The sequence below is a fragment of the Cupressus sempervirens genome, chromosome 10 (assembly GCF_028749045.1).
Source record: "Cupressus sempervirens isolate cs-2001-9-10 chromosome 10, ASM2874904v1, whole genome shotgun sequence".
In the NCBI taxonomy this organism is placed as follows: domain Eukaryota; kingdom Viridiplantae; phylum Streptophyta; class Pinopsida; order Cupressales; family Cupressaceae; genus Cupressus; species Cupressus sempervirens.
The window spans coordinates 650,734,863-650,806,951 of NC_143127.1; positions in this window are offsets into that span (position 1 = coordinate 650,734,863).

Genomic DNA, 72,089 nt, shown 5'->3' on the forward strand with positions numbered 1-72,089 from the left:
ATCACCTTGAAGAAGTTCAAGGCTAGATTTGATTTTGACTACTGAGAGATGAATTCTCAAATGAAAAGAGCTTACACTCATGTTCATCACATCAAGGACATCTCAATTGATATGAGGATAGAACTTGACATCATGAATATGGACTACTACAGATGTACCTTGTAGCAAATATTTGATCTTAACATGTTGGAAATCCCTTCAGATTTCTAAGTTGAAGATGATGGCAACATCCTTGATCTAGAGTTTCATCAAGCTGGCTTTGATAAGAAGTGCCCTTTTCCTATCTAGTGGCAACAAAAGGAAGGTGTGTCTATCATGGACAGTTTTCAATCCATCTTGGTAAACACCAATAAATGGTTCAAAAATAAATGTCTTAAAAGAGTAAATCCTAAGATGGGCTTGGATTGTGAAAGTTTTGGTCCTCTTGGTAAGAAGTCACAACTAGAAATCACAAGGAAAGATGGTGCCTCATCTTCTGATGCTAAGGATTCCCTCAAATTCAAATTGAAGGGTGGAAAAGGAGATAACCCATCTCAAATTCTTGAACCAATTCAAGAATTAGTGGAAGAATAATAAGAGGAATTGGAAACAGAATCTAATAAAGGAGATTCAGATGAAGGGGAAATCATGACCATATCTCCTCCAAAGCCTGCACAAGCTTGTACATCTTCTATACATGAAGAACCTTTTTTGCATGAAGTAGATGACAATGTGGATTCATTGTCCACTATTTTCACTCCTTCTATTCTAGTCTTAGAGGTTAATATCATGACTCTTCCTATTTCCTTTGTCACTCCTCGCATCCCCACACATGAGCAATATGAACCTTTAGAAAATGTGTTCGAGGATTTTCCAACTCTTGCCAGTGGTCAAGTTTCCCAACTTGATACATCTTTAATAGGGTTTGAGCTTTTCATGATGAAGACTTCTCACCATGTTCCTATGCCTTTAGATGTGCAAACTAAATCTAGCTCTGTTACAACAGAAATACAATTAGGATCAATGCTAATGGTCTTCACTATAACTACTTCTACATATGAAGGTTTTAGCCTACCTGCATGGTTGAGAAAAATAACAATAAAGAGGAGAAAAGTGGTCATTCCTCTGGACAATCTTCTTGTTAAGAAGACCAAATCCAAATCTTTGAAAGATAAGATTGTTTCTAGGATTTTGGTTGATTCTGATAAAACCAAATTTGTTGAAGTTGTTGAATACTTGGTAGATAAACCTATTGAGGAACTTACTCATTCTAATTACAAGTTTACGAAGGTTGAAATCAGAAAGAAATCACGTTTGAGTTGTTTGCAAGATGCTCAAGATGCATTGGCTAAGGTATCAAAGAGCAATCATGAGCTTTGGAAAAGGAAAAATCAACTGAAACAGGAGGTCCCTCATCTGAATGAGGTCATTCAAAAATAATCTTCTCAGAGTGTTGTTGTTATGTCTCAAACATCTAAGGAGAGAAATTTGATTGAAGCTACTAAGTCTTTGATACAAGAAATCATTTCTGAAGGAGTTTATGCCATTACGAAGACATTTTTAGCTCTTAGGCATGTCAAAGAGATAATGAAATGGAGTGAAACTTAATCTCTTCTTTGACTCGAGAAGTACATAACTTGAAGGAAATCCTTGATGATTGGGATGAAATGGTGAAGTTTAATCTAGATGCCTTAGTCTCATGTGACATTCTTCAGTCATGTGAAATGTTCTTCAAATTTCAAGGACTCACTGGTTACAAAGAGGAGGCACTGAGGAAGCTAATCACAAAGTTGCAATTGGCCTTTAGATATTGTCAAGTAGTTGAAACAAGTGTTACTTTTGATTTGGAATAGATAGGATGTCGTGTTGTTGATAACTCTAGTAATCTTATTTCAACAATGAGAGTAAACTCAAAATATCCAATCATGATCAATGCTGATGTAGATTCTGAAGACTTCGGTTCACACACGATGAACAAGTTTGTCTTGTATAAATCCTTGACACAACACTTGTTAGATACTATATCAAAAAATAAAGTTATGCAATCAGCATATGCAAATGCAGTAAGAGTAGAAGCCATATTGAAGACCATGGAAATTGTTGATCTTCCCACAGTGTGTGACATCATCGTCAAATATAAGGCACTGAGAAACAATCTCTGAGATTGTTGTTTTGTTTTTATTTCATTTAGTAGTTGTAAAGGATTCTTTACATAAAAAAGTGGAATTACATGTAATGTGAGTTACATGTGTATGTAAAACATGTAATGCGAGTTGCATATAACCCTTTATTTTCTCTTGCAGTTAGACTAGGTTAAAGTTGGTTGAGTTGCTCCCACTTTTTCCTCCACCTTTTTTCTCAACTCCTGTGCCTATATAAAGGAGTGCCTCCTCATTTTAAAATCATCTTGATCTTTATGCAAGAGAGCTCTGGAGAAATTGTGCTAGCAAAACTTTGTTTGTGTAAGCACTATTTTGAGAGAAAGTGAATACAAAGGAGCATTTGAAACTTAACTTTGATTAAGTGAGATTGTTATTTGTATGAGTTGTAAGATTTGTCTATAGTTATCTTTGATTCATGTTATCTTGTGTTATTGGTAATAATATCTTGTGAATTGAATAGAAAAGAGTTAAGAATCAATTGGAGCCAGAGCTTTGACTAGAAGCAATTGTGGAAATATATAACTAGAAGCTTATATTTTCTTCTTAATTTGCAAAATAGTTAAGTTACTTTTACTTTTAGGAATCTTTGTCCCCTAATTGTAAAGCTTTTTCATATAGAAGTACAACTGGACGAATACATTTTTAGCTAGCCTCTGAGTTAGTAAAGGTTTATCAGTATCACTGTTTCCAACTTTTGATAGAAGTGTAGTTAGAGATTCACCCTACCCATTACTTGCTCTACGAGTAAGTGGATTCTTTCTTGAAAGATAAGAAGAAATGATAATAGTAACACCCATTTTACAAAGTCTTTTGACTTCTTTCTTACCTTGAGTTGATCCAAGGAATGGTGAGAAGGGGGAGGCTTCTCTTTAAGGTAGGAGAGACTTTGTCTCACACGCTGTGGTTAGTCATCCTATTTTGCAACTAGATTTTTACCCAAAATTGTCGATTAAAAAATATCCACCCAACAAGTATAAAGAAGAAGATTTGATGGGGCCTAATATCAACATATAGTTTTCATGGTTATTTGGAGGGTTTTATCCTTTAAGCTCAAAAACTTTTAATCATATTTCTTTATAAACCTATAAACTACTATGCACTGCTATGGTCTCTTAAAACATATTATGCTTTCATGAGTATAATGCTCTAGTTAGAACTTATGATTGATAAATAAAATCAAGTCCATGCATATGAATGAATATGTTGTTTTCTTCCTTAAAGCTTTATGGGGTATGTTCCTGCATCTATGTGTCATGAGCAAGAATTAGTTAGTTAGTACATTTAATGTTTTCTATGGATTATTGAAATGGATATGTGCTTCAAATGTATGCATGTGCACTAACCTTTTGTAGGAACAAGTCAAATGGAATTGAAGAAGCATTGTCAAGTGTATAATTACATATCCATGCAGTAACTAGATCAAAGTCGTTAAGCATAAGATTAGGTCAAAGCAGTTATAAACTGTTCATGCACAAATCCAAAGTCATGGTGTTCTATATTTGTGGAAGACTTGTTTGGTGGAATGAATATGTCTTATATTGATGTAACTCATTAAAGCTTCTGCTAAATCCTTGTTATTGAGGGATCTTAGATTTAGAAATTTTGTTTTTCCATAGATTTTATAAATAAGTTGTTGTTCAAACTTATGGAGTTAGTCAAGAAGTTGATTTTAATCCACAACAATGTTCAATATATAATTTTGTTATTACAATCATACTTATGATGGTTTCTATACCAATAAAATGGCATTGTCCACTTTTAATATTTCATTCTGAGCATTTATTTCTTCACTCATCCAAGGGGGCCTTCTTGGTGAGCGAATTCAGTTAGTAGAATTAGTTTCAAGTTTCTTTTAGAACTATTAGTACTAAGTTGCTCCTGCAGCCACACAGTAGCAAAACTGTTGGTTGTTCTTGTAGCATAGAAAAACAAAGTAGTATCATGTTTGTGTTTCAATTCCTTTGCAATAGATTAATTGCACTCCATACTTAGTTTTAGCATTCCAGTTTCATAGATTAGTAATGACATTTGGGCTTGTTTAGAGCATATACATTGCAGCTACCATTTCAAGTATACATCCTTGGTTGATACATTAAATGAGTTCAATAGGTCATTTGGTCAATGCTTAAGGATGTCCAATCCATAAGTAATGGGTGTAAAGCTCCAATTTCCAAATCAATTAATTGACCAAGCTTTTGGCACCATCGTTGGGGATGGTGTTAATCTAAACCTTTCCTAGGGTCATTTTTTCTACTTTTCCACAACATAGAAAGTTTTTTCTTGGCCTATTTTGTATGCATAGAAGAAGAGATTGTCTTGGGAGATTCCTTTCTCATAATGACCCCTTTGAAATAGAATAAATTATATACCCTAAGCTAGAATATCCCCAAGTTGAAAAAACAAGAAGAAAACCAATCTTTTGAAGAAGACCAACCATTTGAAAACTCATTTAATAATGCCCAAGAAGAATTACCTTTACTACCATCTTATGAAGGATCATTGCATTTGAATGATCTTTTTGTTGAACCATAATATTAGGATAATCATATAGCTCTCGTAATCTACCAACTCGGACAAGAAATACCACCACTACCACCAATGATGGCCCAACCTACTTTTTCGTCTCCTATACCTGAACATGACAACAATAATTTGAAGAGCATTCTTGATTGTACACTCCCAAAAAATTTTGGCCTTATCATTGAGGATCATGATACCCTTATGTTTGAGTTTGATATCCTCTATAAGAGTTATGACTATACTATTAATGTCCATATGTTGAAGTTATAGCCTTAAGATGGTTAATGGGGTTGGGTGCTAAAGTTATAGTTGATTGGGATGCAATGAAGAATTTATTCCTTACAAATACAAGGAATATTATAGAGGTTATGATATGAAAGGTGATGACATTTTTAAAATGTAACAAAAGGAGGATGAGACCTTGGAAGATTATAGCTCAAGGTTCATGTTCAATTTGCAAAGGAACACTCAACATTAGTTGAATGAGGAGTCCCAGAAACATATTTTCTTAAGAGATGTCAATGATGCAAGTATTGAAGCTCTGGACCTCATGGAGAGAGTTTATACAAGTCAAAGAAATTGGGAAGATATTAAAAGGATATACCTTAATTACTCAAGGGCAACTGTGAAGAAAGGAATAGGAGTTAGGTCTATACCTGGTAAATTCAATGATTTTTTAGTGTCAAAAGTAGAGATTTCCAATTTATTATTTGATTTTAAGCAGGACATTATCAATAATGTTGCTACTCCACTAGATACCATGCAAGATAAGAGGAAGCATGATGAAGATGAAGTTGTATTGGCTAAACTTTGCCCACATTGTAGAGAGAAAAAGGAGGGACAGTGTGGAGAGAAGAAAAGGAATTGCAAATGCAAGATAATTGCCAATCTGGAGGCCCAACCAATGTCTATTGAATTTAAAGCCATTGATGAGAATGGGGATATGCTATACATTTCTCAACATGGGCCATGGGCCCAAAGACAAGGTATGTACCAAGATTCTTTGCATAATTCTAGTTATAATAATAGTAGTCAATAAAAAAACCAATACTTCCAAAATTCTGACCCCCAAGGATCTAATTGGAATAACCATTAGTCTAACCAATCCCAACCTCCATGGAATTGTTGGAGCTACAATTGTTGAGAGCTTAATTGGAAAAATTGTTATATTGTCATTGATGTCAAACCTATTGGTAAGACAAGTGTCAAACCTAGTTGAGAGAAATTCACTAATAATGTAGAGTGTCATATCTATTGATTGATGAAGAGGATTTGAAAAGAAGAGATCATGAGATAACCAAGTGAAGGGTTGAGTTGAGATGTGTAAATGAGATGGAATTACAATGGACACTTGATAAGTTAGTACTTGACAAGATAATGTGTAGTTAAATCAATACATGAAATGTAGGAGATGGTTGGGTGAAGTTAAGAGTTGAAACAAGTCATAATGATAAGCTTGACCGAGTATCAATGTTGTACAGTCAATGAAGGAGTTAAAGCAAAATATTAAGGACCTTAAGCATTACTAAGCAAAACAATGTTGGTTGAGTATATGTATTGGTTGAGTGACAAAAATTGTCGAGTAACAGTATTGACCAATTTGTACAGTGATGACTAAGCGAGACAATTCAATTATGACTAAGTAATCCAGTGAAGACTAAGCAAAACAACATAGTGATGATCGGGTGACAAAAAAAGAAGAATTTATGAAAGAATCAAGATTTGTGGTCAAAATAGTTGAAATCTTGGAATAAGAAAAATTTGTTGATGATAAAGATTGATGAGTTATACTATTTAATGCAAGGAAAGGATTAGTTGAGTGATCAAAGGTTAATATTTGAGAATATGTTTCTAGAAGTGTTTAGAAGAGAAGAAGACCAAGAAGGTGGACATATTCATTGAATGTTTTGGATATGATCATAAACCCTAAGATCTATGATTGTGATTAAGTGAAAAAAGATCAAGAATGCTTATTTAAGGAGGTATCTTATATGTTTTATTTGGCAGTTGGACTAGAAACTTGGAAAGATAAGTGGTGAATAGACTTGCAAGGAGAAATGTAAAGTTTATGAGGTGAAAGATTTCTTGAAGAGTTCCCAAGTAGATCTAAGATGATGAGAATGATGTAGTCCAGTCGATGAACAAGATTTGAGCTCAATAGAGATTTAAATTTGCAAAGTTCCTTTTGATAAGGTTGACCTAACAATCATTTGTAAATCCTTTAATCAAGGTGGCATTCTAATGGAACATTCTTAAGTCATCTAACAAGGCCACTCCTAACAAGGTGATTGAAACCTATAATAGGGCCACACCTAATAGTGTATTTTGTAACCTTTAATTGGGTTGGCTCCTAACATAGCTCACTTCAAAAGAGTGAAAAAGTGGTAGCACGTTACTAGTGGTTTTTCCCAAATTGGGTTTCCACATTAAATATTGGTTTTAAATATTGTGTGGATGTTTATTATGTGTTTATGCTACTTACTATTTTTAAGTTTAAGTTTATTGTTGATTGTGATAAGTTTTTTCAAGTTGGCACATATAGAACAAAGACCTAATTGGAATGAATATGTTGAATTATAGTGAATAGTTTTAATCAGTGAGTTATTGGGTTAAGTTTATTGAAGTTTGAAGTGTTTGATTTGTACATCTGCACATGGGGATGACTAATTCAACCCCCCAGCCCCCTCTCAATTATTCCAAGTATTCTTATAATTGGTATCAGAGCTCCTGGTGCTTGTGTGAAAGTTTAAAGGACTTGAAGCTAAATATCAAGATGTACAAGAAGAGATACGCAAGCTAAGCAAGGATAATTTTTTAGCATGACAAAGGCTAATGAAATTGCATCTATCAAGTATTGGAGATTCTACACTTTGCTATCTTGAAAATGAGTACATTGAATTTCTAGACATGTGATTATTGAGACGATGAAAGAGAAGTAGGGGCATAACCAAATGATGATTGAACTTACATCTTCTCTAAGCTATTCCAAATTTGATGAAGTAAAATATTGTGTGAATACAAAGCAAGTATGGGACAAGCTGACACGAATTCACGGAGGTGACACAAATGTGATGAGAGCTATGGCAAAAAGTCTAAGAGGAAATTTTGATGACATGAGAATGAATGAAGGTGAGAATATAGCACAATATGTTAGTCAAATTGAAGAAGTGGTGAATGTTATCAGAAGTGTTGGAGGTGAAATATCTAAGGAGACGGTGATCAATAATATACTAAGAAATTTACTTCCTATTTATGCTATTAGAGTGTCTACAATATAAGATTTGAGATGCACACTTGGTAATGATCTCATGTTGAACAGTCTAGTTAGTAGACTCACAACTTGTGAGTTTGCTAATTTTGCTAATTATTCCCTTACTAATGTTAAAATTACTTCCAAAGAAAGCCAAAGAAAACCTAACTCTTGATGGTTCTAGAAAGGAGAAGAAAAGAAAATATGTGAATATTGATAGTGACTCAGATGAAGAACTTGATGAACTTGAGGTGAAACTAGCTAAGAGACTACCTAGAGGAAGAGGTAAATACAATGGTAAACTTCCTATTATATGTTTCACATGCAATAAAGTTGGTCATATTGCTACAAAATGTCCTCATAGAGAGGATACAAATGAGAGGAAGAAAAAAAAGTACTAAGATAGGAAAGATAACAGAGATGGCAGAGGTAACAAAGACTACAAAGGCAAAGGTAAGAAATCTTGTTACATTGCTGAAGAAAATTCTGGTAGTGGTACCAATGAAAATTATGAAGTTGTGTATGTTTCTATGAAAGGTCATTTTGATGAAGATGAAAGATGTGAAAAAACTACTCTAATTCACATATAAGCAAAAATGATAGATGGATAATTTATAGTCAATGTTCACATCATATGAATGGTGATACAAGTAAGTTTGAGAGGGCAATTCAGTACAATGGTAATAGTGTTAAGTTTGGAAATGATGCACCATGTTATGTGAAAGGTAAAGGATTGATTATTCTAAATGAAAAAATTAGATGTGATAATGCATATTGGGTTGATGGTATGAAATATAACTTGTTTAGTGTGGCTCAATTGATCATTTATGACTACAAGGTTGAATTTCTAAACAAGAAGGCAAAGATCTATGATGTTACTGGTGAATTAATTGGAAGTGGAGAGAAAATAAGAGGTTATTTGTTCTATCTAGACCTATCTAAATATACATGCTTATTTTCACAATATGAAGATGTTTGGTTGTGACATAAGAGGCTATGTCATGTAAATTTTAACAATTTGGTTGACCATCAACAAGAAAAGAAGTAAGAGGATTGCAAACATTGAGTAAACCAAGTAAGATGATGTGCGAACAATGCCAATTGGGAAAAATAACTAACTTTAGTTTCAAGAGAAAAATATTTTTCTTCTAATGATGTTTTGGAATTAGTTCACATTAATTTATGTGGTCCTATTGGAGTGTAAAGCTATAGCGGAGATAAGTACTTTATCTTATTTGTTGACGACTTCTCAACAATGATGACTGTAATGTTTCTTAAAGAAAAATCTAATGTTTTTCAAATGTTTAAGTGGTATTTTTCTATAGTTGAGAAAGAAATAGGTAAGAGTATGAAGTGCTTAGGATTAGAAAAAGGAGAGTTCATATCTGAGGAGTTTAACATATTATGCAATGATAGAGGAATCAAAAGGAAGAATGTTTACACCTAGAACTTCACCATATAATGATATATGTGAGAGAAGGGATAGATCCCGAATGGATTGTGAAAGAACATTGATGATGGAGAATAATATTTCATCCAAGTATTGGAGAGAAGCTATCAGCACTACAGTCTACACACTAAATTGAGTACAAGTCAAGAAAGGTACAAAAAACACACTTGTTGAGCTATGGTATAGACATGCACCTAATGTAAATTATTTCAAAGTTTTTGGAAGAAAAAATTATATTTTGAAAGATTTAAGGAATGGAAAGTTTGATGCTAAAAGTGACGAAGGTATATTCCTATGTTATTCCACATAGAGTAAGGCATATAAATGTTGGAATTCTAACACTAACAAGGTTGTGGGAAGAGAAAATGTTGAAGTTGATGAATTTGCAGAGAAGAATGAGGTGGAATACAAGAAAGAACCTTAAGACTACATAATTTTTTTATATATCCATGAAGGAGAACCTAACACCATTCCTAAACTTAACAAACTAGCTGAAGAAATATAGAATGTAAACACTACTGAGTCACAACAGAAAGGCCATACTAAGAAACAATATCCTGCCGAGCATCATACTATAGAAGTCAAGAAATAGGTAGAGAATGATGACCATCAGAGTGATGTACCTATGATACAGACATAAATATAGAAAGGAGAACTTAAAGTGATTAAATATGTTGAACTAGGTGAACCTAGTGAACATTGGCAAGAAAGAATAAAAAAACTTATCCTAGCAAAGTATGTGAGAAGATATCATACACCAAACCAAATAATTGGAGACAAAGATTTAGGAGTAATGAAAAGAAACATATTGAGGAGTGATACATGCTTACTATGTGAGAATGAACCTAGATCAGTCAAGGATGCACTTGAGAATGAAGATTGGATTGCGGGCATGAATGAAGAGATTGAGCAAATTGAAAAGAACAAGACATGGACACTAGTACCCAGACCAAAGGAAAAGAATGTAATTGGAACAAAGTGGGTATTCAGGAACAAGCTGAATTAGAAAGGTGAAGTCACAAGGAATAAGGCAAGACTATTTTGTAAAGGATATGCAGAAAAAGAAGGAATTGACTATAGAGAAATGTTTTCTCTAGTTGCAAGGTTGGAAGGAGTAAGAACTTTGCTTGCATATGTTGTTTACAAAGGATTCAAATTTTATCAAATGGATGTGAAGTCTGCATTTTTTAATGGTATACTTGAAGAAGAAGTCTATATTGAGCAACTTGAAGGTTTTGTTGAGCCTAGCAAGAAAAACATGGTATGTAAACTACATAAAGCTTTGTATGGTTTAAAACGAGCTCGATAGAGCATGGTATGAGAGATTGCATGCACACTTGGTAAAATTTGGTTTTGTAAGAACAAATGACAACAATAATCTGTACTTGAAAAAAGAATCTTGAGAGCAAGTTATTGCTAGCTAAAAATTTTGTGGATGATATCATATTTGGAAGAAAAGATGAATTGTGTAAATCATTTGTTGATGAAATGAAGTCAGAGTTTGAAATGTCTATGTTTGGAGAAATCAAATTCTTTGTTGTCTTATGAGTATATCAGGTGAAGAAAGGTATCTACACTACACAATCAAAATATATCAAGGAGATACTGAAAACTTTTGGTATGGAAGAATCAAGACCAGTTGGAACTCCTATGTCCAGTGGACATAAACTTTCAAAGAATGATGATTCTAAAGAGGTAAATCAGACATTGTACAAATCAATGATTGGAAGATTATAGTATGTAGTTCATAGAAGACTTGGCATTGCATTAGCAGTTGGAATAGTTGTAAGATTTTCTGGTAATCCTAAATAGAATCACATGATGGCTATGAAAAGGATGCTGAGATATCTGAAAGGAACATAAAACTGTGGCCTACGGTATAAGAAGAATGATAGATTTTAGCTAAAAGTTTATACTAATGTAGATTGGGCTGGAAATGTTGATGATAGATTAAGCACTAGTGGAGGCACTTTATTTATTGGAAAGAGACTGATTTCATGGAAAAGAAAGAAACAAAACTACATTTCTCAATCCACAATAGAAGCTAAATATGTTGTCGCAACAATAAATTGTTTGGATCAAGAAAATATTGAAAGGTATAAACGAATAGATTATTGATCCTGTAGTAATCTATTGTGACAAAATGTGATGGATACTAAGACAGAACATATTGAGATCAACTATCATTACTTAAGAGAGTTGGTTCAAGACAAAAAAGTGAGGCTTGAATATGTGAATACAAAGGAACATATAATTGACATATTTACTAAGGCATTACATAAGGAAGCACATGAGTACTTGAAAGACAAGTTAGGGGTCATTCCCCTCTCTGAAGCTAACTAAGGAGAAACATGGCATTACATCAAATATTATTATCATAATATCATACACATTGATGCATAAGATTACACTTTAAGATCAGCCTAAAGGTGTGAAATGATGAGAAGAGATGATCTTGAAGATGAACTTGATGATAAAGGAAGAAAAACTACAAGCAAGACTAATGATATCTATATAAAGTAGATGTATGACAATGTACCTGGTGTTGTTATGGTGACTGAGATGTCTTTGGTATTTTTGTCAAAGTAGGAGATAATGAAGACTATATACATTTACCATGGAGGGAGATGAAGAATGTTGTTTAATGAGGACATGAAGAAAGAGGGCGATGAAGACTATAGGATTAGAAGGAGATGGATATCATAAACATTAAAGATTGTTATTATTACACTAGTTGACTAGATGAGAATCAAAATGAAACTAAGGATATTACTGAAGATCTACCTATTGAACACAAAGGGAGCAATGTAGTTGAACACTTAAGATGTGATAATTTTTGGATTTCATGGTCACTTGAGGGTGTTGCCATCAATGCCAAAGAGGGAGATAATTGGAGCTACAATTGTTGAGAGCTTAATTGGAAAAATTATTATATTATCATTGATGTCAAACATATTGGTAAGACAAGTGTCGAACCTACTAGAGAGACATTCACTAACAGTGTAGAGTACCATATCGATTGATTGATGAAGAGCATTTGAAAAGAAGATATCATGAGATGATTGTTTGTATCTCTAACTATTATTGTTTATCAGTGTCAACCACTTAGTCATTTACAAGGAAAAGTTAGACGATCATCACTATGATTGAACTACTCTATATAGGTTGAGTCACGTACATAAGTATGTACTAAGCTCTATAGGTTTCGAGTAAGTGTATGGTCATCAAGTATTTTCCATACACGTCAAGCTCAACATTAACCAAGTAGTTTTAAGCATACGTGTGTCCAGTTATATAGTGTGTGCCAAGCACAATATAGACAAAGCAACAACAATCTCAAGTATCAGAATATAGTAAGTGTCGAGCAATGCAGAGTTTACATGAAAACCAAGAATGATACAAATTTTGAGGCAAATCATTTTCAAGCCGACTTGGAGGGAACATTTAATATATATGTAGAGGTTATTATAGAGAGTTTTACACACTAATGACATGGATCATGAATCCCTATGTTTTGTGATCAACAATTTAGATGGAGAGGCAAAATATGGAAGCATATAGAAAACTCTTTATGAAACTCTTTGAATAGAGAAGATCTTAGCCTAGATCAAGTGGCAATTAGATTAAAGAAGAAGTGCACATATGTGAACAAGGAGAAAAATGCAAGTAATGGAGTGAACGATTGAGATCAGATCAGAAGTTAGTGGAAGTGTTATGCTATATCTTAACAGAGAAAGAAACCTATTTAGAGCAATGAAGGGGAAGAAAACTTTTATCAGATTAGAAGAGAGGATCAATTAGCAAGGAGAAGGCTTGAAATCAACTTACAGAACATACTTAGAGTTAGGTACTAAATCATTTCTAGCCAGCTTGAATCAGGGTAAATCTCTTAACAAAGTGGTCTTAACATATCTTTGTAAATCTCCTAATACAATCTTTTCTTTATTATAAGTGTTAAATCCTCTAACAAGGTGAGACCTAGCAGTCTCAAACTCTTTTAATAGGGCAAACCCCTCACATGGTAGATCATATTTTATGATCAAACATTATAACCCTAATAGGCTAACTTTATTATTGCAGTAGTGAAGATTTGTGGGTGTCCCCAATTTTACCTTCATCTTGGAGGGTTTCTTGGTAACAAATATTGTGTTATATGTTTATTTTCATGCATGTGATAGATTAGATATACATGTTACAACAAGTATATCATTACAAGTAATACATGCACAAGTTAACTAGTGAGTGTGTGAATAAATTATTGAAAAGTAAAAGTTCTTAAGATTTTGATTCACCCCCCCGCTCTCACTATCTTGTTTTCCTATTTACACTTCCATCAATCAACAATTGCTATTAGAGAATTGGTTCTTTGAGAGAAGCTTAATCACTTGGAGATGGAGGCTTTTAAACTGAACAAGGTCATTGACAATCAGGGGATTGGCATCCAACTCATTGTACAAAAGCTTGAAAAAATAAGACAAGATCTAAATAAATCCTTGAAAAGAAGAAAGGAATTGGCTATCCAAGATAAACAATTTTATTATGAAGAAGTTGAGACTAAATGACTATTTGAATCAATTAATCCAAATGACAAGGCATGAATAGATCTACTTGAAAATAAAAAACTCTTGAATGAAGAAATAAGAAGACTGAAGAGAGAACATGAAATCCAATCAATAAGATTATGTTAAGTGACTAAATAGCCGAAGAAAGCTAAAGAAGACAGGACTATGACTGAAGAAAGCAAAAGGGTAATGGCTACAGACTTGAAGAAAGGATATCATATGTGCAAAAGCTCACAAACACTCAACTGGACATGATGAATAAATTGATGCTTACAAATCAGGAATTGAATCATAAGGATGTGGAAATTGCAAATCTCAAATCATAGAAGGACATACTAAAGAATGAACTAAAAAATGAGAAAGAGTCTATGGAGAGATTTAATAAACCAAAAGAAGCAATGAAATACTCTAAAGAACTCATGAAGTCATCTAGAATCACTGATGGATCAGGACATTCATACACTAAGCAAGGAGAAAAATCTAGGAATGGAGAGTTGAGGAATAGAAAGTCAAAGGACAAACCAACATGCTATCACTGTGAAAAACTTGGTCATACTGCAAAAATTTGTTGAAGCAAACATAGTATGCAAAATCCTAAACCTAAGTTTACTAGTTACTATTTTTACTACAAGAAACAAGGACATCAAATACATGAGTGTAGGTCAAGAATGAGGAATGCATCCACTACACCTAGATTTGAAGGATATTGCTATAACTGTCAAAAGTATGGGCATAAAGCATATGAATGCATATCTAAGACAAAACCTTATTAGAAAAATAAGAGGTAGAACTATGCACCTAACAATGCATGTTCCAAATATCACAAGTTTGGACATATAAGCAAGAATTGTAGGACTCCGGAACATTCAACAACTCAAACAAGAGACAAAGATAAATGAAAAGAAGACATTGAGAAAATTAGGAAGGAAATGAATAAAAAATGCTATAAGATGGAAATAGTGGATCAAATGGAGCTCAAGTCACCCAATCTACTAGAGAAGGTGATCATGTCATCTCAATCTAAGAAAGTAAGGTATGTATGGAATTGTATATTTAACTGATATATCATACATCAGTTCCTTACATGAAATGTGCCAACATTCATATTTGCATAGATGAAGATGCATAAGAACAGATTTATGAAAGGATGTCGAACATTAGTAAAAATTGTCCATGTTGATCGAGCATTACAACATGGACCGAACACTTAAAAAATGAAATGGTAGAGACTGAGTGATATGGAAGAGACCGAGCTATAAATCAAAGACCTAGTTCAAAGGCACCAAAGTTGACTAAGACAGCTGGCTTCCACCTACCTAAGTACACAACATTAATGGAGACCCTAAATCAATCAAAAGAAGGAATATATCAAATTTTGAAGAGATTATTTCATACATTGCATATAGATTTCAAGAGCACAGAGCGATTTGGTGATTTGAGTGACTAGTAAAAGATTTCAAGAGTGATTTGGATAAGAAGCTTGAAAAAGTGAAGATTTGAACTATGTCGAGTAATCTAGAGGAGAAAGTAAACACTTCAAACCCTAACAAAGATAATGACATCTTCATGTACCATTGGAATGAGCCCAGAGGTTAGTAAAATTTAGTTGTTGAAGAGTGATGCTTGCCTTCCACCAAAGTTTTATGTTATTCTAGAAATTGCATTGAAAAGAGATTCAATGTGTGTGCTATCCTTGACACCACCAAAAGTTATCATGATTCATGATGTTAGGAGCTGTTATATGTATAAGATCAGAGAAGTAGGAGATTATGAGACAATAGAAGAATATGAGAAGTTATGTAATGAAGGAATCTTGAAGGATTCATGTAAAGTTATTGAAAGGAAAGGGTTAACTCGTGCCCTAGAATTTCCAAGAAATTTCAAGATTGAATGGATTAAAATTATTTTAAGCAGAATCCATGATATGAAGTATTTGTTACAAAATGGACCAGTGGAGATCACAAAGAAAAAGATTCACAAAGTTATAGCTTATCCAACCCTAGATAAGAAGAAAATCATGTGATGCCTAAGTTGAGATGAAATTGAGGCAAAAATAGGTACCGAGTGGAATGGATGAGGTCTGTCCATTACAAATATTTTTGATCCACTAATTGAATTTTCTGCAAGGGTTATAGCTCACAAATTTTACCAGTCAAGTAGATTGAATAGTGTGTTGTGCATGGCAATGGATCAAGCATGGAAAATAGTGATGAAAGATCATGAATATAATCTTGTTGAGCTACAAGGACTTCAATTAGTAGATAATTTTTCATCTATTAGAAAAGAAAAGAATTCACTGTGTAATTTTGAATCCCTCATTGTATGTATTTTCTTTTACATCCAGAGATATTTTCCTAGTGTTGGTGATGTTGTTTGGGAATAGAACAAACCAATGACTAGACAGATAAATGAATACATTACTCAATTAGGAGAAAATTTTGAGAGTGGCATGGATGCGTACATTGGAGAATTCAAGCAAAGAATGAAGATGAGGATGAGGATACTTGAGGAATTGGTCACAACGTATTAAAATGACATATGTTTTCTTGTAGACACAAATAATACATTTGTATAGGTAGTAAAGCTGAGGAAGGCTTGGTTACAAAGTTTTGATTATGGAATTGATAGTGATTTAGTGAGTGCAAACATTATTACACTATTGAAAGAAGAAATAGACACAAAGGCTAAATCTTTTGGAAGATATGAAGAAGATAATGCCAAAATAGTTGTAAAGATGAAGATAGATTCTAAGTAGAAGGAAAAGAAAAGAATGATTGAAGACCTAGAAGAAAATTTGGGCACCCTAGGCAAGGGAATCATTGCAAATTACATATGGTCTTGGAGAGGACAAAGAAAAAGACAGTGGTGATGAGGAAGAGGAAGAGGAAGAAGAAGAAGAAGAAGAAGGAGATAAGGGTAAAGCCCTAGTTGTTGTCACTCCACCGAGTAAGAAGGCTCAAGGAACTAAGAAGAAGCCAGTGGTGACACCCCTCTCTCCTCCACCACCAATTAAGACAAGAACCCAAGCAATTGCTAGTGCTAAGAAGATTGCACAATGAAGAGTAGTAGAGACTACTAAGCCTAATGCCACTAAACCTAAGAGAAGGAGATTGGCTAGAGGACCACCCAAAGGGAAAACTAAGTCTATTGAAGAGGTGTTGTGCAAATCTAAGAAGATTTCTAGGATTATCCAATTAAATATTTGTAAAATATTATACATTGGATAATATTGACATAATCAAAATTGAGGAGGCTATGGTAGATATGATTGCTAATCATAGTCTAGCTCCTAGTGAAATTGAGAAGAAGATACCCAAATATTTATGTGAGAGACTGGAAAGAAGATGACAATAGGTAGAGGAAGAAAAGAAAAAGATAAGGACTGACACCTTAGCGAGAGTCATGTTTGATCTATCTTAGGACCAACATGAAACATTTTTGTAAAGTACAGGAGAAGATTTGTTTCTAAGTATAGAATGTTTTTTATTTTATAGAATAAAATCAAAGTTGTAGCACAACAGGATGAATTGCTTTAGAAAAAGCATTTTTGGGCTATCAAGGAAGGGAGAAGAGATAGAGGAAGAAACCAAAATTGTGATCATTGAAGATAGTCACAACAATGGAGAAATTTTAGGTGTACTGAGTCCAAAAGGCAACATGTCACCAGTATATGCTTACACCCCTAACACTCTATAGGTCAAGAAATCAAGGCTCACTGGTATAGTGATAGGAACCGAGGCAAAAGACATAAGTGTAGATAATCAAACTACATCAACACCTCACATTGAGGAGAATAAAGAGATAAGTAGAGCTGAATCGAGTGTGACTATTGTTGTCTCGAGCACCAATGCACCAGCATGATTGAGTGGTGAAAGTCTCTCACCTACTCCCAAAGATGTGTTGACCAGTAGCACTCCTTCACTAAGTAAAAGAAAAGCAATAAAGGACACTTCACCAGATATTAAAGTCAAGCTAGATGAAATAATTGAGATGTCACAATTAGATTTGGCAAATCTCACCTAGGAACAAACAATTTTATTGCAAGGAGTTTTAGCAAAAAAGAAAAGACGAGAAGAGTTCAGGACAGAGCATAAACAAAAGCAGGTACTTTATGATGTGAAAAACTTTATTTTTTTATGCTTTTGATATTCAAAATTTTGATGAAGAAACCTCGATCATTACTCAGCTTGTAAATATTGTTGAACAAGTAAATGTTGGTAATATGGAATCCAATGAAAAATTGATGGATTGGTCAGTGAGAAGATTCAAGAATAAGGTTGTGGATAAAGTTTCCATAACAATTATCACAAAGAAGGTGCAATTGCAAGAGCATATACACATTATGACATAACTTATACAGAAAGTACAATTTTTTTTTTAGATGTGCCAAGATTCACAAATGATATTCAGGCAAAAGTGCACAAGATTCAAGCTGTGATGAAGATATACAACAACATTATTTCATAGAAAACATGATTTAGTATTGATCATTACAATAAGTTGTTGAATTCTCAAGGCACATTGGATGAGCTTCAGACAACTGACAACAATATGAGATCTAAATCGATCTCTATTCGAGCAATGTTGATACCTCATTTAGAGGTCATGCAAAGGGAGATGCAATCAGCCCATGATTTTATCAAAGAAGATCACAATCTTTTAGTGGTTGATATCTTAATTGATTTAGTTGCAAGACTATAGTTGTAGAATCACATTTTGGAAGTTGCAAGAATCACATGGGATCATACATTGTGCATGATTACCCAAGTTCATCAAACATTCATTGAAAAATATGGTTTGCTTCTACCTATTCAACCCCAGTAGTCATGACATAAGTGTTAAAAAATAAGGAGAAAACAAATTTGTTGTTTTATTCATTTTACATTGTTTATTCATTATTCATTTTTTGGCATAAGTCATAAGACTTAGGGGGAGAGCTCATTATTAGATTGTATTTGTAATGATGTAAATATGACAAAGTGTTTTTTCCCATAAATGTCAAAGGGGGAGATTGTTGGTATCTCTAATTATTGTTGTTTATTAGTGTCAACCACTTAGTCATTTACAAGATAGAGTCAGATAGTCATCACTGCGACTGAGCTACTCTATAGGCCGAGTCATGTACATAATTAAGTATGTACCAAGCTCTATGATAGCTGAGTAAGTGTATGGTCACTAAGTATTTTCTTTACAAGTTGAGCTCAACATTGACCAAGTAGTTTCAAGCATATGTGTGCTGAGTTACATAGTGTGTGTTGAGCATAATACAGATTGAGCAACAACAATGTCAAGTATTAGAAAAATGTAAGTGTCGAGCAATGCAAAGTTTGCATGAAAGTTAGGAATGATACAGATTTTGAGGTAAATCATTTTCAAGTTGACATGGAGGGAACATTTAATATATGTAGAGGTTGTTACAGAGAGTTTTACACATTAATGACATGGATCAAAGATCCCTATGTTTTGTGATCAACAATTCAGATGGAGGGGAAAAATATGGAAGCATCTAGAAAGCTCTTTACAAAAATCTTTAAATAGAGAAGATCTTATCCTAGATTATGTGGAAATCAGATGAAAGAAGAAGAGTGTGTATGTGAACAAGGAGAAAAACTCAAGTGATAGAGTAAAAGATCAAGATCAGGTCAGTGGAAGTGTTATAAGTGACCTATTCAGAGTAGTGAAGGGGAAGAAAAGTTTTATCAAATCACAAGAGAGGATCAATTAGCAAGGAAAAGGCTCAAAATCAGCTTATTGAGCATACTGGGAGTCAAGTACTGAATCATTTCTAACCAACTTGAATTAGGGTAAATCTCTTATTAGAGTGGTCTTAATAGATCTTTGTAAATCTCCTAATAGAGTCCTTACTTTATTGTAAGTGTTAAATCCTCTAACAAGGTGAGACCGAGTAGTCTCAAATGTTTTGAACAGGGAAGACCCCTCACAGGGTAGATCATATTTTATGATCAAACATTGTAACCCTAACATGTTAACTTTACTACTGCAATAGTAAAGATTTGTGGGTGTCATCCCCACCCTAGTTTTACCTTCACCTTGGAGGGTTTCTTGGTAACAAATATTGTGTTATGTGTTTATTTTCATGTGCATGATAGATCATATCTACATGTTACAACAAGTATATCATTACAAGTAATACATGCACAAGTTAACTAGTGAATGTGAATAAATTGTTGACAAGTAAAAGTGCTTAGGATTTTGGTTCACCCCACCTCTCTCAATATCTTATTTTGTTGTTTATACTTCCATCAATCAATAATGACCTAGTGAAAGGTTGAGTTGAGATGTGTAAATGAGATGGAATTACAATGGGCACTTGATAAGTTAATACTTGACAAGATAATATGTTGTTCAATCAATACATGAAGTGTAGGAAATAGTTGGATGAAGCTAAGAGTTGAAACAAGTCATAATTATAAGCTTGATCGAATATCAATGTTGTATGGTCAATGAAGGAGTTGAAGAAGAATATTAAGGAATTTAATCATTGTAGAGCAAAACAATGTTGGGCGAGTATCTATATTGACCGAGTGATAAAGATTGTCAAGTGACATTATCGACCAATATGTACAGTGGTGATCAAGCGAGACAATTCAATGATGACCGAGTGATCCAATGAAGATTGAGTAGAAAGACATAGTGATGAATGAGTGACAACAAAAGAATAGTTTATGAAAGAACCAAGATTTGCGGTTGAAATATTAGAGTAAGAAAAAAGTGTTGACGATAAGGATTGATGAGCTATATTATTTAATGCAATGAAAGAATTTGAGTGATTAAAGGCTAAGATTTGAGAAGAAGTTTCTAGAAGTGTCGAGAATAGAAGAAGAACAAGAAGGTGGACAGATTCATTGAATGTTTTGGATCGGATTGTAAACCCTAAGATTTATGATTGTGATTAAGTGATAAAAGATCAAGGCTACCTATTTAAGGAGGTATTTGGTATGTTTTATTGGGTAGTTGGATTGGTAAATTGTGAAGAAAAATGATTAACATACTTACAAGGAGAAGTGTGGAGTTTGAGAAGGGAAAGATTGCTTGAAGAGTTGCCAAGAAAATATGAGATGATGAGAACAATGAAGTCCAATCAATGAACCAAAGTTGAGTCAAACAGAGATCTAAATTTGCAAAGTGAGTTGTATATTATCATATCAAAGTTTTGTTATTACTTTTTAACCATTGTTGCAGTAGTAAATCCTTTTGATAAGGTTGACCTAACAATCATTTGCAAATCCTTTAAGCGAGGCAATATTCTAATGGAATGTTATTGAGTCCTCTAACAAGGCCACTCCTAAAAAGGTGATTAAATTCTTTAATGAGGTCACACCTAACAATGTGTTTTGTAGCCTTTAAGAGGGTTAGTTCCTAAGAGAGCCCACTTTAGAAGAGTGAAAAAGTGGTGGCATGTTACTGGTGGTTTTTCTCAAATTGGATTTCCATGCCAAGTACTGGTGTCAAACATTGTGTGGATATTTGTTATGTGTTTATACTACTTATTATGTTTAAGTTTAAGTTTATTATTGATTGTGACAAGTGTATGCAAGTTGACACATGTAGAATAGGGAGCTAATTAGAATGAATAAGTTGAATTATAGTGAACAGTTTTAATCAATGAGTTAGTGGGTTAATTTTGTTAAAGTTTGAAGTGTTTGATTTGTACATCTGCACCTAGGGATAATTGATTCACCCCCTCCCCCCTCTTAGTTATTTCTGACCCCCAAGGATATAATTAGAATAATAATTGGTCCAACCAATCCAAACCTCCATGGAATAGACCAAATTGGAGTAACCCCTGTCTAATCACTGGCAGAAACCTAACAAAAATTAGCATCAACCTCATCAAAATTGGCAATATAACCAATGGCATTAGCTTCAACAAAATTGGCTACAACCTAATCAATATCAGCCTTCACATGGTAACTAGTAACAACAACCTTAGTGCGGGACTAGCTAGCCTAACCAAGAAGTCATAATGTTTCCACCTCAACAACAAGCTATACTCCCTCCTCCTCCTATAGCCAATGCAAACTAGTCGAAGCTAACCTAGATACCTACCCAATCTAATCCTAATCCTAACAACAAGCAACCTAACTAGTAGAAAACCTATTCCATTACTCTTAATGACATACACTTGAGGACAAGAAATACTCTTCCTGCACCTAAGAGACCTCTCATTACAAAGGTAACTATTGATGATACTCTTGCTACAAAAGAAGATACATCTATTCTACCCTCCACTCCTACAACAAAGATTCCACCCTTTCCTTAGAGGCTTTCTAACCTTGCTATTCCATTGAAAATCCATTTGTTGCATAATTTCTTAACCAATTTAAGAAAATGACTATAAAAATATCATTGTTGGATGTTATTAAAGAGGTTCCAACATACACCAAGGCCATTAGAGAAGCTCATGCTAAACAACGTAGTAGGAAAAGAAAAGATCCTTAGATTGTTCATGTTACTAATGTTGGATAAGTTGTGAATTCCTAAGTATTATGATCCTGGAAGCCCAGTTGCTACTACTTTTATTAATGGAGTCCAGATTAAAAATCCCTTAGTTTTTTTGGGAGCATCAATTAATGTCATGAAAAGAGAAGTTTTGTCTTTCCTAAACACCATTGGCCTAAGAGAAAACTTCACTATTCTTCAGCTTGTTGATAGCTCTTATGTTAAAATTGATGGCATTATTGAGGATGTAATGGTCACATTCGATTCTTGGGAATATCTAGTAGATTTTTTCATTTTATTCCCTAAGGCCACTTTGGGAGGATACCCTATCATTCGAGGAGTGCCATGGCTAGCCACTTTTGATGCTTTTATAACCTATCACTCTAGAAAAATAACAATCTCTAATGGCATGAATACTAAGAAGTTAATATCTTATTCCCCCGCTCAACCACTCTTACAAGATGATCAAGCTATATGGATTGACTTGGGTGAAAATGAAAAAGAAACTAAATTAGTAAACCAACATATGGAAATCGATAGGAATCCATTTTTGGTCTCTCAGGAAAATGATGATATTCTTACAACTATTCTATCCAATGAGTATGGTGCAAACTCCCCACTATGTAATGACAATAATTATTCTTTGGAAGCAATCCTTCCTCCTCAAAATACACATCACTTTTTTGAAGCATCTCATTTTCTTGACACATTGCTACCTCATGAGTTGCACTCACCTAATTTTTTTGAAGTAGTAGTGTTAGAAAAGGTGTCCAAAATTGAAGTAAGACCAGGGAAAGAATTGAATGTTAGCAAGATTCTCTCTCCAGCCCACCAAGAGAGTCTTCTTAAGTTACTACAAAAGAACCAACAAAATTTTGCATGGGACTATACATAAATAAAGGAGATTGATCCTAAATTTTGTACCCATAGAATCTAAATAAGCCCAGAATGTAAACCTATTAAACAACCACAAAGAAAAATAAATTAAGTGCTAAGAGACACTGTGAAAATTGAATTGCAAAAGTTACTAAACATTGGCTTCATTTATACAATCTCTCACAACCAATAGGTTTCTCCTTTGGTTATAGTACCTAAAAAGGAGGGTAAATGGAGAGTTTGTGTGGATTATAGGGAACTAAACTCAACAACTAAGAAGGATAACTTTCCTTTGTCTTTCATTGATCAAATTCTTCATAATTTGGTTAGTAAGAAGTATTTTTCCTTTTTGGATGGGTTTAGTGGATATAACCAGATCAAGATAGCACCAGAAGACCAAGACAAGATTACCGTTACTTGTCCTTAGGGAATATTTACATATTCAATTCTACATTTTGGTCTATGTAACGCACCTACCACTTTCCAAAGAGTTCTGATTAATATATTTTCTAACATATCTATTGATTATGTGGAGATTTACATGGACAACTTCACTGCATATGGATCCACCTTTCAAGAGGCACAAGCTAATTTAAAGAAAGTTATAAAAAGATGTCAAGAATATAATCTTTCTCTAAATAGTGAAAAATTCTACATGACGAAGGAAAAAGGAGTTGTTTTGAGCCACTAAATTTCATAATTAGGTATTCAAGTTCACCCAGTTAAGATTGAGGCAACTGGTACTTTTCCTACTCTATAAAAGAATAAAAGATGTCAAAATATTTATTGGACATGCTGGTTTGTACAAGAGTTTTATCAAAGATTTAAGTCAAAATGTAGCTCCACTTTACAATTTGTTGAAAAAGGATTTTGTTTCATGGAATTCAAATTGTGACCAAGCATTTCAATAGCTAAAAGAAGTCTTAATCAAAGAACCTATGTTGAGGAGTCCTAATTGGAGCCTTCCATTTCATATCAATACTGATGCTTCACATTATGCCATAGGAGTTGTCCTAGGACATAAAGAAGGAGATGTAGAACATGATACTTATTAAATGAGTAAGAAATTGCAAGGGGCATAACTAAACTATATTGCCACTGGAAAGGAGCTATTTGTAATGATTTATGCACTTAATAAGTTCATACATTACATACTTGGTTATGAAATATTTGTGCATACAAATCATTCAATAATAAAATATTTGATGAATAAGCTTGATATTTGAAGGAGATTGGAACGATGGTTATTACTCATGCATTAAATTTATTTAACCATAGTGGACAAGCCAGAGAAGGCTAATGTAGTTGATTTTCTCTCTCAAGTGCATGTACCAGATGATCCTATAATAATTGATGATAGCTTTCCCGATGAACATCTTTTCTCCATATCAGCTCATTATCTATGGTATGATGATATTACTAATTACCTTACTACAATAAGGACTCCAACTCATTTTTGTCCAAAAAAGAGAAGGTTATTGACTGAGAAAAGTTTATGTTTTTCTTGGATTGTTGGATGTATGTTTTACATAGGAACTGATAAGTTAATGCGCAAATGTATACATGAAGATGATACATATGACATCCTTCAGTTACGTAATGATGAGTCATGTGGAGGAAATTTTTCATAAAAGAGAACAACCTTCAAAATATTAACATGTTACTACTAGCCAACTCTACATAAGGATACAGTCCACTACTCTAAGAAGTGTGACAGATGCCAAAGGATGGGTAGACCTGACAAATCTAATGAAATACCCCTATAGCCATGGGTAATTGTAACACCTTTTAACAAATGGGGAATTGATTTTGTTGTACCTATAGAGCATTCATAAAATGGTAAGTCATAAATTTTATTTTGTATTGATTATGCCACTAAGAGGGTAGAGGCTAAACATATAAAATGTGATAGGAATAACAATGTTGCACAATTTTTGTATGAATCTATTTTAACTAGATTTTATGTCCCTAGAGAGTTAGTGATTGATCAAGGTGCCCAGTTTACCTCAAATTTGATAACTGCTCTCATGAATGAGTATACCATTAGGCATCACGAGTCCTCTCCTTACCACCCTCAAGCTAATGGCTAATTTGGGATTACCAATAGGGGTATTGAAGAAATCTTAACCAAGATAGTATACATACATAAGAAATATTGGGTACTCCATCTTCTTGAGGCAATTTTAGCCTATAGGACAACATGGAAAATCACTATTGACTTCACCCCCTTTGAGTTGGTTTATGGAAAATCAATAGTTATGCCTATGTAATTTGAGCACAAGACACTAAGGACATCATTGGAATTGAACATTGATCTTACTGATGCACAACGAAACAAAATTCTACAAATTAATGGATTGGATGAGTACAGGAAATCTACTCTACATAATACAAAGGTTATCCAACAACAACACAAGAAGCAACATGACAAGTTCATAAAGGACAAAGAATTTTATGTTGGTGATTGGGTGCTCCTATATGATTCTCAATTCCAACACACACTGGGAAAATTTGAAAATAGATGGTTGGGGCCATATGAAATAATATCAGTCTTTGATAATGGTGTTGTACTGTTGTCTATAGTCGATCATGTATGGTTCAAATTATTGGTGAATGGTCATTGGCTAAAAATATATCATAAACTGTAGAGCAAGGAAGAGTTTCTGCAGTAATTTAAATTTGAAGGAACTTATGTTGCTCCTACAACGATGGAATTTGGGTCACCTACCTAGATTGCATCTTCTCTTTGAATGTGTTCAAAGACCCATAATAATACTTTCACTCTATGAAATTCAAGTTCTCCATAATAATCCCAACTCACCTTATCTCTTTTCCACCTGCCACCTCATCCTCACTTCAACAACCAAGTATGAAGTAGAATATTTCTAATCAACCCTTTTCCATATAAGCACCATGCCTTCATACGCATATTTATTTCATTTAATTTCATAGCATAGTATAACTTTATACATACTTATTTTGTGCTCACATAAGCATTGCAAGACCCATGCTCTATTTTAAGTTGGAGGGATGCATGATATTTTATTACTATATGTGCATGTCATTTTGATTTTATTTTTACAAAGGACAAAAAGTTTGAACTTGGTGTTATAATGACATGTTATGTTAAAAGATTTGAATTTGAAGATAATGTGACAACTTGTTCATTTACATTAGTGCAATATGAAGGTATTTATTAAATGAACATGTGAATAAGTTAAAAGACTATTTATAACATGATATGCTTCCAAAAATGACTAAGTTTTTATAGACCATTTCCTTTATTAGCTGGTCACTTTCAAAGTTTGTTTTGTAAGTTTACAAGTTTCCAAATTAGCAGGTATGAAAATTGTCACTATTTCATGTTTGGCTTTTAGTTATTTTTTCAAGAAATTAAAAATTTGTTACAATGGGGAGGAGACTTAATCCATCAAAAACCTATAATTCATGACATAATCCTACAAGATCAAGTTGTTAGCATGAATGCTAATGATACTACATTGGGGGAGTATGCTAACCATTGGAGAACATTGACATGTTGCATTCATGACTGTGTTTGTCATTAATTTCAACATAGCAGTAAGTCTATGAAGATTTCCAGAGTAGTAGACAAAGATCTTAGTGGTATGAACAATGGTTTGATTATTTGGTGATGTGCAACTAAGGACATGTTCTACACTATGTCCTAATGATGTGGTTAGGTGTGTAGAGTCTAAGTTGAAGACATATGAAAGTTATACTTGATCTACTAAGAGCAGTATAGAAAAAGAGTGCTTGAGAACAACATTTTGATGTTTGTTTGCTATCCTTCATTTGAGATGTAATGAGAAGATGCATAATCATCTAGTGATAGAAGACAGTTGTATGGTGATGTCAACAAGTGTGCATGTCCTAGTATCACACATGTGAGAAGTTGTGTAGAATGTGAGCCAACAATGCTATTGTAATTGTAATTTAATTAATTATCTTTTTATGATTAATTGGGAAAGCCTCAAGTCCAACTCAAGGAATTATTTTGAAGATACGATATAAAGGAAAGATGTTTTCCTTATTTGTAAGTGTGTAATTAATTGTGTTGAATACAAAGTGTGAAAAGGAGCAGAGTGTTAATGAACATGAGTAAGCAATCCAAGGGATTATTGGATGCAAGTTTTGTGATTTGGTTACAAGATCTGAAGGAGCTGAAGTTTGGTTGACAGGACAAAGATAGAGGAAGGAAGGAAAATAATTTCTATTATTCTACAAGGAATAATACAAAGATCATTTGGATAGTGGGTTCATTCATCTTAACCTTGATGCTATTTGGGCAGTGGGTCCAGTTGTTTTCTAAAACTCCTAACAGGGTTGGAATCTCCTAATAGGGATTCAAAGTCTCCTAACAAGGATTTATATGTACTTAATGTTGTTATAGACTCCTAACAGGATGCATCCTCTAATAAGGAATATTTATATTAGTACATCATCTTGTGTGTACCATCCCCGCCAGGGTTTTCCCTCTGATTAAGGGTTTCCCTAGTTAACATATCTGGCATTAATTGTGTATGAGTATCTTGTTATGGTTTATGATTATATTGCTCATATGGTTAAAGTTTAATAAGATTGGTAATTATGATATTAGTTGGATAACTGATTCACCCCCTTGTCTCAGTTATATTTATGGACTATATATTCTAACAATTGGTATTAGAGCATCAGGTCCTTGAAGGATAAGCTTAACAAATTTGGGAGATCATGGTGAGAAAGACTAGTCCTAAGTCTAATGAAGGAAATTTTGTTTCATAGAAGATAGAGCTTCTTGGTGAATTATCATATATGTGTAAAGATCTAGACATTGAGTTTCCTACTCTAGAATCCTTCTATTGCATACAAAAGAATAGAATAAAATATATATCCACATGCAAATAAGATAAGAATGTAGAGGAATGTATTGACCTTCTTATGAAAAGGGAACCAAAAGGTATGAAAATTTTTATTTGTTAGAAATGTAAAGAGTTAGGTCATTTTTCATCCAGATGTCCTAAGAAAGTAAGAAAATCTAGAAAGAGTTCACTTTCTGATATAAATCAAGAATTTTAAGAGTTCACAAAACTCTAAATCAATATTTCCTAGTCTTGGAAATAGATTTTTAGAGTGAAGGATTTTCATCCCTTTCTCACTCATGTGCCCAAGCCCATGGGGCCACATTTTTGAATTTGTTCTTACAACATCTATAGTAGCTTTCCTTGCATTAACATTATCAATAGCAACTAACGCAGAATAAGTGTTACTAGTACACAGATATAATGTGCCTACCTTCGCACCTTTATCTACTACTATTGAACCTTTAGTGACCTTCTAGATATTATCTAAAAACATGACTATGCATCCTTCACTACCCAGTTGTCCAACAAAAATTAAATTTTGTCTTAAATTGGGGACATGCCTTACCTCCTGCAATATCTAGTCATTTCCATTTGGCAACTTGATCTTTATTTTTCCTTTCCTAACAATGGGACAGGGCTCATCATCACCCGAATATACCTGTCCAAAATCACCTTGAACATAATCTTGAAAATATTTTCTATGGTGTGTAGCATGGAATGAATCCCCAAAATATATTACCCAATAATCATTAACATTATCCAAACATAAGATTAAAGTATCTTGTAAAGTATTACTTGCAACATTAGCTTCCTTACTATCATCTTCATTTTCATCTCCTTGTTTATTTTTCTGAGACCAATAGTCTTTCATCAGGTGACTAGGCTTTCCACAGTACCTGATGATCTAATTTTCCACAATGCAATTTTTTTCCTAAAAATATGTATGAAAATCAGATAGATATATAGGTATCCTATAAGCTAGGGTTTAGTCTTATCAAATATTGTTTAAACCCTAAGAAAAACCTTATTAAAGTTAGAATTTGTGCCCTAAATGAGCCCTTTAGGTCATAAGATTGTCATGTCTTAGTTGGGCAAGAGAAAATCAAATAAAAAAGGGGATCACAATTGGTGGGAGCCCATTTAGTTTTCTTTAGACCCCATAAAAAATTTCACACCGTCAAATCTTTTTAAGATCTAGGGTGGTCGCTATATCGTATTGAAAGATTCTAGTCACTTTATCTCATGCAACGTAGCGACCAAGTATAAGTGTTACACCTGGGACCCAACTAATTTTAATATAACTTTCATTTGTTTCACCTGAGCCATTGGATCTTCCAAAATCAATAGTGGTCGCTATGTTGTGATCAAGAAACAAGAAGGTCTTGCTAGTAGTGACATGGCGACCTCCCACAAAAGTGAAGCACGATGGGCCTAGAAGCAAATACGGTGCCAGGATCTTGCCTGTCTCAAATGAGCTTTGCTAGCATGATGGGTTGTCAAGTGTGTCAAGTGCAGTAAAGAAGGGACCAAAGTAAGAACTGGCCATTTTTCTCTTCATGATGACAGTTTTCTACAAGATCATGGTGGTCATTATGTCATGACTAGGAATTTCATCATTTTTGCCAGTAATAACATAGCGCTTTCCTGCAAAAGTGAAAAAATGGTATGGTTAATATATAAGACAGGTGCCATAAGAATTCTTTATCATTAGTGAGGCACGTAACCCTTATGGAATGTTAGAAGTAATGTATGCAATAACATAAATAAGAACATGCAATTTTTTTTTGCCAGATTCTTTCAAATCACATAGTAGTCGCTATGTTGCGATCGAGAATTTCATCCTCTTGGCCAATAATGACATAGCACATTCCTGTTAAATTAAAACATGGTGGAACCTAAAAAGGGGCAACACCAAAGTATTAATTAATATAAATTCCTTGCTAGCATGTCAAAGAGATGTCTTGTCATATGCTATGTGGATTTGCACTTAGAGATAAGGCACATGACTAGTTGGGGCCGTCAGATTGAAGATATGTCAATGGTAGGCGCCAAGTCGCTATGAATAGTTGCTTGGTTTTATCCCATGTGACATGGTGACCAGAGGGAGAGCATAAGGACCCACCACAATTTTATTAAAGTCACTATATAATCCTCACCATATGATCAAAAGTGCATTGATGGTTTGCACTAAGTCACTATAAGAAGTTGCTTGATATTTAGATATAGCGACATAGCGAGATTGTGACACATGTCTGCAAGCACTAGTGGGTCCATATCAAGTTGCTAGTGGCAAAGGGAACAACTTACATGGAGGAATTCTATTGGGTTAACTGCGAACTTGGCAATTGGGAGAATGAATTATCCATGATTTTGTTCTTGGATCGTCAAATTTTTGAGAATCAACAGTGTGTTTAAAAAAAAGGAAGGTGATGCCACCCTATTTTTCCTTACAACTCATTTATGAAGATTGAAGGCTCCCTGTGTGAACCAGAAACATAGTATATTGTAGAGATTTTGCCATTTCATCTCTATGCCAATTGAATTTAGACTTTTAGAGAGCTCAAAGCCATTGAAGAATTGTGCCTTGTGTGATTAGAATGCAAAAAAGGACTCCAGTATCCACAATGTGTTGCAAAATTATAGTAAGAAGGTAGCAAAAAGTCAAGTAAGTTTCTAAATTTACCATATATATCAAATCTTTCTAGTATTTTGCAAAAAAAATTACCCACCATGCCTCCAAAGAAAGTGTTCTTTGGACAAGTAGATTATGCCAATAGGAACATACATGATGACCTTCTTGAGTTATTGCCTGAGTCTATAAATGACTCTGCCCAGATGAAGAAGTTGATTTCTGTAAACCCTAGGCTCAAGATTGCAGATGGTTTATATGATAGAGGAAATTATATTAGGGATGCTATTACTATCAAGTTAGGGCTTTTTCTTGTTAAGAAGTGGTTTTCAGAGAGAAATTTGTTCGTCTCCCATGGAAACATTTGGAATTTTGACTTAGGAAAATTAGTTGTCCCTGCTGTATTTGTGGATATTGACCTAGTCATGGCCATTGCCCAAAATTATGACCTTGCACTCAGAGTAGTAAGAAGATTAGATGGGGAGTGCTTAACGAGTATAAGTGCTAAGGAAATTTGAAAGGTCTTTGGTTTAGAGCCCTTTTCATATTACCATATACCTATTGACCTGCCTAGACTTGAAAAAGAATACTTGTCGAAGAGGGATGAGATCAGGCGAGGTGCACTAAGAGCACATTTGGCTTCAATTGGGAATTTTCCATTGGTCACAACATTTAAAAAAGAGCCTTTTAAGAAGGACTTTTTCACCTCCAGAGCCCTAGATATATATGACTTTATGTAGAGTTTTTGGCGAGGATGAGTAGAGTTTTAAGCCAGTTAAATTTATGTATATGATGGCTCAAATTTCTTCTTTTACTATGGATATTATTTTTGATTTTGCTTCCTATATAGTAGAAGAAATCCATATAGGGCTAGTAGGAATTGCCAAGAGAAATGTAGAAAAAACTTTTGGTCATTATTTAGTATTGATGCATATGTTCTTGTTTAAGGGTGCAACATATTTTGGGAAGAAGATGGTTTTAAACAGAGAACATGAAGGAGAGGCTCTACCAGTCCAGCTATGGAGTGCAGATATGATCGGGGATGTAGAAAAGGCAAGTTTTGTTAGGTTTGGTTGATATTTTGCCTCTAAATTGAGAAGCCTCTTATTAAGGGACAATCCCAGAATCCCTAAGGCATTATTGAATTTTACCAGACCAATGGATAATCCATCTTATTTAAAAGTATCACATAATTGGGCTGATATCATACCATACCTTGTTTCAATAGTTTTTAGGGTTTATGGCTTTCAAGGGACTCCCCATGTAGTACCCTACCAAGTACCTTTAAAAGTAGGGATAGTTGAGATATTATGGTAGTTAGGAGGATTAGAGGAAGCATACTTGGTTAGAAGAGGCAGAGGTTCAATTTTTACCACTTGTACTATAGCCCATCACTTTGTAAATACAAAGGGTGGTTGGTTGATTTTATATAAATTTCTAGACCAGTACAAGATGGTTGTATCTCATTCCTATTTTTGTGATACTAAAGGATTTTTTGATTTGGTCTTTAGATTAAGGGCCAAATTTGGTTCCAAAAAGCGTGAACCTTATTTTCCTGAGGATGTAATAAGGAATGAGTTCTCTTTGCAAGAGCAAGAGACTAAAAAAGAGAAATGGAGAGTTTTCTCTAGAGTTCTAGAATTTATTCATTGTTTTGATAAAGATTACAAGCCTCAAGATGATAAAAAAATAGAGGTAGACAAAATAAATAAGCTCATGATTTTTTTTCCTAAAATCATGGAGGAAATGAATGAGAAAAAACACATTTTTATCAATTCTTTTCCAAATAGAGCCAGAGAGGTCATGAGGAGATTAACATTCACTCCTACAGTAGGAACAGGGCAACTAATTCTCTAGAAAAGACCTGGCTATGATGTGATTCAAAACAAAAGGGCTATTGTGGATAAAGGGAAGTAGATAGTAGGATCAACCAGTGTAGTCCTAGAAGAAAGACCTAATGAACCCTTGCCTAAAAGATAGAAAATAATAAGGAACATGCACCCCAAGTTGAAGAATATTCACCTACACAATCCCCATTGCAAATTGGAAATGAAAAATTCACCAGGGAGTAGATGGAGCAGCTAGGATCCCAAAGGGAAATATTCATCACACAAGATGAATTAGAAGAGGGGAATCTATAGGAACCTCTAACGCCAAGCTTAGAGTTGACGATGGGAGATTATAGAGGAAAAGAATTGGATCCTATGATTAAATAGGTTAGTCATGAATTTTTATCAGATGATAATTTTGTTAAAACAAGAGCCTTCTACCAATTTTCCTGGAGAATCAACATGGGAAAGTTTGAGGAGAGATGCACTAAATTGAGAACAGAGCATCCAGAAATGGAGGAGGTGAATGTACATAATGAGATCAAAGGATAAATGATGCAAGAGTTCCAAAGTATGACCCCTGAAGAGGGGAGAAAAATGATAAAAGCATCTAGTATTTTGTTGCTACCAATTGGGATATAGCAGATGCTCTAATTTTTTATTCTGTTTCAGATAGACTAAGTATAGAGGATCAGAATAAGAAGGAAATAAAAGGTGCCAAATTTAGTGAGGACCAAGCTGCATTAATCATTTGGTCAATAAGGAAGGGATCTAGGACTAGCCCTTCCCATTCTGATGATATTGGATTGATGGACAACCTAATTGTGAAGAGAGTAGAGGAGACTATTAGTGTAGGATCTACCCATCTGGGTGTTGGAATAACCCATCTCACTTTAGGCACTACTAAAAGAGAGCAAAAAGAAAGGCTAGAATTGTAGGACTTATATGAGAAACTTTTGGTTGCATATAATAAAGAGGTTCAAAGAACAATTGAACTTGAGAATAAAGTGATGGGACACACTACTAGGCCACAAATCACTTATCCTCACCCATTAGTGGAATCTTCTAGATCCACTCCTTTTATTGAGATCCCTAATACTCCACAAAGACTAGAATTTTATATTGCTGATGAGTTGGAGGAAGAAAAGAGTAAGCTAAAAGCCTTACAAGATGAATTAACTTATCAATATGGTGAAAAACTTAGAAAAGCAATCTTATATCTAGTGGATAAGATTGACTGGCAGATATTCTATGAATAGTTAGTGAATATTCTAAATATGTGGAAAGAAATAAAAAATTTTGAGGAGGTGGTGACACCTATAATAAGTAAATGGGTTGAAAGAGATAAGGATATCACCCTTTTATGCACTTCAGTTATTGAATTATCTTATGAAAAAATTGAGAAACCTTTTGATATAACTAATCATTTATCTAATTTTAAGGATAAGAAGGTGGCACTTCAAAAAAGAATAATAATTTGTTTCTCAATATACTTAGTTGAGAAATTTGATCTCTTTCCTCAGGCACTCAAATAGATTGATATAATAAAAGAAAGAAAAGAGTGGGGAAAGGAATTAAATGGTTTATTGTGCCAAAGGACAAATGAAGAATTTGTTAAAGTGCAACTGTTTTACAATTCCCTTAGAAAGGAATTTTTTGAAATAAATAGATTGGGGGATTGGGTGGTTAAAAAGCAATGAGAAATCTTGAGCTTTGATTGGCCTAATGATACAATCTTCAACAAATGGATGGATGATTTTGTCCATTCAAAACAAATGGAGATAGCAGCTGATGATGTGGACCAAGATAAAAGCAAAATAGGTGACACATCAGTGCATGCAGAAGAAGACAAAGAAGAACAATTAGCCCAAGTAGAAAACATTGTGGTCCCAACTGATGATGTGGTAGAAGAAAATCTAGATATAACTATTATTTTGATAGTACATGATAATGCAAGTGGAGATGACCGAGTTGAAGTAAACTTGCAGAGATTAGAGCTAGACACATTATTGGTAAACCTGATGGCTACATATTTCGAGGATTTAGAGTAGTAAAAGGCCAATCATGGAATTTGTAGCATTTTAAAATGCAACAAAAAAGTGGTCCCACAAGGGAATGTTATGATGTAAAATCTTTTCTGTTGCACAAAATTTTTGTCTTGTATGATAGTAGTAATATATAAATATTTTTTTGTCTTAGGGATAGTTATCATTTCTCTATACCCGAAGCTTGTTGCATCTCACCATATAAGTGAGATACCAGGGTCAGAGAAAGGGTCTGTGAATTTTGTAATTTTGCCTTGTTCAAAAGTACAGTCGATCCAATCTTATGTGCAGTCTTTTGAGTTTATGTTCTAGCTTTGTAATTCTCTAATGTTTTGATATTAGTAATAGAACTAGTAATATATTCTAAGTTTCTTTGAGTTTCTATCAATTATTTTATTTGGTCTTTCCAAGGATAATACAAATAGGCATTTACACTATGCCTGTGTTGTCAATATCTATCTCCATTTTTATGAATTTTCTTACTTTGAGATTAGTTAAATAAGGTTTAATTGATTAAATGTAATCTAGATAGGTTGTATATTGATTCTATTATTGCTTTTGATTCAAGGAATTAAGGAAGTGCTTCAATGAATCAGTAAGGTTTGTGAGTTTGTAAGAAGGATATTTCATAAGAATGGAGATTGGTGATTATAGCTGATATAATTCATTTACAAGTTATCTAGATTAGATCCCCTACTCATAGTGGACTCTGTGCAACAATGGATAAGGCACTAGTCATATAAGTCAAAAACAAATTGGAATAAACTCTATAGCATGTATCTAATTTATATTCAAATTTTAATTAATCAAATATCGTATCAAGTGTATGAAGGTGGTGATCATCTAATATGTGGAAATTTATGAGTTATTGTTAGCTACTATAACTCATCTTTGTTCTACATTTGTATTAGAGAAATTGGATCATATCTATTATTTTTAGGGATTAAGGGTAAGATTCAAGTACATTTTGAGTCCCTAAGGTATTCCCACCTTGGTAAGTGTAGGAAGCATTTGTGCTTTGTGAAGTTGGCCCAAAGACATAGTTTAATATACTAAATATGAGCATTAGCTACCTCTAGATATAATAAATTTTGTTGTCTACTGGTAATAATAATCACTGTTAAATCAGGAGCCAACAATACCAACAATCTTTTTTCCTTTAGATTGAGAATATTCTTTCTTTGACTTCCCTTGTGACTTTTCAGGCAAAGGCCGTTTTCCTTTTTCCCTTGTTCTTCCTCTATTCTTCACGTTTAAAGTGGAACCTGATGAGGTTGAAGTTTCACCTGCACTTTTCTTTCGCATTTCCTCGCTTAGGATAACACCAACAACTTCATCAAATTTCAAAATATTTGAACCAGAGACAAAGTTACTTACAACCATAACCAAGCTATCCCAAATTTTTCGCAAAGAACATAAGATTAATAGAGCCCCAACCTCTTCATTGAATGAAATTTGTATGGATGACAACTGACTGGTAACTGTGTTAAATTCATTTAAATGGTTCAGTATAGATCTTCCCTCACCCATTTTCATATTAAACAAACACTTCATAAGAGATACCTTATTCAAAGCTGAGGGTTTCTCATATAACATAGCCAACGTCTCCATCAGCTCTACTATCATTTTTGCCTTTGTTATGTTGAACATTACAGACAGTTCAAGGTATAGTTGAATAGATCCCAGTGCCTTCCTCTCCAAGATATCCCAATATTCATATGTGATGGTTCCCTATTTCTTGGCTTTTCCTTCTAATGGCTTCCATAGATCCTTTTGATATAGGTAATCTTCCATATGCATTTTCCATAACTGGAAATTCTGGCCATTGAATTTTTCAATCTTGAATCTAGAATCCTCCATTACTCCCACTCAAATTTGAAAGTCCTATTAATCTACAACAACAAACCTTTCTCTGATACCAATTTTTAGGGTTTGATAGATCCAAAACAATTTAATGATAAATAGTTATATGTAGAAATAATAGAAGAAAATGCAAAGAACATAGATAACACACAGATTTAATGTGGTTCACCCAAGACTTGGGCTACATCCACCTACACAATCTTCAACCTTTCTAATTATCTAGCAAAAAAAATCACCAACATTATAATGAATTATGCATCTTAGCCACTTATAACAACATTTTAGGGCAACCTCTAAAATCAACCATTTTAGGGTTTTTTCAATTTTGGTTTTATGTTACCGGAAAAATCACTAAAAATCTATAGAGAAGGTGCCACAACATCAACCCTCACTAGATGATCAGTCACCACAATATCAATAATCTTTTAGATACGTTATAGTCATCATTCTAGAATAATCATCAACAAAAAGAATAAAGTACTTATCTCCATTATAGCTCTCAATTCCAATAGGTCCACATAAGTCAGTATGACCTAGCTCCAATACTTCTTCAAAATGATAGTTCTTGCTTTTGAAACTTGACTTTCCCATCTTACCAATTTGACAATTTTTGCATAGGCCTATATTATGTTTCCTCAAACTAGGAATACCTCTCACTCTTTTGTTTTTGCTTATCTTGATCAGATTATCAAAGTTCTCATGACAACCTTTTATGCCATAACTAGCTTTCTTCTACTTGAGCAATGAAACATGAACTTTCACTACGACCTAGGTAGAATAGGTAACTTTTGTTTGATTACCAGACCCAACTAGATTTCCTTTTCCATCTAGCAACTTAGCCATCCCATTCATGAATTCTACCTTGAATCCAATGTTATTCAATTGTTCCACACTCAATAGATTATGCTTTAGTCTTTTAACCCAATAAGCATTATCACATCTAAGTTCATTGGTTAGTGAGATACAACATTTTTCATTTATGCAACATGGTTCATTGTTTCCAAATCTTACACTTCCACCATCATAATATTCCAAATGTTCAATTTTTTTTATCACCAGTCATATGATGTGAGCAACCACTATCAAAAATCCAACTATAATTTTTGATAACATGAGAAATTAGTGCCATTTTATCTTCTTCATTATCAGATCCATCTTTTACAACAATATAGAACATTTCATCATCATCACTACTATCTGAATCTTTATCCATAAAACAAGACTTCTTACCTTTTTTCTTTGTAGTCTTTGAAGTTCTTGAAATCCTTCTTGCCTTTGTACTTGTGCATCTTTTCATCTTTGTCTTCTTTGTTTGGACACCTTGCAGCACGTGACCAACTTCTTCACAAGAAAAGTAGATTAAAGGAATTTTACCTTTGTACTTTCCTTTTCCTTTGGATACCTTCTTGCAAGCAATGCTTCGATGGCTTCAAGATCATTGTCAAAATTGTCTTCCTCTTCACTTTCAGATTGTTTGCCTTTAGACTTTGTGGCTTTCTTCTTGAGTGATAACTTGGCTCCAAATGCAGACTCAAGATTTCTAGAACCAGGAGTATAATTATCATAGTTATCTAGCTCAAATGTTTTCAATCTTCCAACTACAGCATCCAAAATTATCTTGTTATTTGGATCATATCTCATCTCTTGAATATAAGATACTCTAATTGTGCATAGATAGGAAGAAGGATTTTGAGTACCTTGTTTACCACTGTTACATCTTCAATTGTCCCTCCAAATGCTTTGATTGCACTGACATTAGCTTTGATTCTCTCAACATATTTTGCAATGTTTTCATCCTTTCTCTTCTTCATCTAATCAAACTGACCTCTCAAGATTTTTGCTTTGGTTCTTTTCACATTATCATCACCTCCATAGATATCCTTCAGTTTGGTCCACATGTCATAAGCAATAACACATCCTTTTACCTCATCAAATTCAACATAGTTAAGAGCTGATGCAATGTCAATCATCATAATGTTATGATTTTTCTTTTCATCAATTTCCTCCATAGTCAATGTTCTAGTAGGAGCCTTGTAAGAATTTTCCAAATATTTCAAACCTAATTCATTGATGGTTACTAGGTGAAACTTCATAAGTTCCTTCCATGCTTTGAAGTTATCTCTGTTTAGCTTGGGAATCTCTCTTCTATAAGACATCTTGATCTTTTAGCTTAGATCCTTGAAACCTTTTTTTGCAAGCACCAAAACATCTGATACTAATGATTGGAAATACAATAGGAGTAACTAAGAGGGGAGGGGTGAATCAGTTACCAGTAAAAAAAAATCCTAGATCCCTTAGATGTCAACACAAAACATAAACTCTATTAAAATTTATTGTAGCTTGGTAAACACATAGGCACTCGATAAATATTGATAATATATTGTAACTCGATAACCACTAAAATAACAAATGCAACTTGACATATGCTTAACATTAAAATCTTAGGATATTATTTGTGATTAACCTTAATTAACTTAGTTGCATACACATGAAATAAATGGCATGAACACAAGTGATACCAAGATCTAACATGAAAACCAAATTTGGGAAAAACCATGAATTACAACTAGTTACTAATTTTCACTCTGAAGTTAGCCTTGTTAAGAGCCAATCTTGTTAGAGGTTACAAAATACACTATTAGGTGTGACCCTATCAGAGGATTTAATCACCCTATTAGGAGTGGCCTTGTTAGAGGTCTAAAGACACTTCAATCTAGAAATGCCACATTGTTAGAGGATTTAAAAATAGCTATTAAGTCAACTCTGTTAAGAGATTTAGATCATTGCTACAATGGTTAGAGAGTAACAATTAGATGACCTAATTTATGATGCAAATGTATTACTGATTTTAGATCTCAATTATGGCTCGAATACTTGATCTTTCTTGATAAAAGTATCTTTGCAACTCCTCAAGGATATTCTTTTTATCCTTCTAATTCTCTTCCTCTAAGCATCTTCTATTCTTCCATGTACTCACACACATTCAATCCTCAACTTGACCTTATACTTATATCATACACATTGTCAAGTCAACTTTAATACATCTTAGAATAATTAATATTTATCTCCTCAGTTGTCTAGAACCAACAAACAAATCCATTTAACTCAATACGCGGAAACAAGAAAATCTTTTATTAACCAACCTTGCTCAGTAGACACTAATTCTAAAATGATTTTCCTGTGTTAAAAAAGTGAACTCAGTTAACACTACATCTTCACAACCTTCCTTTGGTAATTGAGTGAGCTTGGTTAATGTTGGTTCCATCCAACTTTCCTTTGTTACCTGAGTGAGCTTTGTTACCTGAGTGAGCTCGGTTAACACTCAACTTATGTGAACTTGTCTTTGATGCCTGAGTGAACTTGGTAGACACTATCTTATGAACTTGGCAAACCTTGGAATGCTCAGTAGATACAAAAAACTATCTTCATTGCCCGGGTGAGCTCAACATACACTAACTAGTAAAGATATGACATTTTGTGTAACATTAAAGACAATATATAATTAACCAATTATTTTCAACAGTGGGTACGATCCACATCGGGGTTTTCCCTCTGATCAAGTGTTTCCCTAGTTAACATATTTGGTGTTAATTGTGTATGAGTAGCTTGTTATGGTTTTTTATTATATTGCTCATATGGTTAAAGTTTAATAAGGTTGATAATTATGATATTAGTTGGATAATTGATCCCCCCCCCCTCAGTTATATTAGTGGACTATATATATTCTAACACAAGCTTGTTGTCCTAAGTTTGAAGGTCGTGGTTGGTTACAATACTTTTTGAAACTTACTGCATGGGAAGAGGAAGTGGTGTTTTAGTTTCTAAATTCTCTATAATATGGTGTAGCCATGGTAAAGGGACTTAGAGATGAATATAGTGAGGATAATTGCAAAATTGTATGGTTAACCATAGGAAGGTTGAATGTTTGAAGAGGATTTGGACCCAGGATTTTTCAAGGCTCAATTTACCTTACATACAGATGGCCCATCAGATGTTGACAAGAAATAGAGCACAAGGAGAATATCTTTACTAGAACCCTATGGCCAATGTGCCCTATATATTATGAAATATATAACTTGTGAGGGACAACATCAATGGTTGTATGGTATTCATTTCATACTTCTCAGTTGTCTTTTCCATTATAATGGACCAGTCAATCTTCCACATTTCTTATTCAGCTTGTTGAAGAAGAGAGTTATTTTTGTACAAGAAGGTAAGCCCAATTTTGTGGAAAATCATTGTTTGATTAAATTTTTAGTTGAAAGGGCTTTACAATAAAATTCAATTATCTCTTGGGAAGAGTTTTCATTAATGGATGAATATGTTCCTAGATTAGTAGGACCTAGAGGTCAAGGTGTAGGAAGAAGAGTTGTTACAAAGCTAGTATTAAAAAGATGGTGCAAGGAGGAACATGGAACAACTAGGACCAAAGACCCAACTATCCAAACCAACTTTCTAAGTAAACACAATGGAAGCAAACACACATAAAAAACACCAAGGAGAGAGAGAACAAGCACTTTTATTGATTCATCAAATGTTCAACATAGATACCCAACTATAAGGCCTTCTTGGTTATGACCAGATACAATATGCAACTTCAAGATCTACAATCCAACTTCAAATTTACAATTCTAGAAAAATTTGTTCTTACTCTCTAAGTCCTTACCCTAAACTAAACCAAATACCTCTACCTATACTTGCCAAAATAGCTTATCAAAGACTCTAGAACATTACAAAATAGAATGTCTGACCTCAAAATGGTCAAAACTCATCCCTAGATAAGATATTTTCATTAAATTCATGATCTAAATTAAATACAGGAGTCAACTCCAACTAAAAACCAAAACAAAGACAACTTGGTCAAAGGACCCAAGCATCAGCAACAAATGGTTCACTCAGCGCATGAAGGATCACTCAGTTAGCACATAACAACTCGGTGAACACTACAAAACTCAGTCAACACTAAAGAGCTTAGTCGACACTGGAGTTACTCACTAGACACAACAAAACTTAGTTAACACAGAAGTCACTCAGTTAACACCAAAGACAACTCAGCTAACACTAGAGAACTTGATCAACATAGCTAGAACTTGGTTAGACTGCCAAAATGAATAACAATGCATGATTACAAGGAAACCTAGGATGCTCCTACATCAAACAACCAAGGTTAGAAGAAATTATTCTCCTGAATCATGCAAGTGTCACAATCTGAACTGAATCCAACTTAGATTGAGAAATCCATGTAGCATCTTCAACTAGTCTATTCTTCCACTTCACCAAATACTCGTAGTAATATTTTCCTCTTGTGCTCTTACCAACTCTCTGATCCAATACCTATTCAACCTCTTCAATATGATTTATAGGATAATCATCTGATACAAAAAAATTATCATTTGACTCATGATACTTAATACAAATTTGCAACATTGAATATAGGAGATATATCCATGTCATTAGGTAACTCAAATTCATAAGCATTTCCACTGTCAAACTTCCTAAAATCTTACAAGGTCCAAACTTCATCTTCAACTTACTATATGCTCCAATAGGAAATCTACCTTTCTTCAAATGAACCATCACCTCATTACCAATTTCAAAAAATTATTTCTCCTAGACTTATCAACATTCCCTGTATAATTATAATTACTTTGTTCCAACCTCAACTTCACTTCCTCATGCAAAGACCTCATAAAACCAACAAATTCTTCCCCTACAACACTTCTTTTATCTTCACTAGTAACATCCCTTAAATTTGATATTCCTCTAGGCTGTGTTCCAGTAACAATCTCAAAGGCGTTTTCCCTATATTCCTATTCATATAATTACTGTATGCAAACTCAACTTGTGCCAATACTAGCTCCCAATTATTTGGTTTTTCTCCAACTAAGCATCTCAACAAATTACCCAAGCTTCTATCCACAACCTCTGTCTACCCATTTGTCTATGGATCGAATGTAGAACTAAATCTCAACTCAGTACCCATCTTCTTCTACATAGTCCTCCAAAAATAACCAACAAACTTACTGTCTCTATCAGAAATAATACTTCTTAGTAATCCATGCAATCTATCAATCCCTTTGAAGAAAATTCCAGCAACATGCTCAACATCTGATGTCTTCTTATATGGTATGAAATGAGCCATCTTATAAAATCTATCCAAAACAACAAATATGGAATCATACTCTTTTAATGTCTTAGGTAATCCAAGAACAAAATCCATACTAATGTCACTCAAAGGTTTCTCAAGAATGGAAATAAGTGTATACAATCTAGTGTTCTAACTTACTCCTTTTGCAACTTGACAAACTCCATAACTCCTAAAAAACTTCTAAACATCCTTATATATTTGTAGCCAATAATATGTATCCTTCAACAAACTCAATGTCTTATCAATTCCAAAATGTCTAGCCAATCCACCGCAATACTTTTCCTTAATCAAATTAACTCTCTTAGCACTTCTTGGTATACATAATTGAATTCCTTTGAACAACATACCTTCTTTAATAAAATATTCATCATACTTACTCATGTGATTTGATAGATTTGGTGCTCTGCACTCTCTCCATGCCTCAGAAAAATCAGTGTCAATATCATATAACTCTTTCATTTCATCAAAACCAAGAACTTAAACCTTCATCTCAGTCAACAAAAAATGTCTTCTTCTTAATGCATCAACAACTCGATTAGTGATTCCACTCTTATGCTTAATCACAAATGTGAAACTTTATAAACATTCAACCCACTTCATATGTCCCTAATTCAATTTATTTGACTTCCCAAGTATTGTAAAGCTTTATGATCAATATATAACACGAACTTCATAGGAATAAAATAATGTCTCCACTTCTTAAAGGCTTGAACAATAGCATTAAAATCTTGGGCACACACAAAATACTTCCTTTTAGCATCATTCAACTTTTCACTAAAGAAATCAATAGGTTTACCTTCTTGACTTAACACGGCTCCTATTACACTACACTTGCATCACATTCAACTTGAATTACCTTATTGAATTTACGTAAAGCCAATACATGTAATTCAACAACCTTTTGTTTCAAAGTCTCAAAACTCTTATCAGCTCCATGTGTCCTCTTGAAATTCTTTTAATCTCCTCTCATTGTCTCAGTCATAACATTACAAACAAAACTAAATTTCCTTATAAATTTTCTATAGAAACTAGCCAAACCATGAAATGATCTTACCTCACTCACATTCTCAAGTGTAGGCCATTCCAAAATTTCTTTAACCTTCTCAGGATCCATTCTCAAACCATCAACTAAAAATCACAAATCCCAAATACATAATCTCCTCTTGCGTAAAAGAACACTTTATCAAGTTAATCATCAACTTCGCCTCTTTCAATGTCTACAATACTTGCCTAACATGCTCAATATTTTCTTCCTTAGTCTTGTTGAATATTTGAATATCATCCAAATAAACAATTACAAACTTACCCAAAAATATCTTGAGAACTTCATTCATCAAGCTCATGAAAGTACTAGGTACATTAGTCAAACCAAAAAGCATTGCCAACCATTCATATAAACCATATTTTGTCTTGAAATAAGTCTTCCATTCATCACCTTCTCTAATTATGATTTGATGATAACCACTCTTTAAATCAATCTTGGTAAAATAATTTGCTCCACTCAAACAATCCATTATGTCATCCATCCTCAGTATAGGAAACCTATATTTCACTGTGATATTTTTAATAGATCTGTAATTAGTACACATCCTCCACTCTTCATTCTTCTCAGGTACTAATACCTTAGGTGGACTCAAACTTTCTCTAATTAAACCTTTCTACAACAAGTCATGCAAATTTCTATTAAGTTCTTTATTCTCTATAGGTGTTAATCTATACGGTGCTTTATTTGGAAAACTAGCTCCAAGAATTAGATCCATATAATGACTAATACTTCTTACTAGTGGTAAAACATTAGGTATATCATCTGCAACAATATCTTTATACTAATTCAACAAAATTTCAATTTCTTCCGGTACTCGATCAATACTACTAGCTTTTGATGTCACTCGATTTCCACTATCTGTCACTTAGTTACCACTACAATCTATTAATCAATTGCCACTGCCTATCACTCAATTATGATTATTATAACTCAATTTCCTTGGAATTATGGAAAAATAGACTTGATTCTTCTTCACCCCCTTTTCAAATTGCTTCCCATTAACCATGTAAATTATTGCAGTAGTACTATTAACCCCATCCAAACTTTCGATCAAAGGAAACAATATTTTCTTTCTCCCATTCACCCAAAGATAATATTGATTCAATCTTCCATCATGTATAACATATTTTTCATATTGGAAAGGTCTACCCAAAAAAAATTATGACAATAGTCTATAGGCATAATATCACTAAGAACTTTATCAAAGTAATGGCCTATCTTGAACTTCACAATACATTGTTCACTTACCAATATCTTCTGCTCATCCTTGATCCATGAAACATGATAGGGTTTGGGATGCTTCGACCTCTACAAATGCAACTTTGTAACCAACTCTATTGATGCCAAATTTGTTGAACTTCCACTATTAATGATCACTTTGCAACATTTTCCAACCATCTTACATCTAGTTTTAAAAAGACTTCTCCTTAGGATAGGTTCCTCATCAATACCCTTATTATACAAGGTTCTTCTCACCATAATATTTTCTCCAGCCTCAGGTCCACTTGGTGAACCCTCAATGTCTCCTTGAATCATAAAATTTTTGTTACCTTGCTCATTTTCACCAGAAGATATACACTCAAAGGATCCATGCCCTTCTTTAAATATCCAAAACAATTACCACAAAAACCACCTCTATAATATGAATTAACTCTTCCTTGGTAAGAATTAGTATCTCCTTAGTAAGAATTACCACCTTTCCATTTAGTCATGCCTTTTTCATCACTTTTCCATTCAGATTTTCTCTTATGTTGCACAGAAATGTCAGGTCTGCCACCTTCTCCATAAGATCTACCTTTCCTCTCTGGAATCTACCACCTCTACCTTTTGTCTTTGTTCATGCTTCTTTGTCAAGATCTCATTAAATTTCAAGGCATATTAATATGCTTCTTCCACACTTTCCATTTTCACAAAACTTGTTTTATCTTGGATTCTAGATCTCAATCCATTTAAATACCTTGCAACTTTCTCAACATCATCATCCACATTTCCAGATCTGATGTCTAATCTATGAAATTCTTCAGTACACTCCTTCACAGTCATGTCCCTTTATCTCAAATTTTGTATCTTCTTCAACAAGCTAACTTGGTAATTAGTAGGAAGGAGCTTCATCACATTGTTCACCACTTTCAACCAAGTCCTAATCTTCTCTTTTCCTCTCCTTTGTCTATCAATTTGCAAATGCTCCCACCACAGTGAGACATGACCTTTCAACCTAGTAACTGCAATTTTCACCTTCCTATTATTAGAATTATTTTCAAACTCAAAGCACTTCTCCTTATTAGATATCCAATCCAACACAACGTTGGTATCCAATTTCCCATCATAATGAACAACTTCTACATCAAGCTTTAAATGTGCCCTAGACAATACTCTCAACAATATTTCCTCATCTTGATCTTCTTCAAGTTCTAGATTAGGATTTGGTGCTATAGTTTCATCATCACTCAAAATATTGAGATGTGCTCCTCTCCTCTGGACTATCTCCACAATATCTAATTTGGCTACAATTTGTCTCAATGTATCCAATACAGTATTGTCAACACATCCTCTACCTCAAACCATCTTTACAATCAGCTTGCTAAAAGGTCGTAACCCTCAATAAGTTATAGGTCAAATTCTTAGATCTTCCACCCTACAACCAAATTTGACTTAAGGTTCTACACGATCCAATTCCACAAGGATGAACCTCAAGCTCTGATACCACCTGGTGTAAGGAGGAACATGGAACACCTAGGGCCAAAGGCACACCCAACTATGCAAAACACCTTGTTGAGAAAACACAACAGAAGAAAACAAATAGAGAACAACACCAAGGGGAGAGAGAGAACAAGCACTTTTATTGATTCATCAAATGTTCAACATACATGTCCAACTATAAGGCCTTTTGGGTTATGGCCATATACAAAATGTAACTTCAAGATCTACAATCTAACTTCAAATTCACAATTCCAGAAACTTCTACTCTGACTCTCTAAGTCCTTACCCTAAACTAAACTAAATATCTCTGCTTATACTTGCCAAAATGACTTACAAAAGATTCTAAAACATTACAAAATATAAAGGTCAACTTGGTCAAAAGAAGGACCCAAGCATAAGCAACAAGTTCACTTGGTACATGAAGGATCACTCAGTCAGCACAAAAAACCTCAGTTAATATTGCAAAACTTGATCAATACTGAAGAGCTTGGTTGATATTAGAGTTACTCAGTAGACACTACAAAACTTGGTTAACACTGAAGTCACTTAGTTGACACTACAAGCTTGGTTAACACCAAAAATAGCTCAACTAACACTGGAGAGCTTAGTCAACATAGCTGGAACTTAGTTAGACTGCCATAATGAACAAAAAAGTAGGATTGTAAGGAAACCCAGGATGCTCCTATATCAAAAGATTATATAAATGTTTAAACCTTCACCTTTAGGTTCCATTGAAAGCCCTAGGCCTTCTAAAAATTAGAAGTTTGATAAATCCCCACCTACTCCTTCTTCTGGTAAAGGAAAGGAAAAAATTGTTCCCTATGAAGATCTTGTTACTTGTTAGACTAGTCTTAAAGCTAAGTCTTCTGCTAGGGAAAATGAGGAAGAAACAATTCAAGAACCAATAGAAGAAAGTATCAAACAACTAGAAAAATTAAAGGATGTAAAATACATCAAAATTTATTCCTCATATTCTCCTAAAAGAAAACAGTGTAAAAAAGGAACTCGTGCAATACATGCTGAAGAAGAATATTCAAGCTTGAAAAGGAAGAAAGTTTCTAAGACTTTGTTTGATACACCTATTAGAAGAAGTGGGAGAGTTGCTAAAAACCCTAGCATGGGTGGCTTTTTTGTTGATACTCCTTTTCATGATGTTGTTTTTGAAACTAAAAAAGAAGCTCCTAAGCCACACTTAGATAGGGATAATTAGACTAGTATGTGAAGGGAAAATTTTTAAAAATTGCAAAATGAATCAAACAAGGTCTAGGGAGGTGATGATGACTCAACACCACATGATTTTGTCTTTTGCAGGAAAAGAAGGGCTCCACAATTTGTAAATAAATCCTTGGATGATGAGCATGGGGCCATGAGTGAGGAAACAATATTTGTTTCCAAAGACATACAAGACGAACATCTTGTAGCCACTAATAAAAACCTTGATGATGAGTACCTTGATATAAATATGGAAAATTTTAAAAATAATTGTTGAACATATTGTAAATGAAGGATTGAAAACTTTAGTTTAGGTATCTTAGCAATTAGAGGTAGATCATCTACAATAGCCAATAATTGAGAATAAAAAAAAGGGCACTAATCTTATGGACTAGGTATCCAACTAATAAACTAGAAAATGATGAACAAGAAGTTTCCATAGGGCCAAGATGGATAAACATTGAAAAACAAGATCCTATTGAATTTGATGAAAGATCAACCCCAAAGCTCCCAAAAATCACCTGCATGCAAACACTTGTTACAGAAAGAAAGAAGCAAAAAGCTATGGAGGCTAGAATTCCTAGATCCATAGATGAGACATTCTTGATGAGCAAAAAAAGAGATTGCTATAATCAAAAGTTATTTGTCTAATAATTACAAAGAGAGATCATCCTTATAAAAGAGATCAAAACCCAAAAAAGGTCTAACCTAGGTTGCATAATAATAATTAATAAAAGAATTAATTTTTATATGGCTAAAGTTTAGCTTAAGTAGACTAGAGTTAAGTAGGAAATGTCTAATTAATTTAACACCCTACCTTAAGATAAACATAGGGATTAGATGAAAACCTAGAAACTTCTACTGAAAGTAGAATTGACGAGGTAGAGAAGATTCTAATCTACATCGAATCAGGAGGCACACAAAGGTAGAAAAACATCACTGAAGCATGTAGAAGCTGCAAAACTCTGTCCAAAGTAACTATTGATTTGATGTAGATTATAGTCTTGTTTGCATGTAGGTGATTCTTGGAAGCTATGGAGCTGATCTTTCATCAACTTCAACATGGTATTAAAGCGAGAGGGGAAAAAAGTTGTGGAGGTTGGAATTCCTAGATCCATAGATGAGACATCCTTAATGAGAGAAAAAAGAGAATGTTATAATCAAAAGAGAAACACTCTCCTACAAAAATTAAGAATATTTTATGTGAATTATATTTGCATAATTTAGTAGACCTTGATGATAGAAAATGGAGTCCATTAATGTATGTGGGTGATATTCAATCAAGAGCATTCATGTCATGGGTACAAAATGAGATTAGTAGGGAAGACCGGGCTAGGTCTTATAGGAAAGAAGAAATGAGCACACCTATATTTTTAAGACCTGAAGCTAGAGATCCACAAAACTACTACTATGATTGGTTAAAGGTGGGAGATAGTAAATTAGGGAGTGAAAATATTAATCCACTTAGAGATGCTCCCTATTCAAGATATGAGAAGTTGGAAGGTTAAGAAGTAAGGGAGTCTGAAAGATAAATCATAAAAATATGGATAAGGATTCATGGGATTTGTAGGTAAGAGAACCCCATTCACCCCAAAACTTGATAATGGCTAGCAAACATGCTCCATGGTATGTATTATAAGGGAGAACTAGATGAATCTTTTAGATTCCTCTTTGGTTTTAGCCATCGCTACATCCATCCATTACTTGGTGTTCATGAAGACATGGATGAGAATGACATGGCCACAAAAAGTCAAAATCTGGGAACAACTCAGAGAGTCCAAAGGATATTATTGGAGCTATACTAAGATAGGATTAGGATAGATCACCCTAGTGGATTTAAGGATGAAATCTCATGTTAGAAATTATATAGATGTTGGAGGAACAACAAGAAACTAAGTTGGGGGGAATGATGGGGCTTGATATTAGTGTATAGTTTTTATAGTTTTATGGTTATTTGGAGGGTTTTATCCTTTAAGCTCAAAGACTTTTAATCATCTTTCTATATAAACCTATAAACTACTATGTATTTATGTGGTATCTTAAAACATATTATGGTTTCATGATTATAATGCGCTAGTTATAATTTATGGTTTATAAATGAAATCAAGTGTGTGCATATTAATTAATCTGTTGCTTTCTTCCTTAAAGCTTAATGGGGCATGTTCCTCTAGCATGTGTCATGAGAAAGAATTAGTTTATTAGTATATTTAATGTTTTCTATGGATTATTGAAATAGACATGTGTTTCAAAATTAGGCATGTGTACTAACCTTTTACAGGAACAAGTCAAATTGAATTGAAGAAGCACTATAAAGTGTGTAATGACAGAGTCATGTGATAACTACATCAAAGAAGTTAAGAAGAAGATTTGCTCATGTAAAGATATAGAGTCATGGTGTTCTATATTTGTGGAAGACTTGTTTAGTTGGATGAATGTGTCTTATATTTATGCAACTTATTAAAGCTTTTGCTAAATCCTTTTTGTTGAGGGATCATAGATTTAGGACAGCTTTTTTTTTGTAGATGTTATAAACAAGCTATTGTTCAAACTTCTAGAGTTAGTCAAGAACTCGATTGTGATCCATAAGAGTGTTCAATACATAATTTTGTTATTAAAATCTTACTTATGATGGTTTCAATATCAATAAATGGACATTTTCGAATTTCAGTACTTTATTCTGAGCATTTGTTCCTTAACTCATCCAAGGAGGTCCACTTGGTGAGTGAATTTAGTTAGTAGAATTACTATCCTATTTATTTTAGATTAGTTGGTACTCTGTTGCTCCTACAACCACATAGTAGTAGAATTGTTGGTTGTTCCTGCAACATAGGCACACAAAGTAGTATCATTTCTATATTTTGATTCCTTTGCAATAGATTAATTATACTCTATACTTAGTTTCAACATTCTAGTTTCATAGTTTAGCAATGGTATTTGGGTTGGTTTAGAGAATATACTTTTTAGATACCATTTCAACTATATGTCCATGGTTGATAAATTAAATGAGTTGAATAGGTCATTTCTTAAGGATTTTAAGTCCATAATGGGGGTAAAGCTCTAGTTTCTAAACCAATTAATTAACCAAGAATTATTTTTGACTTCTCAAGGTTATTCTCTTGACCTAATGTACTGTTGTATTGATTTAATTTTTTTTTTTAATGTGTTTTCCTCCTCTACAATAATTTTTCCATAAAGCATACTATCATCAACAAATTGTTGGTGGGTGGTTAGATCCAACTCATTAGTGATCCTTATTCCTTTAACAGTCTTCTCATGCCTGATATTGTTTATAGATCTTCCCAACACTTGTGCCACTAAGATTAAAAAGGGGATATCATATCCCCTCATCTAAGTCCCCTACTAATTCCAAAAAAGCCTTTGGGTGATCCATTTACCAGTATTGATAACTTTGGGGAGGATATGCATTCAAAGATCAAATTAAACCATTATTTTTTGAAACCAAAGACTTCGAGGCATTTCCTCAAAAAGCACCAATCCACTCTATCATATGGCTTCTTAATATCTAGCTTAATTAACATATTAGGCTCTTTGTTGTTTTCAATGTTATGTATGGCCTCTTGGGCAATAATTATTCCATTGAAGATAGATCTACTTTGTACAAAATCCGTTCAATCCTCGCTAATCAGGTTTGGGAGAAGTTTCTAGATTCTTATTGATTAGTAAATAATTTATAAAGAGTATTATAAAGAGATATGGGACGATAATCATTGAAGGTCTCTAATTTCTCCTCTTTTAGGATAAGGGCAATAAAGGTATTATTCACCTCCACAATGAGTTTTCCCAAATTTTGTACTCATTCTAAAGCCTCAGTTACCTTCACCCTTATGAATTTTTGATATTTTTTAAAGAAACATGTTGGAAACCCATACAACCCTAGAGATTCATCTAGATTCATTAGCTTCTAGGTCACACTTACTTCTTCAATGGTAATTTTTTCCAACAATATTTTATTTTATTCTTTGAATATAAGTTTTGGGATGTTTTTGATGATGCTTTCTTATACCCCTGGGTCTTGGTTACTGTTATTATTGAAGATCTCTTTAAAGTACTTTATTGCCTCTTTTTCAATGTCATTTGTGTCCTCCAATTTTACCCAATCCTTATTTTGAATGAAAGTGATTCTATTAGCTATTCTACGTTGTTTTGTACTATTGTGAAAGAATTTTGTCTTTCTATCCCCTTCATCTAGCCATGTTTCTATTTTTTTTTTCTCCAAAGTAGTTTTTCTTTGGTTAATATGTCTTTGTAATCATTCATTAGGCACTTCTCTCTTTCATACAAGGCTAAATCCATCCCTTTCTCTATAACCTCCTTGTTTAGATTATCCAATTCTACCTTGTTTTCAAAGATATTCCCAAATTGCTTAGAATTCCATATCTTAAGCCTTTGATTAATAATTTTTAGTTTGTTAACCACTTGGTAAAATATAGACCTAGATATCGTAATATCATTCAATCATTTTTCTATCATCTTTAGAAAGCCCTTGTCCTTAAACCACATTTGTTCAAATTTGAAATTACAATTGTCTGGCTTTTATCCTTTAAAATGCATAATTGAACTGGAAAGTGATCCAAACCTGAGATGGGTTTCACTTCTTATTCTGAAGTAAGGGGTAGTTCTTTTATATCCACATTTAAAAGAAATTTTTTCTCCTATTATTCCAAGTGTAGCTATCTCTCAAATTGGTGATATCTACCACTCCATTTTTGTTCATCCATTTGTTAAAATCTACTACTACTTTAGGGAGTTTTTGAGTTCCACCCCATTTTTCTGATGTCGTAGTTATAGTATTAAAATCCCCTCCTATTATTAACACCTCTCCTTTATAAATAATTGATTTTTCTTTAATCTCTTTCCAAACTCTGATTTTCTCCATATTTTGAATAAGGCCATACACATTAGAATTATTGAAGCTCAACTTCATTTGGGAGCTTCTTACTGATCCATATTTCCAATTTCCATTATCTTCTAAAGATGTTATAGTTAGAAACCTTGGGTCCCATATGAAAGATAAACCTCATGAGGATCCCCTACCTGGAGATCCCATATATTCCTAAATCCTAACTTCTTTTTTAAACCCTCTAGATCATTCTTATCTAGCTATATTCCTTGTAATAAAATGAGTTAAGTTTTTATTTTTGAAATATTGCATTTTAAGATCCGTTTCTTTTTAGGGGTGTTTAAACCCTTAACATTCCAAGTTAGGACATTCATGGAAACTTGGGAAGGACTTCCCCTTCCCTACATTAAAGATATTAGTTAATTTGGATTGATCATGAGCACATCCATATCTCATTCTTAACTTTTGTAGGGATTTCCCCCGCCCCCCTCCCTCTTTTTACTTGTTTTTTCATAATCAAGGTTTTCTTACTTGGCCAAGTCATGGCTATCCCCATCTATTCCTAATTTTTTGGTTCTTGATCTTCTAGTTCTACTAGTAGCTATTCCATTTCCACATTATCCATCATATCATCACCTTTTAGAATTTCCTTGATCATCAATTCCTCCAGTCTCAATAGTTCTTCCTCATCAGAAGCTTCACCCACACATTTATTCATTAGTTCATTAACTACAAACTCACATAAATGTCCAAAAATGATCCTAACATCTTCCTCCACTCTAGCTTTGCTAACAACTTCCTTGTTTGAAGGGCTTTATGGACATAATGTTTCCTCTTGGATATCTATGTCATTATCTGGGTGATCTGCACCTCTATAATCATTTTCCTCTTTCCTTTGACTTGTTTCACTTTTGAAGCCTCCTTCCTCATTGAGTATTATTGCTATGCATTTCTAAGGCTTATCCAATTTAGAGTTCTTTCCCCCTTCCTCTAAGGTTTCTACCTTTATTTTTTCACTAAAAACTTTCTTGGAACTTTCTTTGCCCCTTGTTTTGTCTTCAACTATCTCTAACTCTAGCTGGGCTGAATATAGAGATAACAATTCCCACTGTAATTAAGGGATGTGAGGGCACACATTCTCTTATTTTCCTCTCTTCCAAATCATCCTTGATAGGGGGTTCCACAAAGTTATAGCCTTCCTTTTCCTTATTAGGGATAATCTGTGCGTTGGGAGGAGGATAAGGGAAAAAAGAGAGAGCTTTAATTCAGGATCAAAGAAGCTAATGCAAGGTCCTATAAGAAATATTCTTCCCCAAATCTTGGTTCCATTATGAGTGATCTTTCCTTAATGTAAATTTTTAAAGGCTTAGTTCTATAGATTTGGCATTCATACCATTTACACGAAAACCTAACCTATTGGGAGCATGTGTAAACAAGCAAACATTAGTAGCATGTGCATATCAAATATTCAAATAAGATTGGAAAACTATTCATTCTACTTGAGTTTTAAAACTATGCAACCAAAATATTAGAGTCCTCATACAACCTCAAAGTAGCTCAACAAGGGGCACCCATGAGAGGCCTTGTTGGTGTTCTTTAGATCAGAGGGATGTGGATGTGCTCTCCCAAAACACAACTATAGAACCTCCATGTGATAAAAATGCAATGACAATGATACTGTGCTAAGATGAATGGAGAATGCTTCAAACAATGGTTATAGAAGAAAAAATGCTTGAAAGCACTTAAAGGATGTGAGTGTGGATGAAAGAAATAAACTGATGAAAGAAATAAACTAAGTTAACAATGCAAGTGGAAATGAACTAGCAACTACCAAAGGTTAGTAAAAATGCATCAAATCTCTAAAAGCTCTAAAATTAAAATAGCATGATAACAATGCAAATGAGGGAGATGATCAAATGCTTGAGACAAGGGCTCTATTTATAGGTTTGAGAGAAGCCTTGGGGAGTTGGCATCTATGTGGCATCCACATAGGTTCCACAAGGGAGACACATGGGCTAACAGACAAGCCATGCAAAAGTAAAAAGGAGCCTTTATGGTTGAGAGGCTCAAGGTGTGCTCATACATGTGTGAGCAACCTTGGGGGAAGGAGTGAGGGATAAAGGTGTAAATGAAGTGGAAACTTTATTTGATCATGAGATTCTCACACGTGTGAGCAAACACTTAGGAGCTAAAATGTACTTAGAAAGGTGTTTAGGATAAATAAGTGGGATTAAGTAGTGGGTAGGCTTAGAAGGATGAGAGTGATGGGTGTAGACTAGGTTTTAGGATGAGATTAGCATTAAGTTAAATAAGATTTGACTTAATCATAGGATTAAAGAATTTAATAAAGTGGAGGGAATTAAATAAATTAGGATTTATTTAAAAGGGGATTTATGGAGCACTATGTATTAAATAAGTTTAATACATTAGAGGGGAAGTATTTAAATTAAATTTAAATACAGTAGGAAATGAACCTATTTAATTAAGTAAAAGAATATGACAAATATAATTAATCAATTATAATGTCAAAGGAAATATTAAATGAATTAATATAGCATTTGGGACCATTTTAAGCATCTACATTTTGTCCCTCTTTGATGTGATGTCGAAACGACATTATATCAAAGAAAAGAAAATATAGGTTGTCCCAGAGAGGATAGGAGTCCTAGGAGTTGTATCATAGTGATGACAAGGGAGGAGGGTGCCCCCTCGAGGAAATGGGGTGAAAAAGGAATATATTTTATCCCATTTTTTCAAAAATAGACACTGGAAGGAAAAGGGAAACAAAAAGGCTTAAATGAAGGCCTTGCATGACTTGTTGGTAAGATTGGAGTGAAGTAGGGTGAATTGGGTAATGATTAATCTAAATGCATCCTAACTACATGAATGCATGGGATTTAGTTGTGTTCATATGGGAGAGCACACCCTAGTTTTATATTGCAAGAGGAGTTATGTATCAAATGTTATATAAGCATTAATGACCAGATTCCTTTACGTGGACTAGACTCTCAACAAAATAGAGACTTTAGGAACATAGATGTAGGCTTCATAGTCATGATGGAAAATATGACATATATGCACTGGAGAGGTCTAGGTAGACCTAAATTCTTGTTAGGGATCTTGGTAAAAAGTGTGCTAACCCATTGTCCCCAATGAGCAATGCATAGCCATAACTCAAAAACTAATAGAGATGTGCTAAAGAATCATGAAAATAGATCATATCGCAAAATGACACATCTAATCAGGTTGAGTCATTCAAATGATACCAAGATATTGAAGATTGAGGCACACTTGAGAAGGCTATCACTGATACACAAAGATAAATTCAATAAAAAAAATTTATGACGAAGTAGTCATTCAGTCCACAGTTCTTGCCATGAACTTTATTTTGATGGTGAATTTGTTAAGCTTGTATAGGAAGGATATGTCTTCTAAGGAAAAAATTGACTATTTGATTGAATTGTATTGAAATGTTTGTGATTGTTCACTGGCAATTGTGTGAAAGGAACAAGGTTCTCAAATCATTTAGTCTCAGTGTGAATTTGTGTATGTTTTTTTTGCAATCACCATTTTGATAAGCTCAGTTTGATGGGTTGAAGCTCAGTGTCATGAGATAAGATGATGAACTAGAAGAATTTGGACAACATGTGATCATATGATTGAAGAACTTGATTGAATGAGTTGAATGATGTTGATGAGAAGAAAAAAGAAGACTTCTATAAGATGTAAATGGATTTGTAGGAAATGATTAGAAGAAGGGAATTTGATTAGATTAGATGAGAGATGAATTGATTGAATTGATGAAAATTTCTAGATTGGGACTACTGACAAAGGAGATCCAAGGAATGGTAAATGGATGAGAAGGGTGGGGATATCTGAATGGAGGAATAATATAGGGGACCAAAGGATTTGATATAGGATAATGGGGAGCCAAGGACCATGTTTCAAAGGAGTGCTCAAAAATGCCCCATACCAAGGATAGGCAAAAGGAAGGAAATATGGTGGGAATGATGCATGAAAATGGATAGATGGTGTGTAAAGGATACACATGGAGGAAGGGAAAGCATGTGTACTATTCAAAGCATATATGAACATTATGTTGTTGTGCCTCTAGTATTTGATCATGAGCATAGGCCTGAAAGTGGAATGAATAAGGGATATGGGAGGGAGGGTAGGAATAGGATAGGGATAATGATATGGAGTATGGATGAAATGTGGGATATGAAATGGATGAAGTGGATGGAATAACCAAGATCAAGGAAATATGAAAGGAGGATGGAAGTATGTAGGCATATGGATGGAGGATGGAATAAATGAACATGACAAGGACTATGGGATGCAATATATGGATAGGATGTCAAGATCAAATATGTGAAAGGATTATGGAAGTAGATAGGGTAATGTATGGATAATGCACAAGGGATATGGAAAGTGAGCATATGGATGGAAGGAATAGGATAGTCAAGATTAAAGATGGAAAAGGATGATGGTTGATAGATGGAAATATGGAAGATATATAATGTAGTGTAGGATAGATGGATCTTGCCCTCAGTATAGAGTGCAAGTGGAAGAGGAAAAATGAATGGGTTGATAAGTGGAATTGGAAGACATTGAATTCAATGGGAGGACTCAAGCATCTGGATGGTATTTCTTGGTATTTATTTTTCTTTCTTTTTGACTATTTTCAAGGAATTTTTACTAATTTTCAAGGATAGTGAAAAGTAGGATGAAATGGTTTGGTAAATAAAGGGCAAAGACTTATGAAAAAGTTTGGATTAATGAGGTGTAGTAGTTAGGAGGAAGACATGGTTGATGGATGCTAGGTTGGAAGACTTGTGAATGAGTGGATGAAGGGGGTGGAAAGATCTTCATTGACACACACCTTGAAGGGTGATGGAAAGGAGGAAATGTTGGAGGATTTGTAGGAGAAAGTTTGAATTTTGGGATATAGGGACCCAAAATGGATGAAAGAGATGATGGATTTAGGATGGTGGATTTGGGTACATAAGGACCCAAAATGGAGCTAAAAAATGGAAGCTTGGATGATTTATGAATGAGGGAAGCCGTTGGATTAGCAAAATTGGATTCCATTTTGAAGTTTTCTTTGAGATTCATTGCTTCATTAAGTAGCTTTGGAATCCACATGATTTTTGTATTTTTGATTTTGAGCCTTTGTGGCCTTCTAATTTGTTCTTTCTTTTGGATCATATTTTTCTTTTCTTGAACATGTTTTTTAGAGGGGACATATTGATCCTTAGATTTTTGTGGATTTTTGGCTTCATTCACTTTATCTTTGGCATCCAATTTGCTTCCATTGGACATGGTACGGGTGCATGAGGAAAAATGGGATGGAGAGCTTATATATGGTGAACATTGGAAGGAATTAAAGGGTGTGTGCCTTTATTGATTTTAATAGGTATATTAGGGGATGAAGTGAAAGAATTGGATATGGCAGATGGATGAACGTAAGGACCTAAAATGGATAGAAGGGATGAAGGGTTTGGTTTTGGAATATAAGGACCCAAAATGGATGGAAATAAGGAAGGAATGGGAATATGGATATAAGGGCCCAAAATGGACATGGAATATGGATAATGGGAATATTTAGCTTTGGAAGGAGGAATTTTGGATTTGGAAGGAGTGGAAGGTTTACCAAGATCTTGATACATTATTTCTTTAATGGGATACTTATCATTTTCAATACAAGATGCGAGTCCATGTGTATGGGGTTCATGAGTGGATTGGATAGGTGCGATAAGATCATGTGGAGGATTAGGATCATGAGGGGGATTATGAGGGATAATAGGATCTTGAGATGGATTGGGATCATGAAATGCAAATGAAGGGGTAATTTGATCTTGACTTACAAGAACATCATGTGGTGGAATGGAAGGAATTATTGAAACATCTAGTGAGATAGGATCATGTAATGAAGTGGATGGAATGAAATTATGAGATGGAACATTTTGATCTTGACATAGAGGAGTACTAGTGGATAGAGTAGAAGGAGCATCTTCATGAAGTGAAGGATCTATGGATGCTAACTCTTGAGATGGAATGGAATCAATAATGTGCACGGTACATGAAATGTCTTGATATTGATTAGGAAGGGGATCATGAGATGGAATAAGAGGGATAAATGGATCTTGAGGGATAAGGGAATTATGGGATGGGGAAATGCTAGGATCTAGAGGAGAAAAGGAATCCATAATGGCATGCTTTGGAGGAAGGTATTGAGATGGAATTGGGTGTATGACTTTGGGTAATTGGATCACTTTATTTTGAGTTTTGTACTTAGACAAGGTTTCTAGTGAGATAAACCTATTACAAGGCAGGGATGATGTTGATTTTGGAGGATTAGGATTTTGTGGAGGTTGAGGCATGGGTAGGGTATTGGGATGATGTTTTTGAACATTAAGCTTAAAGTATAGGGAATTACATGGAAGATTTGGGTTAGATGGGACATGAGGATTATGGTCTTTGAAACATGGGGGAAGAGGACATATGTCTTGGAAGGTAGATTTTTTCTTTTGATTTGCTAGGCTCAAGATAGAATTCTTGAGTTCCTCAATTTATTTGGCAATGGCATTTATGTTTAAAGAATTATGTAGACTGTGAGGAAAATCATATGTAGATGAAGGATAATGAGGTAAATTTCCCTCGTCAAAGGTAGAAGAATAAGGAATGTGATATGGATTAGGATTGAACATGAAATTTTTAGGATTGATTTGTTATGTAGGTTGAAAGGGATGTATAACTCTAGATTGCTTTTGAAGAACTTCAACCATTTGATTAAGCCAATTCTTATCCATGGAGCTTAGACGAAGAGTGATGAAAGATTTGATGATGGATGATATATGACCTTAGAACTAGGAGCAATTTTGGACTTTGTGTTTGATTTGAATTGAATTGGATTTGACTTGATATTGATTGGATTTTATTTGATATTGATTGGGTTTGATTTGATATTGATGAAGGTTTGAGATAACCTTGATAAGATTTGGGTCATTCAAGATAACTAGGATTAGATTCCAAGGATTATGATGGTGCTCCTAAGTCCAAAGTAGAAGATTTTATGAAAATTTGAATTAGAAGAAGATTTGAATAGATGAAGAAAGATGGATTGATTTTGGATGAAGATGCAAATGGATTGAATTAGGAATTACTTTGACAAGGGATTGGATTAAGCATCATGAGGATAAATCATTGGATGAGGGAATTGGATCTTGTTGTGGATTATGAATCATGACTAGGATGAAGATTATATATTTGATTGAATGATTAAGAAAATGAGGAAATGATTATAATGACTAGAGATGATTAAGATTTTGAGGAATGATTTAAATGATTAAGACAAGAGATGCATGATGATGATGAATTTGATGGATAGAAGAAGTGATGTCAAAAACTAGAGCTTATTTTTATTATTTTTGTTTTTGAAAATTTTTTGGATTTTGAATTTTTATGATGTTTTTAGATTTTTTTGAAATATAACATGCAAAGTATACAATGAAATATATATACAAAAAAAAATCTTAGATGGCTTCAAATGGGGAGGTTTTTTGAACACTTAGCACATCAAACACACCAACAATCCTATAAGGTTTTGACTAGGATATACAAGCTTAGTTGGGGTGTCCTTGATATACACAAGGTACGTGAGGCCCAAATCTATAGATGAAAGAAACTAATGCCACACAGCTAGGAGGAGATGGTGACTGAAATCTCCACCTTCACTTCCCAAAGGTATAAATTTTTTTGGGGCTTAGCCAAGAGTGACAATATTTTGCTTCCAAGAGAGGTGTCTTTTGATTCACCTCCCGATATTTATACTTTGCCAGAATGCTAGAGTTGAGGTCATCCCAAGGGGTGATGAAATCCTCAATTAGGCCTCTTAAAAGTGTAAAACAAGGCCACTTATTTCTTGTGCACTCAAGATCACCAAAAAGCGCGAGAGGAATGAATACGCAAGTGGTCTTGTGTTTAAAAGACACTTGTTCTTTTCCAATTGAGTTTTAGCTTTTGTAATCTACTTTTGAAGACACTCATGTTTATAGCATACAATATTCTTTCCAACTTGACAACATCATCAACATAATGAAAAATTGAGGATTCATCAACACAAAGTAAATTGATCATCTTCAACATAAGCAAATTTAATAAGGAAAGAGTCAATTCCTTTATGCATTCAAGATTGAGTGAGTGTTCATTTTAAGCACCAAATGCAAATGTTCATTGTAATGTTCTTTAAACCTTAAGCATCCAAGATTTGATGAGATTCATTTTAGACCCAAATTGAAATGTGTATCATAGTATTGTTTTTTGACCTTTATTCATTCAAGAGTGTGTTCACTAGCATGCATTCCAATGAAAAATGTGTTCTCTTTAGGGCACTTAAGAGTGTATTTTAGCATTCATTCCAATGAAAAACATGCAGGTTTCAATCCATGACATTCAAGATTGAGTTTAGTGCATTCATTCCAATGATAGATTGTAAGTTCCCTTAAGGCATTCAAGATTGAGTTTTGGATTGTTTTAGCTTCAAGGCATTCAAGAGTGTGTTGGATTTATCAAATTAATTACAAAATACATTCCAAGACAAATGATTAAGCATTTAAGTTCATTCCCAAAAGCAATAAATTATTAAGAAAAAATTGCAAGAAACATAATTAGTTATTTCTAGAATGCTCCAATCTGCAAAAGTTGCAATAAACAACTTGATTAACCTCACAAAAAACTCCAAAATGAAGGCTTTACTATGGAAACTTTTATTTAAATTTTTTTTTTCTATACATAAATAAGCTTAGAATGACTCCAATCCTACAGGACCACCAAAAGTCAAGATTTGATTTATACTCTTTAAAAAAGAAAGATATAAAAGTTGCAAATGACAAAATGCAGGTAGAGATGACAAAACATAGAGACAACAAACAACACAGATGACATGATAAGAAGAAGTATAATATACCTGATACTTACACTTGCAGATCACAAATGATAGATTGTAGATCGAAGATGTCAAACCACATAGACGACAGAACACCAAATTTCAAAAATGATAGTTAACAAATATTATAGATTTTTGGCCGCCCACAATGTAGGCGACAAAAAAAATTAAACTATGGAGATGACAGTTTATTAGGTGAAGACGTCTAAACGTCAGAGACAATAGAACAAAAAAATCAATTTTTTTGGCAAATTTTGTGGTTTGAGTGTGGCGGAGATGCTAAAACGCAGAGACGACGATCTGCGGAGAGGACAAAATGTTTGCGCAGATGACACTGCATCCTAATAGAGACAACGATGTGTAGTTTTTTTCCAGAAAAAGTCAAGTTTTTGAGCAAATATGATAATGGAAAAGGGACATGGGTCCCATCGGGAGTGCCAAAATGTATACATGAAAACCTAACCTATCAAGAGCACACATAAACAAGAAAATATTAGTAGCATGTACATATCAAAGATTCAAATAAGATTGGAAAACTACTAATTCTACTTGAGTTTTAAAACTATGCAACCAAAATGTTAGAGTCCTCATGCAACCTCAAAGAAGCTCAACAAGGGGCATCCATAAGAGGCCTTGTTGGTGTGCTTTAGATTGGACGGATGTGGATGTGCTCTCCCAAAACACAACTATATAATTTCCATGTGATAAAAATGCAATGACAATGATACTATGCTAAGATGAATGGAAAATGCTTCAAACAATGGTTATGGAAGCAACCATGCTTGAAAGCACTCAAAGGATGTGAGTATGGATGCAATAAATAAACTAAGTTAACAATGCAAGTGCAAATGAACTAGCAACTACCAAAGGTTAGTAACAATGCATCAAATCTCTAATGGTCTGTTTGGTTCATGGAATTAAAAAAACTCAAATTTTTACAAACCTTGGTTTAGCCAAATCAAGGTTTTGCATATCTTCATTTCGATTTTTGAGATTTCACCAAAACTGTTTGTTTCACTCGGAAGATGCGTGTGAAGTGCGTAAGCTTGGAGTTGAAGGAAAATTTCAAAAAGTAGTCCAATCTATTGTTTTTACCCTCCTTAAAAAACAAAACCAGGTTTTGATTTTCAATTCCTGCCTGCTAGTAAGAATTTGGAAAACCTGGTTTTGAGACAAAATTGGAAGTCGCGTATGCTAATTCCATTTTACAAATTTAGAAACAAATGCACAAATTTTTAAATTTGGGTTTTGAAGAAGCCAATTCCTGTCATCTTCCATGAACCAAACAAACCCTAAAAGCTCTAAAATTAAACTAGCATGATAATAATGCAAATGAGAGAGATGATCAAATTCTTGAGACAAGAGCTCTATTTATAGGCTTAAAAGAGACCTTGGGGAGGTGGCATCTAAGTGGCATCCACATAGGTGCCACAAGGGAGACACATGGGCTAAAGGACAAGCTGTGCAAAATTCAAAAGGAGCCTTTATGGTTGAGACGCTCAAGGTGTGCTCACACATATGTGAGCAACCTTGGGGGAAGGAGTGGGGGATAAAGGTGTAGGAGGTGTAAATGAAGTGGAATCTTTACTGGATTATGAACTTCTCACACATGTGTGAGCAAACACTTAGGAGCTAAAAGGTACTTAGAAAGGTGTTTAGGATAAATAAGTGGGATTAAGTAGTGGGTAGGCTTAGTAGGATGAGAGTGATGGGTGTAGACTAGGTTTTAGGATGTGATTAAGATTAAGTTAAATAATATTTGACTTAATCATAGGATTAGAGAATTTAATAAAGTGGATGGAATTAAAAAAATTAAAATTTATTTAAAAGGGGATTTATGGAGCACTATGTATTAAATAAGTTTAATGCATTAGAGGGGAAGTATTTAAATTAAATTTAAATACAGTAGGAAAATGAATTTATTTAGTTAAATAATTTTAATTGAATAAGTAGAAGAATATGAAAAATATAATTAATTAATTAATAATTAATTAGAATGTCAAAGAAAATATTAAATGAATTAATATAGTATTTGGGACAATTTTAAACATCTACACATACTAGCTATGGTAATTGGACTAGAGAACCTCAATCTAGTTTCTGCAAAACCTACATATTTCTCTAACTTGTTACCTATCAATTTAAGACTTGTTTGTTAGTAGTTCAATAGGGAGATTAGGCAAACTAACAACACAATATATTATGAAGGAGCATGGCTTGTTTGGGTTAAAGAAAGGTTGCAGGATTAGAGAAGGTGATGCATGGTCCTCTAAGAAAGATCCTTCCCTAAATCTTGGTTCTATTATGAGTGATCTTTCCTTAATGTAAATCTTTAAAGGCTTAGGTTTATAGATTATGGCATCCATACTAGCTATGGTAATTGGACTGGAGAACCTCAATCTAGTTTCTACAAAACCTACCTATTTCCCTAACTTGTTACCTATCAATTTAAGACTCATTTGTTACTAGTTTAATAGGGAGATTAGGCAAAATAACAACACAATCTATTCTGAAGGAGCGTGGGTTATTTGGATTAAAGAAAGGCTACCAGTCAAGGACTCTAAATGATTTTCCTTTGAAAACTAGGGAATTTTTAAATAAAAATTATTTTTTCAAACTAAAGCTACAATAATTAATAGAAAGAAAATCATTTTCCAAGATAGTTACTTATGATTTATTACCATGATATTCTTTCAACCATATCAAAATAGGTTCTACCTTTGTACCTGCTCCCATCCACCCAACATAGACTCTAAACTTCTAGCATTGTTGCTTAGTATATTCCATTTCATAGCCTTGAAGATCTAGAGATAAGGATTTCTTCCTTGTCAGTAACTAGGGATGACCACTTCCTATTGGCTTGTTGGGGCTTCCATTCTAGCGAATTTGGATATGGGATTTGATTTGAATTTAGGCACTTGTTCCCTCTATAAAGAATTTTCCTCTTGGGGTTCTTCTTCGTATTCTTGTATAATCTCAAGTGTATTCTCTTTCTCCTCTTCCTTCTTTGGTGATGATTCAACTATAATAGTTGTGACCCTAATGGCCTCATCAATTTATTGTTTAGTCATGATCTTTGATGACTTGACTCAATCTTCAATACCTTGTGCACTATCTTGTATAAGTGGTGGGGCATTATCCTACTTTTTAGTATTGATAGTTTGAATTTCAAGCATGCTCTATTGTATTTGAGGTTTTGGAGACTTTTCTTTAGTTTCTTCTATTTCCATATGCATGATTTCCACAGATGGCTCCATCTCTCTATGATTGTGCATTTCTCTAATCTTCCACCTTGTTCTTATATCCTTCTCTTTCTTTATCTTCTCCCTTGCTTCTTGATCTTGATAATTCTTTGACATCTTTTAGTAGTTGGTTCTTTTGGATGTACTCATCTATCTTGTGAGCTAATTTATGCCATTATTTAGCTACACTTTCTTTAGCCTCATTGGTATGACAAGTTAGCATATCAATCATATTTTTGTGGATACTAAACTTACTCCTATATGCTTCTATGCACATGTTTTTGTGTGTTTCTTCCACGTTTGGCCTCATTTTGTATAAGGATTCATATAACATCCTTCCAAGTGTACCTATGCTCCACTTTTTATAAAGTGCTTTCCTTAATATATTACATATCCATGTTCCACTATCTTTTGGTTTCTCACCAGTTTCTTTCATGCTTTTGAAAACTTCCTTTATGGCTTTGTTTTTGTTCTCTTTAGAAAACTTTAAAAATATATTTTCCAATATAGAATAATTAATTTCCTTGACAATTATATCTATGATTTCATCTAATGAGAGTGAGGTAGATTTATTCTTACATTAATCTCTACCACCTCTATGTCAGTCTCAATTTCTGATAACTCTCTCTCTTATTGTGGCAGTAGTGATCCTTTCTCCTCCACTTGTGCTTGAGAATTTAGTTGGGAACCTCTTACAAGTTATGCTTCTATTTATTCTTCACCCATCACTTTGACCTTTGTGTCTTTAAATGGCTTCACTAATTGGCTTTTAGTTACCCTCTTCTGCGTCTCACTAAGAATTCTATTTCTTATTTATGTACAGGTGCCAAATCATGGAAAAATTGACCTTTCTTCCATTCCAAGTAGTCATTCTTTGTATGTCTTTTCTTCTTCTTCACTCACCTCATATGCAAAAGGTGTCAACCAGTGGATCCCTAGTTACACAACACGAGTGATGGACATGTTTGTACAAGCTAGAAACCATATATCACCTTTATACCTTTTAGATTGGTAGGAATTATTTTCCATTGGTATATTTCCTTTTGAAAGTTTCTAAAATATTCCTACAATACAACATTACCACTTCCTTCTATCTTCTTATACAACTTATTGATATGTGTAGTGACAAGTTGGTCTTTTCTCCACTCAAAGATGTTGGAAACTACAATTGTCATAATTGGTATGTTGTCATTGATGCCAAACCTACTAGAGAGATGTATACTAACAGTCTAGAGTGCTATATTAGTTTATTGATGAAGAGGATTTTAAAAGAGATATAACTAGATGAACTAGTGAAGTTGTTGACTGAAGAGGAGAAAGTATGATGGAATTACAATGGGCACTTCATCAATTAGTCTTTGACAAGATGATGTATTTTTTATTTAGTGTATGAAGTATAGAAGTGTTGAGGTAAACACAAGCAAAGCATAGTGAATAGTGGTTGATCAATGAAGGAGCTGAAATAGAAGATTAAGGAACTTAATATATAGATGAGTAAATAGTATTATTTGAGTGCTAGTTATGGCTGAGCAAGATGAAGAAGAATAATTTAGTAGTGCTTGAGTGTAGTAAAGACCGAGTGAGACAAAATAGTAGAGACTGAGCTACACAGTGATGATCGAGCAGAAGAATAGAGTGATGGCTTAGTGTTAGAAAAATTATAGCCTATGAAAGAATCGAGTTTGAGACCAACATAATTGAATTTTTATATTAGTAAAAATATGTGGATGATTGTGGATTGATGAAATTGTGTATTAAATGCACAAATTGAGTTTTTTATGTGGTCAAAGGAAAGGATTTGATGATAAGTTTCTAGAAGTATCAAGAAAGGAGTAGAAGGAAAAAATGATGGATAGATTCAATGAATCTAAAAAAACCCTAAGATCTGAGGGGATGTTTAAGTGGAAAAACATCAAAGATACATATTTAAAGAGGCATAAGAGATGTTTTCTAAGGTTGGTTCATTGTTGATTGGCAATTATATGGAGAACCCGTGAAGAACATAGTAGTAGAGGAAAAGTGAGAAGATTGATGAAGTGTCATTGCTTGAAGGGTTGCTGAGCAGATCAATGATTAAGATATTAATGAAAACCAATCAATAAACTAGCAAATGAGCCAAATGGAGATCTGAATTTACAAAGTGAGTTGTGTTTTATAGATCAAACTTGTTGTTACTTTCTAACCATTATAGTAGTCAAAATCCTTTAATCAAGGTTGACCTAAAAATCATTTTGTAAATCCTTTAATCAAGTTGACATTCTAATGGAATGATCCAAAGTCCTATAACTAGACCACTCCTAATATGGTGATTAAATCCTTTAAAAGGGTCATACCTAACAGTGTGTTTTGTAACTTTTAACAAGGTTGGCTCTTCACCAAGTTCACTTCAAAAGAGTGAAAAGTCGTAGCATGTTACTTGGTGGTTTTTCCCGAATTGGGTCTCCACATTAAATCTTGGTGTCATATATGTGTGAATGTTATATGTGATGGATGCTATGTACTATTGTTTGATTTACTGTTGGTCATCATATGCTTAATAGAGAGTTAAGTAATGAACATAATTTTAAGTTTTTGATGAGTTTCTACATGGACATAGTGGTTTAATGAGATTGTTTAAGTTGTTTGCAGTTAGTGAAATTTAAATTGGTACATGTGGATCTAAGGATAACTTATTTGGCCCCCGCACCCTGCCCCTACCCTTGCCCCCTCTTAGTTATTCTAAATATTCTAACAATTGGTATCAGAGCTTTTGGTGCTTATAAGGAAAGTTTGAAGGAGTTAAGCCAAAGATCAAGATGTACAAGAGAGAGGTACCTAAGTTGAACAAGGAGAAATTACCAAAATGGAAACAATTGATGAAATTGCATCCATCTAGAGTTGGAGACTCTACAACATACTACCTAGAAAATGAATACATTGAAGTTCCTATACCCATGACTATTAAATAAACCAAGGAGAAGCATGAGCATAATCAAATGATGATAGATGTGGAATCTTCTCTAAGTTATGTTTAATTTGATGATGTGAAGGAATGTACTACTCCAAAGAAAATGTGGGAAAAGTTGGCACAAATTCATGGAGGAGACAAAAATGTACTAAGAGCTAAAGCTAAAAGTTTGAGAGGAAAATTTGATGACATGAGAATAAAAGAAGGATAAATTTTTGCTCAGTATTATGATCAAATCAAGGAGGTTTTGAATTCTATTAGAGGAGATGGAGGCATCATATCTGATGAGACTTTGATAAGTAAGGTATTAAGGACTTTACTTTCCATCTATGCAATTAGAGTTTCTGCAGTTCAAGAACTGAGATGTACACCTCATAATTATCTCTCCCTTGATAGTCTAATTGGTAGACTCATTGTATTTGAGTTGTCAAATTTTAATAATTATTCACCCACTAGTGTTGAATGTGTTTTCAAGTCTCAACTAACCCTTAATGGATCTAAGAGAAAGAATAAGAGCAGACATGTGGATAGTGATAATGAATCAAATGATGATCTTGAAGCATTATTAGCAAGAAGGCTACCAAGAGGAAAAGAAAAATATAAAGGTAAACTCCCTATTATTAGTTTTACATGCAAAAAAGTTGGACATATTGAAACAAGATGTCCTGACAGAGATGAGAAGGAAGAAAGTTGAGACAAAAAAATGTTGAGGAATAAGAGAAAGTAGAGACAACCAAGGTAAAAAAGACTACAAAGGCAAAGGTAAGATATCATGTTACATTGTTGAAGAAGATAGTTCTGATAGTGATAATGATGAATATGATGAAGAATTTTTTTACATTGCAATGAAAGATGAATCTGATGAAGATGAGAAAACTGCATTGGTTTCACATGTGAACAAGAATGAAAGATTGATAATTAATAGTGGTTGTTCACATCATATAGTTTGTGATACAAGCAACTTTGAAAATATAGAACATTGCAATGGAAGTAGTGTTAAGTTTGGAAATGATAAACCATGTTATGTGAAAGGTAAATGATCAATTATATTGAATCATAAGATTAGATGTGAAAATGTATATTAGTTTGATGGTTTAAATTGTATATTGTTGAGTATGGCACAGTTGATCAATTTAGGCTACCAAGTTGAATTTCAAACTATAAAAAAAAATATTTATGATGCTACTAGTCAACACATTGGAAGTGGTAATCAAACAAGAGGTAACTTGTTCTATCTAGACCTATCTAAAGATACTTGTCTATTTGCACAATTTGAATATATTTAGTTATGGCATAAGAGGCTCTATCATGTGAACTTTGACAATTTGGTAAGTATTAGTAAGATGAAAAGAGTAAGAGGATTATCAAGATTGAGCAAACCTGATAAGGTGATGTACAAATAATTTCAAATGGGGAAAATGAAAAACTCTAGTTTCAAGAGTAAGACACATTGTTCTAATGATATTTTTGAGTTAGTTCATATTGATTAGTGTGGTCTTATTGGAGTGCAAATCTATTATGGCGAAAAATATTTCATTCTATTTATTGATGATTTCTCTAGAATGATTATTGTGATGTTTCTAAAAGAAAAATCTTATGCATTTAAGATCTTTAATTGGTATTTGGCTATAGTTGAGAAAGAAATAGGAAAGAATCTGAAGTGCTTGAGATCAGATAGAGGAGGTGAATTCATATAAGATGAGTTCAACATATTATGCAATGACAAAGGAATCAAGAGACAAATGAGTGCACCTAAGACTCCACCATGGAATGGTATAGTTGAAAGAGGGAATATATAAATCATGGATTGTGCAAGGACATTGATGATGGAGAAAAATGTTTCACAAAAGTACCAAAGAGAGAAGTTGTAAGTACTGCAGTCTATAATCTGAACTGAGTTCAAGTGAAGAAAGGTAAAAATAAACACCTTTTGAACTTTGCTATGGCTATGCACCTAATGTCAAAATTTTCTGGAAGCAAATGTTATATATTGAAAGATAAAAGGAAAGAAAAACTTGATGCAAAAAGTGAAGGCATATTCCTAGGATATTCTACTAAAATCAAGGCATATAAGTGTTTTAATTCTAACACTAACAAAGTTGTGGAAAGTGCAAATGTTAGAGTTGATGAATTTGCAGTAAATAACAAAGAGAAATGCAAGAAAGAGCCTAAAGATTAAAAAAACTTTGTCTACATATATGAAGGTGAACCTAGTACTTTACTTGAACCATAGAAAGAGGTTGTCGAGTATCACTAGCTAGGCACTATCAAGGTTCAATAGAAAATTTGTCGAGCATCAACAAGCTACTGAGAATCAGGTTGTAGGAGCTGAGTCACAAATAGAAGAAGTTGAACATTATAGAGAAGAAACTGAACAATAGATAGACAATGTTGAGTTACAACTAGAGATACCTAAAGTAGGAGAGCAAGCATAACCAAGTGAAATACATGAAGACTATAGAAGACCTAAACCTATCTTAGCATAGTGTGTACGAAGGAATCATACACCTAGAAAAATCATTGGAAGCAAAGATTTAGGAGTCATGGCAAGAAGCAAGTTGAAGAATGATACATGTTTATTATGTAAGGTTGAACCTAAATCAGTAAAATATGCTTTGCAGAATGAAGATTGGATTAAGGTAATGACTAAGGAAATTGATCAAAGAAAGAAGAACAAGACATGGATATTGGTACCCAGGCCAAATGATAAGAATGTGATTAGAGCCAAGTGGGTATTCATAAACAAGCTGAATGAAAAGGGTGAAGTCACAAGTAACAAAGCTAGAATAGTTTATAAGGATATGCACAAGAGGAAGGAGTTGACTATGGTGATACATTTTCCCTAGTTGCCAGGTTGGAAGGAGTGATAATTTTCCTTGCATATGTTGTTTACAAAGGATTCAAGGCATATCAAATGTATGTCAAATCTACATTTCTGAATAGAATCTTAGAAGATGAAGTCTACATCATTCAACCTAAAGGATTTTTTGATCCCATCAAGAGGAATATGGTATGCAAACTACATAAAGATTTATATGGTTTGAAGCAAGCCCCTAGAACTTGGTATGAAAGGTTACACACTTATTTGGTGAAAATTGGTTTTGCAAGAACCAATGTCAATAGTAATTTGTACCTTAAAAAGCAAGTTTGAGAACAAGATATTTGTAGCTGAATTTTTTGTTGATGATATCATATTTGGAGGACATGATATGTTGTGTAAATCATTTACTCATGAGACAAAGAAAGACTTTGAGATGTTAATTTTTGGAGAGATCAAGTTCTTTGTTGGTTTACATGTTTATTAGATGAAGAAGGGTAATTACTTTACTCAATCAAAGTATATCAAGGAGATATTGAAGATTTTTGGAATGAAGGACTCAAGACTAGTTTAAAGACCTATGTTTATTGGTCATAAACTTTTAGAATGATGATTCCACTGAGGTGAATCAAACATTATATAGTTCAATGATTGGAAAATTGCAATATGTTGTACATAGCAAACCTAACATTACATTACTAGTTATATTGTTGCTATATTTTCTACTAATCCTAGAGAAAATCACATGATGGTTGTAAAAAGGATACTAAGATAACTGAAAGGAACAAAAGACTATGGATTATGGTATGAAAAGAGGGAAAGTTTGAACTAAAAGTTTACACAAATTTTGATTGGGCTAGAAACATTAACGACAAAAAGAGTAAAACTGGACTTTCTTTCTAGGTAGAAGACTGATTACATGGAAAAGCAAGAAGCAAAACTATATTTCTGAATCCATAGTAGAGGTTGAGTATGTTGTTGTAGTAGTACTTATTCTAATATTGTGTGGATCAAGCAGTTGTCAGAAGGTATGAAGGAAGAATTATTTGAACCTATTGTGATATATTGTGATAACACAAATGCTATAAACATACCAAAGGATCTTGTGATGCACACTAAGACCAAACACATTGCTATCAAGTATCATTACTTGAGAGAGTTGGTACAAGACAAAGAAGTGAGACTTGAGTATGTGAACACAAAGGAATAGATATCTAATATATTCACTAAGGCATTACGTAAGGATGCTTTTGAGTATCTAAGAGGCAAGTTAGGGGTGATTCCCCTATCTAAAGCAAGTTGAGAAGAGATGATGCATTGCATAAATAACCAAAATATCTTACACATTGATGCTAAGGAGCTATCTAAATATTGTGAAATGATGGACTAAAGCATGAGCATATGAGACTACAAAGAGTCAAGGTTAACATGAAAGAGAAAGTGATCTTGAAGTATCGATCAAATAGCGACAAAGTGAAGATGATATGTATAATATGACAAGAAAGAGATATATGTGAATGGTTGATGTCTTTGGAATTGTTGTCAAAGAGGGAGAATATTGTCAAGTTGCCATCCTATATCTAAAAGAAAGAAGGAGAATATATACGAAGTTATTGTTGTCAAAAGAGAGAGACATATAAAGTTGGAGATGAATATGATTAGAGGTGTTTTCGATATAG